The sequence below is a fragment of the Chlorocebus sabaeus genome, chromosome X, assembly GCF_047675955.1.
Source record: "Chlorocebus sabaeus isolate Y175 chromosome X, mChlSab1.0.hap1, whole genome shotgun sequence".
Classification (NCBI taxonomy): domain Eukaryota; kingdom Metazoa; phylum Chordata; class Mammalia; order Primates; family Cercopithecidae; genus Chlorocebus; species Chlorocebus sabaeus.
This window is the reverse complement of record NC_132933.1, coordinates 34,562,892-34,614,513: the sequence shown is the minus strand read 5'-3', so window position 1 is coordinate 34,614,513 and position 51,622 is coordinate 34,562,892. Positions and strand designations below refer to the sequence as shown.

Sequence of the window (51,622 nt, the reverse complement as noted above, 5' to 3'; positions counted from 1 at the left end):
GAAAAAGAACCAGGTGGCGAGGAGGAATAAGGCGACGTGTAAACACAAACAACCTCAAAAAGAAGCCAAGAAAAGCGAAGCCCAAAGAAGCAAGAGCAACACTGTTACAAAACTGTCTGGTTTTGTAACAATTTCCCCGCCGCCGGCCAATGAGCAGCGTGGCGGCACGTCACGTGGTACCGTTTTATATAACACTTTGCTGAGACAAGACAGTTATTAGGCGGCGCGGGGCGCCCGGCATGGAGCTCCCGGAGGCGCGGCAGGGTCCGGAGCTCGGTGGCACGGCGGCGGTGGCTGCCCCGATTTCCTCCAGCTGCCAGTCTTTGCTTCGTGTCCCCAGTCCCTAGACGCCTCTTCCCCTCCCGTGTCCCTCTTCCTATGGAGTCCTTACGGACCGAACAGATGCTGAGCTTGCCCGCCGAGGTCAGCAGCAACAACTTGGAGCCGGCGGAGCGAGGGGCATCAGCGGCCCAAGTAGACATGGGCCCCCACCGAGAGGCGGCTGCAGAGAGCCCAGCACCTCTACCGACGCGGGAGCCACAGCAAGAGCAGTCTCCGGGAACCTCAACGCCGGAGAGCAAAGTCCTGCTCACGCAGGCAGACGCCTTGGCGTCCCGGGGGAGAATCCGGGAAGCCCTCGAGGTGTATAGACAGCTCTCCGAGCGGCAGCAGCTGGTGGCTGAGCAGCTGGAGCAGCTGGTGCGCTGCCTGGCGGACAAAGTCCCGCAAGGCGAGGCGCTGGCGCCAGCGCCCCCGGGCGAGGGTAGCACTGCAAGCGGCGCCGTGGCGGCGGAAGAGACGGGGGCCGCCGCAGGCGCGGCGGCCACCGAGGTGTGGGACGGCTTTAAGTGCCGGAAATGTCATGGGTTTCTATCAGACCCCGTGTCCTTGTCGTGTGGCCACACCTTTTGTAAACTGTGCCTGGAACGTGGGCGGGCCGCCGACCGGCGCTGTGCGCTGTGCGGGGTCAAGCTCTCCGCGTTGATGGTGGCCACTGGGCGGGCGCGTGGATCCCGGCGGGCTGGGCAGCAGCCTCCGCCGCCGCTGCGAGTCAACGTGGTGCTCAGCGGCCTCCTCGGGAAGTTGTTCCCAGGCCCGGCGCGGGCGTCGCAACTCCGGCACGAGGGCAACCGGCTGTACCGCGAGCGCCAGGTGGAGGCGGCGCTGCTCAAGTACAACGAGGCAGTTAAGTTGGGTGAGTTCAACGCGCTGCCGGGCCGGGGCTGGGGCTCGGTGGCTACACGAGGGAGCGGGAGAACAAACCCCCTAGCGAGATGGGATTTGGACCAGGGCAGAAAAGGGGGCGGGGGACCCATGGACTGTGGCCGGGGTGGGGGAGGGGTGCTTCTGGGACTGGGTCTCTGAGTTTGTCCTGTTTTCACTGCTTTAGCTGTCTTTCACTGTGTTTGTGTTGATCTTGGTTGCTTTTTGTCTTTTCCTGCTACTTCTGTTAGCTTTTGTGTTCCTGTTTCTCAGTCCCCATTCCTTGCTAGCTTTTGTGTTCCTGTTTCTCAGTCCCCATTCCTTGCTTTTGGTTCTTTTTCTCCGTCTCTTTGCATCTTTGTCACTGTTTCTTTCTTGCTCGGTGTCACTGTCTCTGTTTTTCTGACTCCCCTTCTCCCGCTGCACTCCTGGCCTCCTCTTATACCTGCTCGCACCTTCCCAGCGAGGAGAGGAACTTCGCGCGCTCCTCGCACTCGCGCCCGGTCCTCCCGGCTGTAGCCAGCCCGAGATGTCCGGTCGGCGCCTGCGTCCACCGCTCGCGCCGCCGGGTGTTGCCCCTTCCGGGGCCGCGGCTCCCTGTGGGGTGGGTCCGGCATGGAATTAGGTCAGGAGAGCACTGGTTGCATAAGGGCCGCGAGCGGCCCGGGTCGGGCGCCCCTCCCCCGCACGAGCGGGCGGGATTGTGTAACCGCTGAGGTAACTGAAGTGGGCCACCACGCTCGCTTCGGAAACCATCCCACGAGCGTGTGCGGGGGGAGGGGGAGCGCTTGCGCCCCGCTGCCCTGTGACTCATTGTCACCGCTTCCTATCACACGATCCTCGGCTGAAATAGATGTCCCCCCCTCCCCGCCCGCCCCGCCAACCCGTAGCCTGTGCCCTCGCCTTGAACCCCTTTAACCCGGCCAGCCCGGCGGGAGGCCGGGCCCGGCAACTGCTTGGGGATCCCCAGGGACCGTGGGCTGGCTACGAATGGGTCACGCCTCTGTCCCGCTTTCCAGTGCCACCTGGGAGGGTTGGGTGGGCTTTGCAGCTTCAAGGGCAACGTGGGCAGTCCCACATCTCCAGCTAGACTAGGGCACCCGAATTTCACCAGGGAGACGCTCTCTCCGAGCCACCGTGCCTGGACCCAGGAAGTGGCAGCTGAGCCGCCAGCCGGTGTTGCCCAGCTCGGGCAGTCTGCCAGGAGCTCGGTCTCGGGGCGCGGTGTCTGGTGAAGCATGCCGGGGAGGAGGCAGCAGGGCTGGGCAGGCAGGGCCCTGGGATCCGAGGGTGTCCTGGACCTGACTCTGGAGTGGAGGAGGGGTGTGGGCCGGAGTCTCCACGTGTTGAATCTCCACTCAGGCTTGCAACAGGTAATGGGGAGAGGAGGAGGAGGAATGAGGACTGACAGGGCAAAGCTGGCAGCTAGAGAAGGGGACCCCTCTAGCTCCTGTCTGTGCACAAGCAAGGCGGACTGTGAGCTGCCACCAGGCTGGAGTGTGCTGCAGAAGAGAAAAGACAGAAAAGACTGTAAACAATTTGCTAATGTCTTAAGAGCAAGTAATGGGCACCCAAGCAAGCCCTCAGCACACCCCTGGGAAAAAAACCATCAAAGCCTGTTGCCACAGAGAAAGCTAGAGCCCAGATCTTGGGGAAGAGCAGGGCAATATGAATGAGGCAGGTGGAGGCCACTTAACTCTAGATCTCTAAGGCAGGTTTCATACCTCTTAGCCACCCCCCAAGGGCCAGGAAAGCCCCTTCCTGCCCTCACCCTCCTATTGCCACCACATTCCCCTGGAGGTTCTTCCTTGCATCTTTGTTAATCCCCTCAGAGAAGTCAGGGTGAAAATGTCAAGGCCAGCTTTACCTTTCTAAGAGGAAAGGAGGCTCTCTGTTCTGGAAGATGGCCATTGTGTCCGCATTATTCCAAGTACTGTACACACCTTCAGTAAAAGGAACCTACCTGCTCCCCACATCCCAGCTTCAAAGCTTCGAAGTCTGACCAGTTATCAGTGACTGCCCAGCTAGCTGTGTGACCTTGAGAAGATGCCTTCCCTTCTCTGGGCTTGATTTTCCCCATCTGAAGAATGGGTTGATTGAGCCAGATAATCTCTAATAGCCTGTCCAGCTCTGACATCTAGTAATTCGGAGTTTTTGGTGAGAGCCAGCCTCGCCTTATTCCCAGAAACCTTATCCAAGTTCATTTACATTTGACCATGTGAAAGGAGAGGATGGGACCATGTAAATGTATTTCCATTTTCTTCAGGGAATCTTCATATGTGTTGGGCTTTGTAGACTAAGATGTTGTTAATGTCATCAGTCATTGCCACCTGGAAAACTAACTTGGATTTGTCTTCTTGGTGGTTCAGATAGGGGTCACATCTGCCCACCTCTCTCTCCTTCCTACCTGGCCTGTTTTCTTGTTGGTAATACTGTACTCATAAACCAGGCTGCCAGGCCCTAGCTGTGTGTAGCCACATCTCATCTATGTCAAAGTGTCTCATGCATCACTGACACCACGGGGCCTCTAATGAACTGCTTGTGAGCAGGGGCAAAAATGACTTTGCAGCTGGGGAACCTCAGGCCCAGACTGGCTGGGGGTGTAGAAAGCAGGACAATATTAGGACTAGAAATAGAGCCTAACCCTTTTGATCTCCAGTAGAAAAGTCCTAGAAAACTTGTCATTTCTCAAGATCCATACTCATACAGGACTGAACACCTGCTTGTACTGGGGGCTGTTAATAAGGGTTTTTCTTTCTTATTTTCGCAGCTCCGAATGACCACTTGCTTTATAGCAATCGGTCTCAGATTTATTTCACCTTGGAGTCTCATGAGAACGCACTGCATGATGCAGAAATAGCATGTAAGCTCCGCCCGATGGGTTTTAAGGTGAGTGTGGGATGGGAGAGGTGGGAAGGGGTTGTACTGTAGACAGGAATTGGCAGGAAGGGCTGCCTCCCTGGAGCGTAGGGGCTCTAGAGCTCAAGCAGAACAGGAAGAAGGCTTTGCAAAAGAGCCAGGGTAAAGATCCCTGGGCAAAGGGTGACTCAGGTCTGCAAGGGAACTGGATTCTTCCCCAATTCAGTCTTCAACTGATGACCTTCAGAACAGCCTGGGCACAGTGACTCTCTAGAATACACACTTGGGAGCCAGACTGCCTGGGTTTGTGTCCCAACTGCTACTTTTATGACCTTCGTGGCCTTGGACAAATGACCTAACTTCTCAGTAGTTTATCATCACCTCATCTGTAAAATGGGGGATATTCAAAGCAGCTACTAAATAGGGCTGTTGTGAGGATTACATAAGCTAATAATGTAAGGTGCTTAGAACAGTGTCTGGCATGTAGCACTATATAAACGTTTTCTTTCTTTCTTTCTTTCTTTCTTTCTTTCTTTCTTTCTTTCTTTCTTTCTTTCTTCTCTCTCTCTCTTTCTCTCTTTCTCTCTTTCTCTCTTTCTCTCTTTCTCTCTTTCTCTCTTTCTCTCTTTCTCTCTCTCTCTCTCTCTCTCTCTCTCTCTCTCTCTCTCTCTTTTTCTCTTTCTCTCTTTCTCTCTTTCTGTTTTCCTTTTTTTTGAGATGGAGTCTCCCTCTCATGACCAGGCTGGAGTGCAATGGCACGATCTCAGCTCACTGCAACCTCCGCCTCCCAGGTTCACGCCATTCTCCTACCTCAGCCTCCCGAGTAGCTGGGACTACAGGTGCCTGCCACCGTGCCTGGCTAATTTTTTTGTATTTGTTTAGTAGAGACAGGTTTTCACCGTGTTAGCCAGGATGGTCTTGATCTCCTGACTGTGTGATCTGCCCGCCTTGGCCTCCCAAAGTGCTGGGATTACAGGTGTGAGCCACTGCACTGGCTTTTTTATTATTATTATTATTATTATTTGAGACGGAGTCTTACTCTGCCTCCCACACTGGAGTGCAGTGGCATGATCTCGGCTCACTGCAACCTCCATCTCCCAGGTTCAAGTGAGTCTCCCACCTCAGCCTCCCGAGTGGCTGGGATCATAGGTGTGTGCCACCATGCCCGGCTAATTTTTGTATTTTTAGTAGAGACGGGGTTTTGCCATGTTGGCTGGTCTCAAACTCCTGGCCTCAAGCAATCCACCTGCCTCAGTCTCCCAAAGTGCTGGGATTACAGGCGTGAGCCACTGTGTCCGGCCTACATAAATGTTTTCTATCGCCATAATTATCTTCATTTTCCAGGGACATTAGAAAGAGGAAGGTGAAAGTGGTGTTGCTGGCCTGGTGCTCCTGAACCTCTACTGATAGCCAGGCTCCTTGGCAGCTTAACCAGTTTTCTCTGAAGGGATCCTCACACTCACACAATGGTTGTGCCATTTCAAGTCCTTAATATAGTCAGTCAGCCTGCCAGTGTCCCCAAGGATTTAGGTCAGATGGGGGGTGAGAAGAAAAACAGCCTGGACACCTCTCAGGATGCCAGGATGCAAAGTGTCACTTTCCGTATCTTTGCCTGGCTTCAGGACTGGCCCTCAGCCACATGTCAGTACTTTGTTTAGAAGATTAGATTTGAGCCTGTGCTCTACTATTTGGAAACCATGGGGAGGTGACTTCACTCTCTGAACCCCAAGTATTCTTGTTTGCAAAATGAAGCTATTGATATCTGCCCTGACTGCCTCGCAATGATGCAGTGAGGGTCAAAAGTGAACGTGGCCAAGAGGACATTCTGTAAGCTATAAAGCTTGCTGGGTGTAATGCTCTCTCTCTACACAACCCAAGGATGCCTTCCTCAGAAAACCAATGTATCCAAGTTCAAGTCCATGATCCCTTATCTGAATCTTATAAGATCAGAAGTGTTCAGAATCCAGAATGTTTTATATTTTGCAAGGACCATATATTAGGTCTCAGTGAGCTCTGGATAGCTTCCTGTAATCAAACACACTATCCAGCAGATTCTGTGAAAATTCACACTCAGTGGGCTAAATATTTTTAAACACTTTATAGCAGTTTAGGTCAGGTTTTGCCATCTAATGAATTTTGATGTCGAGTTTATGAAAACAATGGATTATCAGAACTTTTTTGGATCTGAAAACCAGATAAAGCATGTGGACCTGTGTACTCTGCCATGAATGTCAGTTGAATATTTTATGTTCTTTCCTGAGAAGGTTTTCATGAGTGATGATGAATTAGTATGATTTTTTCCCCAAGGAACACATTTAGTGTTTAATACAAGGCACCAGTGTCTTAACCCAAAGGAGCTTTAGTGGGGGCACTTTCGGCCTCCCAGTAGTGCAAGTCAGGGAGCTGCCTAGGAGTAAGAGGACTTGCAGCTCTTTCCACCTCTACCCTAAGCCTAGATCTTACGGCTAAGAACCTTGATAGTGTGGTGAGAAGCAGAACTGAGAAGCAATGAAGCATTTTGGGTGTGAAATGGGAAAAGTGACTTCCCCAGTGAAGGAAGAGTTGATGAAAGTATTAAATAGGAGTTTCATTTCCCCATAGTGATGAAGTGATAGGTGGGGGCAGTGATAAGATAATTTATTGTCTTGGGGGTTAAGAGAAGACTGGAAGTGATGCATATAATTCAAAACCACTTCCCACCCTGATTTGCATATTTCCCAACATTTCTGTGTAAAATGCCCCAAGTGTAGGGGTTTAATCTGGCAGCCCTATTCTCTATTCTAGCCATCCAGACAGAGTGTGTGGTATTCTGCACATCCTGCAGGTGATACAGCTCTCAGTGGTGTGAGCTGGTTGCCCTGAGCAGGTAGAGTTTATGGGTTGGCCAGGCGCGGTGGCTCACGCCTGTAATCCCAGCACTTTGGGAGGCTGAGGCAGGTGGATCACTTGAGGTTAGGAGTTTGAGACCAGCCTGGCCAACATGGTAAAACCCCATCTCTACTAAAAATACAAAAATTAGTCTGGCATGGTGACGCATGCATGTAGTCCCAGCTACTCAGGAGGCTGAGGCAGGAGAATTGCTTGAACCCAGGAGGCGGAGGTTGTAGTGAGCCGAGATCCGCCACTGCATTCCAGCCTGGGTGACAGAGCAAGATTCTGTCTCAAAAAAAAAAAAAAAGTATATGGATTGCCACTTGATATGATTAGTGGGATCACACAGAGGCCTTTCCAGTCTCCCAACACTTCTCCCCTCTAGCTGCCCTGTGGTGTCATGCAAGCCTTTCCCAAAGGCCCTTGGTAAACACTGCTGGGAGAAGCAACAAGGGAGGCTATCAACATCCATGTATCAGCCAAGACAAGGCTTCAGAAGGAGCTGGGGGAATGCAGAAAGGTCCTCGAGAGGTTTGGAGCAGGGGCCACTGCTCAAGAAGGCAGCTTCAGGGCAGCCCCTGCAGCCAGGCCATAGCCTGAGGGCTCTGGGGCCTGCAAAGAGGCATGTTAGAAAGGAAGGCAGGGGAGTATCCAGCAGCCACAACCTGGATCACTTCATTCACTAAGTTAGGCTTAGTGCTGCCAATGGAGGAGGCAAGGGAGCAGGCCACTGGGTGGAGGGACGTCCTAGATGACTCAAGTGAAATGCTCTTCAAGCCAAGTTGCTAGTGTCCACCTGTCTCAAGACACACACAGAGGGCAGCCCTCTCCCCCACTACTATTTTTTCTTCCTTCTTTCCCAGGATGTTTCTCTGCTCTCCCTAGAGTGTCTTTCCCAGAGCAGTTGGGCTTGGGCCCTGAGGAACCATAAACTTCTTCATACTTTTTAAAGTATGTGGTGAGGGAACAGCAGTGATCCAAGCCCCTAGGAGAGTAAGCATCTGCTCAGCCCCTGGTTAGCCCTCTGAAGGGCAGTCTGCTTTGTGGAGAAGAGCATCCTGGGAGTCCTGAGACTGCAGTTCTAGTTCCAGCTTTGCCACTAGCTACCTTTGAGGTCTTGGGTAGGTCAGATCCCTTCTCCCGGGCTTCTTCTGAAAATTGATCAGTTAGTTTAGGTGCTCTTTCAAGCCACTACTGAGGACTAGTTCTTTACTTGAGAGACTAGTTCAAACGAAGGCATAGCTGGCTGAAAGCTGGTTAGCATGTGGTCAAATAGGGGTTCTTGCTACATTTGATGGTCACTCCGTACAATGGTGGGGCACAGACAAGGTAGTGTGGCAGAGCGGTTAAGAATACAGGCTTTGGTATCAGTCAGTCCCAGGTTCAAACCCTGATTCCACAATTTACCAGCTGTGTTACATTGGGCAAGTTAACGTTTTTGGGTTTCAGTTTTGTCTTCTTTATAATGGCATTAGAACAGTTGCCTACATTTTAGGGCTGTAGATAAGAGAGTCCTTTTAAAATGTTTTACACAACAGAGAGTGCTCTGGGTTAGTTATTGTTAGAGCAGTAGTGTTAATAGGCTGAATAAAATGGGATTGAATGCTAATGTTTCCTTCCAGGCACATTTCAGAAAAGCCCAAGCCTTAGCCACCCTAGGCAAGGTGGAGGAGGCACTAAGGGAGTTTCTCTACTGTGTATCCCTTGATGGAAAGAACAAGAGAGCAAGATGTGAAGCCCAAAGAGTGAGTTGAAATGACATCAGGTCCAGCTGCCTACTGGACCCTCACCTCTCTGTCTTCTCTAGGAAGGGGAGTGAGGGTGCTGTCCTCCCTGGCATTTGGGGTCCTGAGTGGGTGGTTCCCTGGGTTAAGGGGACAAAAGGGAGAAGGGAGTGCTAATTGATTGCCCAGAAACACCGTCCTTCTGGTGTGTATGATCAGATTGGGCAGTTCCTACATTTTTGTAGGAGCCTGTGAGGAATGTTCTTGCTTCTTTGACTCAGGGTCTGGATTGTCAGTGGGAGAAAAACCAAAATCAAGTACATTAACATGGGGATTGAGGCTCACTGAGGACATTCTGGCTGTTGATGAGAGATCCAGGGTGTGGGGCTACCTACTGTTACCTAACTTTTCTTTGGCTGAATCACAGTTTTCACCATCCACACATGATAACCAGCCCCTGGGAAGGGACGTTGGTGGTCCCCACCTCTCCTATCACCATACACAAAACTCCAACCTTCAGCTCCTTTGCTAGAAATAAAACACACTGCCTCACAAATGCTAGTCAGAGACCATTACAATGGAACGCAAACAGTCATTCCAACTCCTGGGTCCCAGGAGAATGTGGTAATTATAAAAGAAAAATGGTGTGAAATACTGAGAGCATGAGTGAAGGCTCAGGAATCTTCAATTCGTGGACTTTGTTGTTTATTGTTTTACAGTTTACTCTGCTGGTGTCTGGGTAATTGGCCTGTAAGTTGGATTCTGACAGTTGGAGGTTGTCTCTGCTCTCCTTGTGCCCCACCCGCTATTCACTGCCGAGCCTTACGGTTTCTGTCCCAGTGTGGTTTGGCAGAGAATTGGATAAAGAAATTGAGCAAGAGACAGAACTGGTTTCTGAAGGCTCTAGAAAGGAATGGTTAGCAAAATCGATGAACTAAGGGAACTGGCCCTGGATTTTCTGTCTCTCACAAAGGATCTCCTTTCTGGGAAGTTGCTTTGAATTGGTTTGAGTATGTGAAAAAGGTGTGCTTGAGAGGAGCATGGTTCGGGGACAATTGCTTCAAGCTGTGGACCCTTCTCCAAATCTTAAGTGTAGTCCATGATGTAATGATAATAATAATAGCTAACATTTGTTGAGAATTTCTTCTACATTAGACACTGTGCTAGGCGTTTTATGTAGAGTAGATTATTTAAACCCCACTACATTCCTGAGGCTAGGTTTGGTTATTTATCCTCAGGTTACAGATGAGACAGATGAAGCTCGGGCTTGCTGACTTTCCCAAGGTCATGCAGCTGGTGATTGGTGGGAAAGTATTCAAACCCAAGTCTATCTGCTTCCAAAGCCTGGCACCTTAGCTGCTCTGCCATCCTGCTTCCCATGAGGACATGGCCACAGCCTCAGCACTCACTGGTGATGCTGGGTCAATAGTAGCAATGGAACTTTCCAGTTCCGTGATGAACAAAGGCAGTTAGAAGAAACTTGTCTTTGAGAACAGAGCGTGCAAAGGCCAACAGAGGCAGGTCTTAGACCCAAGGAGGAATGGTTTCTTGACTCCTGTTTGTCCATTTCCCAGTTGGCCTGAGATGTTTTTGTTGTCATCAGTTGGGCTGACCTGTCTCTCCAGTCTGCTTTTATAGACAAACTGTTGTCATTTCTACAGCTGCCTAATGGTTTGAGGCAAGGCATTGTGTGAAGCTCTGGAGACACAAAGAGGTGTAAGTCACAGTTTTAGTCTTCAAGGAATTTACAGTCTTGCATTTGTTAACATAAATGCCAGATGATGCAAGCGAGTGTATGCCCATGATGAGTGTTACAGAGTTCTGAAGTGAGGGCAAGAATTTAGAGGCGAATTTCCACTGAGTGTGATGAGGCCATGGCAGCGATTAAGAATGTCGAGAGTCCTCAGTTGTGTTTATTTACTAGATCATTCCAGTTTTAGGGCTAAAGATTTGACAGAGATGATGCAGGTTGAGTTGACATTAATAAGCTGCCTTTGAACTCACAGGCTTGTGTTTCTTTTTAATGTTTGTTTTTACCTCAGATTCTTTTTCCTCCTTCTTGCTATTTGGGCCCTTCTAAGGCTGAGGCTGAAGTGTAGTTGACTTTCATTCGTGTGGAGTGATCATTCTCACTGAGAATTGACCCTAACCTTTGTTTTCCAATGCCATTGAGAAGGCATAGAGAGAGATCGCACGTAGTAAAATGAAGAAGGGAACTGCTGTTGTTATTTCTGCTTTGTTTCCTTTGATTTCTCCCTTTTCCTTCCCACCACCCTCTGCCCTTTCATCCTTGTACCTTGTGATGCTGTGTGGCTGCCATTGAAGAATATTATGCTCTTTTTGGGAGAATTCCAAGGATACTGCCTCCTCAGAACTGGCTTGGTCCTATTGGGTCACTCATTAGGGCTTCAGAGGGCCAACCTTGGCTCCTGTGGAAGAGGGACCTCTGAAAGCTGGCATTTATGGCCCGGGGTGCTGTGAGTACCTCCCCATTTAACTCCTTTGCCAACTCATAACTGGAAAGTGGGTTTCTCAGAGCTGAAAGGAAACATAAGGATCAATCTGAGGACTTTAGGCCTGAATGCGAGGCCTCTCCCTGGGCCCTGGGGTGGATAAGTGTCTTAATTCAATTCCATCCCGTAGGATGAGTATTTATTGGGTATCTGTTATGTGCCCTCTAGAAGCTGGCCATCTGGCGGGAGAGAAAGGCTTACATCTGTGACACATTTCTAGGATAACAACGTGGTGTTCAAGATGCTATATTATGGTGCACTCTCTACTGCATAGGACAGGACTGGAATAGTGAGGGAAGGTAGCACTTGAGCTGAGCTTTGAAGGCTGAGCAGGGTTTGGCTTCATGGCAAGTGCTGGCATCTGAAGGAACATCATGAAGAGACTGCTGGAGGCCAGAGAATGAATCAAACTGGAGTTTGGTGCTCTGTCACATTTCACTGATGAATTAATACCCTATGTATCCTCAGCACAGGACTGGAGCATCCCTTAGTGGGTCTCCAAATACTGCAGGAGCTGCTGGGTGATAAGCACTGGAGTAGGTTTTAGAAGCAAAGTCACCTGCTCTCCTTGTGTTACATGTTTCAGTATATGGAAACACACACACACACAAACACACACACACACACACACACTCACATAATCCTTGCCGGTACAAGGGAAACTTGGGGCAAGAATGTGGACAGTGAATGGTGCAAGCTACATTAGAACACACATCTACCCTCCCAGCTTATCCAATTGCAAGGGAAAAGAGCAAGAGACTGGAACCTCCTTGCACCTAGTACTTTAACTTAACCTAACATCCTCTGGGAGGCAAAGGCCAGAATAGGGGAGGTGAGGCTGGGAGAAGAGGGAGGAAGCTGGTGTTCTGTTTTTCCTAACGGTTAACTGCTCAGGTTCCCAGCTTTGAAGGGATTAAAGATCCAGGGGTGATGGTGGGGAGAGGAGGAAGCAAAATGGATGATGGAGAAAAGAAACAGTGAGGATCCTAGAAGACATTTGTAGACTTCTACTCACTGAGGTATTATGAACTTCAAGTTCTCCAACTGAGGTTTCTCTCCTGACTTCACCTCTCTGTCTCTTTCCTCCTAGATGAGTTTTAAAATCCCACTGCAGATATTTCTGTGGAGTGTTAGCACCAGCATCGTGGCTCTTAACCTTGGCTAGGCAACAGAGGCATCTGTAGTGCCTTCTCAAAATCCAGATTCCTCGGCCACACTTCAGACCTGGGGGAGATGGTAGTAGAAAGTAGAGACCTAGATTTTTCATAAGTTCCTCAGTTGATTCTGATGGCTGCTGAAGCAAGGACCCCTGCCCCAGTGTGTGTTGGGGACACTGGTCCAAGGCTTCCTCCCTGGAGTTCTGCCCTAAAAGCTGGCTCCCTCACCCCCGCCCTTCTCCCCTTCACCTGGGCACCTGTAGAAACTTAAGTAGTGAAGTCTTCTGTTTTATGTCACAGCTTCTCCTTAGTTTCTTTTCACCATCAGTCCCGGGGGATTCTCAGGAACATTCTCCCGATATCCTGAAGCTGTTGGCACCTCACCCTAGATTAAAGGAAAACGTAGAGTCAATGACTACTGAAGTTACCAGCCATAATCTGCCAAGGTTGTTACAGGTAAAACTCAACTCACCCAGCTCGCTCGTGACACTTCGTTTCGCTGTTTTGTGGGCAAACATGGGGAGTGAGCCCTCCCTCTCCTATTTTGGTTCCTGAGAAAGAAGAAATTGAGTCACTAGTGGTTCTGTTCTTTGCAAAGAACCTCTTAAAGATGCAGTTGTGAATTTCAGGCATGGTCCCAGAATTATTCATTACATTGAAAAAAAATTTTGAGACAGGGTGTCTTTCTGTCACCCAGGCTGGAGGGCAGTCATATGATCATGGCTCACTGCAGCCTCAGACTCCTGGCCTCAAGAGATCCTCCCACCTCAGCCTCCCGAGTAGCTGGGACTACAGGCATGAGCCACCATGCCTGGCGGTTTTTTTTTTTTTTTTTTTTGGTAGAGACGGGGTTTCGCCATTTTTGCCTAGGCTGGTCTCGAACTCCTGGCCTCAAGTGATCCTCCCACCTTGGCCTTCCAAAGTGCTAGGATACATTTTTTTTTTTTTTCCAGTTCTTGGTTAGATCCAGCCAAGAGAGATTTGACAGAACTAGAAAGGAATTGGCTCACTGCCCCTGGGCCGTACAATTTGGGTGGGTTTATAGGCTTTGGGGAGGAGTCTGGGAAGAGGGCCTGAGGATCCCTCCTTTCTCCCTCCTTTCGAGCTTTTGTCTGTTCAAACTGCTGGCCTTTGAGTGCCAGCACTTACCCTGTGCAAAGACAACTCTGTTTGATTCTCAAATGGACGTAATTTTATATCCTTGCACTATGCCTTATACATAAGTAAGCTTCCAATACATATTTGTAACAGAGAAGAGGAAAGAGATGTTGGAAAGAATGTTGAGTTGAAGGACCTGGGAGGAGGACAGGTATTTGTACCTTTCTTTGAAAACCAGAAAACAGAACACAAGAGAGATGGGCTCCAGGCCCTGGCTTTCCTGGCAGAGGGTAAGTGATCAGAAGTTGAGGATCAGAAGCGCAGACTCCAAGGGAGAGTTTAGCACTGAATGCCTGGGCACCTTTAGGGAGCAGTTTTCCCTCCATTCATGCCCCATGTTCTTCTGTGTGTAAGCCCTGGACTCTCAAAAAAGGACTGAAATGCAGGTGTGCCCAGCTTTTGTTAAAAAACAGCAGAACTTAGAGGAGCTCCTGAAATCAGAGAACCCCCAGTGATTTCAATCATTAAGATCACTATTACATGATTGAGGATGCTAATACTGAACCCAAATGCCTGGAGTGACTTCTGATTGCAGCTCCATCTGAAAAGAAGAAAAATAGCAGCCTTGGCTTTCCAGTGTGAACTAGCTGGGGAACAAGGATTGGATTTCCACCCAAACTTTGCTTTGCAAAGCAGTATACTCCTGAGTGGCCAATGCCTTCGGTTCATCGAAAGTCAAGGTTGTAGTACTGCTGTTGTGCTGGAGAAAACCCCAACTCCCCAAGTTAGAGACAGAAAACCCACATTATTTTTCTCCTCACCTCATTGTTTTCTCCCAGCTGTATGCTCCCCTTTTTCACCTGTCTACCAATTTTCTTTTGGTAGGGTTAGAGGGAAACAACAAGATGAATATCTTGACCTGTGGACTATGGGTTTAGATTAGAGAGGGGTTCTCCATGTAAATCTGCATAAACATGTTGTTATTGCACTTATTTCTAAATCCTTTTTCAAATATCCATCTCCTGGGAAAATATTCTTTAAAAGGCTAGAGACGTTGTTTTTTTTGCCAGGTGATTTTGTCTTTTTTTTTTTTTTAATGCTTTTCACCCCAAATCTAGTAAAAGGAATAGTTTGTACCTTGTTCATTTGACTAGTGTAGCATACAGCCCTGCAGCGTGAGGTAACTTGGCAGGCCTGTGAGCAGACCTGTGCCAAAGCCCTACCAAAAGTCCTTTTGGAGCTGGAGTTTGGGGATCGCAGACGGCCGTGAATGGCAGTGAGGGCCAGAGGAACTACTGAGTGACAGGATCTGCCCTCACTGCCTGCCTTGGTTTTGCTAAAGCGGTTATTGGGGAAGGATTTGATAGGAAGGGGAACTGGTGCTAGCCCTGGCATTTCCCCTTTTTGCACCTGCCCAAGGAGCCTCTCCTCCTACATACCTTCCTGTCCTTGCCTAGGGAAGTTCCCTAACTCCACCCAAGCTGGGCATGCCTTGGTTGCAGATGCTGTGTGGACAAGAAGTAGGAAATAATACCTTATGACGGCCCCCCAGCTGAGCTCTGTGTTCACTCTGCAATTGGGGTGGGGATCAGGACTCTATAGTTTCCCTTTGTCCCTCTGGGTAAGAATATCAGAGAACAATATTGGTCCTAAGAAGATTCTGATATGTGGCTCTTTCTTCATCCAGGACAATCTGGAGCTCCCACATTGTTCTAGTCAGGAGGAAGCTGCAGCCAGGGGAGATGGCAGCAGTCTGATGGATCCAGCTAAAGTGAAGGGGGATGGTCAGCAGCACCACATGAAAGACCAGGAAGAAGAGGAGGAGAAGTGGGATGCTACCTCTCCAAAAGCTGCTTCCAGCAAGACTGGAAAATGCCAGGAAAAGAAAAGGAAACATTGCCAAATTGAATCCCAAGAAGACACAGGGATGCCTAATAAAGCCTCCAAGCAAGGTACTGGCTCTACCCAGGGAGAAGGTAGCTTGGAGGAGATCCCTGGGCTCACCAGTATATACAAGTTACTTACCTCTGTCCGGGGGCTCCTTAGTCTCTGGATGTGTGACCCAGCTTTGGCATTTACGAGCTGTGTGGCCTTAAAGATTCCTATGAGGCTTCTGTGAGAGCATGCATCGTGCGTAGCACACTGTAGTAAGTGTTTGATACTAATTATTAATATAATGGAACACCAAGGCATTAGGTCAAGCACAGTATCAACTAATGGCATCCCATACCCATGGGGATGCCACTTCCTTCTAGGGCAACCTCTCGCTACCCCCATCCCCATTCTAGGAATGCAGGATGAGGAAAGTGAGGTCAGGCCTCACCCTGCTCATTCCCAGTTGTGTTCCCATAGGTAGGCATGTGAGAAACTGCAGCTGTGGCTTGCTATCTTTCCACGAGAGGTTGGCAGTGCCAAGATTCAGTTTTAGCTTTGAAGGCCTAGCTCAATCCATTGAGTTGCTGTAGCTTCTGCTGTTGAGAGAGGTGCCTGTTGCATTTGAATGAAGTCCCCAGGGCTCCTGGACATTCTTTGACTTGCATTTCTCTTTCTGTTGGGGCTGCTGGAAACCTCTGAGAACCTACTTCTGAGTGTCCCACTCTCAACGGCTCAGGTGTCCACTAAATCAACTCTCTGGGAGGTGGTGGTGAGAGTGGCAAACTGAAAAACGCATTGGATTCTTTTGCCTCAGAAGTACTATCTATGAAACCGAGGTTGCTCCACTGCTGACTTCTTGCTTTCTAAATCACAGATCCTCCCACTGATCAGGGGGACAAACCTGCTCTCAGTTTACCACTTGCATCTTTCGACGCATCTGACCTTGAATGCGCTCTATGTATGAGGTACGTCCTGTGTACTATCATTTACTTCCTGATGTTTCTTCATCTCTGGTGTCTGGACCTTTCTGCTAGTGACCTACTGCTGGGTTGGTTAGCATGTAAAAAGCATAGCTCTAACGGAATGGAAATCACAACGTTGATTGTCACGTGGGTCAGCTTGTGTCCCCTTCCCACAGACTGCATTCCCTGCATTTCTGACTCTTGACTTGGGAAAAACCTGGAGTGGGAAGGGAACGGTCTATTCGCAGGTCACAAACTGATGGCCCACTGGGCTGATTATGTCTGAATATGTCTTTTGTGTGTGTGTGTGTGTGCGTGTGTGTATCTTTTTTTGGAGACAGAGTCTTGCTCTGTTGCCCAGGCTGGAGTGCAGTGGTACAATTTCAGCTCACTGCAACCTCTGTCTCCCCAGTTGAAGCGATTCACGTGCCTCAGCCTCTTAAGTAGCTGGGATTACAGGCCTGCGCCACCACGCTTGGCTAGGTTTTGTATTTTTAGTAGAGACAGGGTTTCACAATGTTGCCCAGGCTGGTCTCAAACTCCTGAGCTCAAGGGATCTGCCTGCCTGGGGCTCCCAAAGTCCTGGGATTACAGGCCACTGCACCTGGTCTGAATATGTCTTTTGTTTGGCCCTCATGGGGGTTGTTTTTCTTAAATGTGAATGTCTTGAGACAGGACGTGTACTCTCCAGTTGACCATGCCCCCCGCCGCCCAAATGCCTTATTTCAACCTGGTGTCACAATTGCATTACATTCCAACCCCTAGAGATAATTTAAATTTTGGACCCCAGCACTAATCTCAGTTATACCGTCAAGAACTCAAGTTCAAGGACTACTGTCACTGCCACAGATCTATTCTTGGGAAGCCAAGTGGTGGGCCTGACTAGCTTTTGTTTTGTGTTGTGTCATGAATATTAGTGGTGGGCCTGAGATACTTAGCCAAGTATCTCCCCACCAACCAGTGCCACATTATCTCTACTTCCTCAGATCTCTGGAAAGGCAGATTATCCACATGCTTCCCCACCCCCCAAAAAATAAGCTATGATTATGGTGTGTGTAACCATATACAATTTTTTTTTTAAATTGCTTGCATGTCTTTGATTTCACAGCTGTGACTTAGTAGCTTAGAGGAGGGGCTCCCTGGTGCTGTTATTTACTGGCTGTTTACCTGGATGGAGCAAGTGACATTCTCTGCTACTGTTTTCTTGTCAGTAAAATAGAGAACAGTGTACCTACTCCATGGGGTTGTCATGATTAATTGAGAAAAATCTATTTAACACCTGGAATAGTGTCTGGCATATAATAGATACTCAGTAAATGTTAACTTTTTTTTTCCTTCTAGACCAGAGGTCCAGAAGGAAACTTTGGGTCTATGGACCTCTGAGGATGTTCTATATATGGATTCTAATAGATGTATGAATGTCTCGAAGTTGTGTGTTAAAGTATATGGGTTTTCAAGTACAAGGTCCACATCCTTTAGCAGATTCACAAATGTGTCTGTTTTCCAAAAGAGCATTAAAAGGAGGCTGAGATATCCGCACAAATATTAAGATGGTTGGCAGGCTGCTCTTTGTTGTGCTGGTGGGTCCTGCAGGGGGGACTATGGAGCTCCAGATCGACTACAAGAACAAACCAGCAATCCCGAGAGGACCCACAGTCCCTCTGAAGGAAGTGGGTTGCTTCTGCAGGACCCAGGAGACACCCCAAATACTCTGGGAGGCAAACAGCCTCGGGCAAGTTCTCAAGCTCCTCTCACTCTCTGACTGGAAACAGACTTGGGGCTGTTGGAGGGGGGCATGGTGGAAGTGAGACTGGCCCTTCAGTTTGCGTGGGAGCTGGGTGAGGCCTGTGACTGATGTATTTCCCCAACTTCCCTGGCAACCTGCATGACTCATCAAAGGCAGCCATAATCCTCCTAGGTACACAACTCCAGTGACCTGGGAATCTCACCCCCATCCCCCACAGCAACTGCAGCAAGACCCGCCTAAGGAGAATCTGAGCTCATGCATACCTAGCCCTGCCCCCACCCGATGGTCCTTCCCTACCCACCCTGGTAGTGGAAGACAAAGTGGAAGACATCCTATAATCTTAGGGTTTCTAAGGCCCTGCCCACTGCTGCTCCCTCTCCACACTACCACAGCTGATGTTTTCTGGAAAGCACCACCTCCAAGCAGGAGGCCAACCAGCACAAAAATAGAGCATTAAACCACCAAAGCTAAGGACCCTCATAGAGTCCGTTGCACCCTTGACTACCTCCACCAGAACAGGCACTGGTATCTATGGCTGAGAGACCCATAGATGGTTCACATCACAGGACTCTGCAGACAATCCCCAGTACCAGCCCGGAGCCAGGTAGACTCTGGGTGGTTAGACCCAGAAGAGAGACAGTGATCACTGCAGTTTGGCTCACAGGAAGCCACATCCATAAGAAAAGGGGGAGAGTACTACATCAAGGGAATACCCCGTGGGACAGAAGAATCTGAACAACAGCCTTTAGCCCTAGACCTTCCCTCTGACAGAGCCTACCTAAATGAGAAGGAACCAGAAAACCAACCCTGGTAATATGACAAAACAAGGTTCTTCAGCACCCCCAAAAATACACACTAGTTCGCCAGCAATGGATCCAAACCAAGAAGAAATCCCTGATTTACCTGAAAAAGAATTCAGGAGGTTAGTTATTAAGCTACTCAGGGGTAGACCAGAGAAAGGCAAAGCCCAATGCAAGGCAATCCAAAAACTGGTACAAGAAGAGAAGGGAGAGGCTGGGCGCGGTGGCTCACACCTGTAACCCCAGCACTTTGGGAGGCCAAGGCAGGTGGATCATGAGGTCAGGAGATCTAGACCACCCTGGTTAACACAGTGAAACCCTGTCTCTACTAAAAATACAAAAAAATTAGCCAGGCATGGTGGCGGGTGCCTGTAGTTCCAGCTACTCGGGAGGCTGAGGCAGGAGAATGGCATGAACCCAGGTGGCAGAACTTGCAGTAAGCTGAGATCACGCCACTGCACTGCAGCCTGGGTGACAGAGTGAGACTCTGTCTCAAAAAAAAAAAAAGTGAAGGGAGAGATATCATGGAAATAGATAGCTTAAAGAAAAAAAAAAATCAGGAAACTTTGGACACTTTTAAAAATGCGAAATGCTCTGGAAAGTCTCAGCAATATAATTGAACAAGTAGAAGAAAGAAATTCAGACCAGGTGCGGTAGTTCAAGCCTGTAATCCCAGAACTTTGGGAGGCCAAGACAGGCAGATCATGAGATGATCAGGAGATCGAGACCACCCTGGCTAACACGGTGAAACCCCGTCACTACTAAAAAATACACACACAAAAAAAACTAACCGGGCAAGGTGGCAGGCGCCTGTAGTCCCAGCTACTCGGGGGGCTGCAGCAGGAGAATGGCGTAAACCCGGGAGGCGGAGCTTGCAGTGAGCTGAGATCCGGCCACTGCACTCCAGGCTGGGCGACAGAGCAAGACTCCGTCTCAAAAAAAAAAAAAAAAAAAAAGGAAAGAAATTCAGAACTCGAAGACAAGGTCTTCAAATTAATCCAATCCAACAAAGACAAAAGAAAAAAGTAACAAACCTGCACGTTGTGTGCATGTGCCCTAGAACTTAAAGTATAATAAAAAATAAATTAAAGGCCGGGCACGGTGGCTCAAGCCTGTAATCCCAGCACTTTGGGAGGCCGAGACGGGCAGATCACGAGGTCAGGAGATCGAGAGCATCCTGGCTAACATGGTGAAACCCCGTCTCTACTAAAAAAATACAAAAAACTAGCCGGGCGAGGTGGCAGGCACCTGTAGTCCCAGCTACTCGGGAGGCTGAGGCAGGAGAATGGTGTAAACCCGGGAGGCGGAGCTTGCAGTGAGCTGAGATCCAGCCACTGCACTCCAGCCTGGGTGACAGAGCAAGACTTCGTCTCAAAAAAAATAAATAAATAAATAAGAAAAAAAGAAAAAAGAATAAGAAAATATGAACAAATAAGAAAATATGAGCAAAGCCTCCAAGAAGTCTGGGATTATGTTAAATGACCAAACTTAATAATAATTGGTGTACTTGTGGAAGAAGAAAATTCTAAAAGTCTGGAAAATGTATGTGGGGGAGTCATTGAGGAAAACTTCCCTGGCCTTGTAAGAGACCTAGATAGCCAAATACAAGAAGCACAAAGAACACCTGGGAAATTCATCACAAGCAGATCCTCACCTAAGCACATTGTCATCAGATAATCCAAAGTTAAGATGAAAGAAAAAGTCTTAAGAACTGAGACAGCAACCAGCTAACCTATAAAGGAAAACCTATTAGATTAACAGCATATTTCTCAGCAGAAACCCTAAAACCTAGAAGGGACTGGGGACCTATCTTCAGCCTCCTCAAACAAAACAATTACCAACCAAGAATTTTGTATCTGGTGAAACTAAGCATCACTTATGAAGGAAAGATACAGTCATTTTCAGACAAACAAATGCTGAGAGAATTTGCCATTACCAAGCTACCACTACAAGAACTGCTAAAAGGAGCTCTAAATCTTGAAGTAAATGCTGGAGACACATCAAAAGAGAACCTCTTTAAAGCATAAATCACATAGGACCTATAAAAACTACAAGTTAAAAAGCAAAAACATAAAGTACACATGCAACAAAGAGCACGATGAATGCAACGGTACACCACATTTCAATACTAACAATGTAAATGGCCTAAATGCCCCACTTAAAAGATACAGAACCGCAGAATGGATAAGAACTCACCAACCATCTGCTGCCTTCAGGAGACTCACCTAACACATAAAGACTCACATAAACTTGAAGTAAAGGGGTGGAAAAAGGCGTTTCATGCAAATGAACACCCAAAGTGAGCAGGAGTAGCTAGTTTTATATCAAACAAAACAAATTTTTTTTTTTTTTTTTTGAGACAGAGTCTCCTTCTGAGACCCAGGCTGGAGTGCAATGGTGTGATCTCGGCTCACTGCAACCTTTGCCACCCAGGTTCAAGTGATTCTCCTGCCTCAGCCTCCTGAGTAGCTGAGATTACAGTCATGCGCCACCACGCCTGGCTGATTTTTGTATTTTTAGTAGAGACCAGGTTTCACCATGTTGGTCAGGCAGGTCTTGAACTCCTGACATCATGATCCACCTGCCTTGGCCTCCCAAAGTGCTGGGATTACAGGCGTGAGTCACTGCATCCGGCCCAAAACAAACTGTAAAGCCACAGCAGTTAAAAGAGACAAAAAGGGACAGTATATAATTGTAAAAGGCTTTGTCCAACAGGAAAATATCACAATCCTAAACATATATGCACTTAACACTGGAAGTCCCAAATTTATAAAACAATTCATAATAGACCTAAGAAATGAGATAGACAGCAACACAATAATAGTGGGGGACTTCAACGCTCCACTAACAGCACTAGACAGGTCATCAAGACAAAGTCAACAAAGAAGCAATGGATTTAAACTATGCCTTGGAACAAATGGACTTAACAGATACATACAAAACATTTTATCCAACAACTGCAGAATACACATTCTATTCAACAGTATATGAAACTTTCTCCAAGATAGACTATATGATAGACCATAAAATAAGCCTTAATAAATTTAAGAAAATTAAAATGATATCAAGTACTCTCTGAGACCACAGTGGAATAAAACTGTGCAAATACATGGAAATTAAACAACTTGCTCCTGAATGAGCATTGGGTCAAAAACAAAATCAAAATGGAAATTTAAAAAATTCTTCAAACTGAATGACAATAATGACACAACCTATCAAAACCTCTGGAATACAGAAAAGGCAGTGCTAAGAGGATAGTTCATAGCCCTAAGCACCTACATCAAAGTCTGAAAGAGCACAGACAATCTAAGGTCACACCTCAAAGAACTAGAGAAACAAGAACAAACCAAACTCAAACCCAGCAGAAGAAAGGAAATAACCAAGATCAGAGCAGAACTAAATTAAATTGGTACAACAACAATACCAAAGATAAATGAGACAAAAAGCCTGTTCTTTGAAAAGATAAGTAAAATTGATAGACCATTAGCAAGATTCACCAAGGAAAGAAGAGAGAAAATTCAAATAACCTCACTAAGAAATGAAACAGGAGATACTACAATGACACCACTGAAATACAAAAGATTAGTGAAGGCTACTATGAACAATTTTATGCACATAAACTAGAAAACCTAGAAGAGAAGGATAAATTCCTGGAAAAATACAACCCTCCTAGCTTAAATCAAGAAGGATGAGATACCCTGAATAGACCAGTAATAAGCAGCAAGGTTGAAATGGTAACTTAAAAATTGCTGGCAAAAAAAAAAAAAGTCCAGGACCAGACGGATTAACAGCAGAATTCTACCAGACATTCAAAGAAGAATTGGTAACAATCTTTTTGACACTATTCCACAAGATAGAGAAGGAACCCTCCCTGATTCATTCTATGAAGCCAGTATCACCCTAATACCAAAATCAGGAAAGGACAACCAAAAAAAGAAAACCACAGACTGATATCCTTGATGAACTCAGATGCTAAAATCCTTAACAAAATACTAGCTAACCAAATCCAACAACATATTAAAAAGATAATCTGGGCTGAGTGCAGTGGCTCACGCCTGTAATCCCAACACTTTGGGCCGAGGTGGGTGGATCACAAGGTCAGGAGATCGAGACCATCCTGGCCAACATGGTGAAACCTGGTCTCTACTAAAAATACAAAAAAAGTTAACTGGGCGTGGTGGCGGGCGTCTGTAGTCCCAGGTAGTAGAAGGGCTGAGGCAGGAGAATGGCGTGAACCTGGGAGGTGGAACTTGCAGTGAACTGAGATCACACCACTGCACTCCAGCCTGGGCGACAGTATGAGACTTCTTCTCAAAAAAAAAAAAAAAAAAAAAAAAGATAATCCACCATGATCAAGTGGGTTTCATACCAGGAATGCAGGGATGGTTTAACATGCAAGTCAGTAAATGTGATAAACCACATAAACAGAAATCAAAACAAAAATCACATGATCATCTCAATAGATGCAGAAAAAGCCTTCAACAAAATCTAGCATCCCTTTATGATTAAAACTCTCAGCAAAATCAGCATACAAGGGACATACCTTAATGTAATAAAAGTCATCTGTGACAGACCCACAACCAACATAATACTGAACGGTGAAAAGTTGAAAGCATTCCCTCTGAGAACTGGAACAAGACAAGGATGCCCAGTCTCACCACTCTTTTTCAACAGAGTACTGAAAGTCCTAGCCAGAGCAATCAGACAAGAGAAAGAAAGAAAGGGATCCAAATCAGTAAAGAGGAAGTCAAACTGTCACTGTTTGCTGATGATATGATTGTTTACCTTGGAAACCCTAAGGACTCCTCTAGAAAGCTCCTAGAACTGATAAAAGAATTCAGTAAAGTTTCTGGATACAAGATTAATGTACACAAATTAGGAGCTCTTCTATACACCAACAGTGACCAAGCAGAGAGTCAAATCAAGCATCCCTTTTACAATAGCTGTAAAAAAATAAAATACTTACCTAACCATGGAGTCGAAAGACCTCTACAGGAAAACTACAAAACACAAGCCAGGCACAGTGGCTCATGCGTGTAATCCCAGCACTTTGGGAGGCCGAGGCGGGTGGATCATGAGGTCAGGAGATTGAGACCATCCTGGCTAACACGATGAAACCCCATCTCTACTAAAAATACAAAAAATTAGCTGGGCCTGGTGGCGGGTGCCTGTAGTCCCAGCTACTTGGGAGGCTGATGCAGGAGAATGGTGTGAACCCAGGAGGCGGAGTTTGCAGTGAGCAGGGAATGCACCACTGCACTCCAGCCCAGGCGACAGGGATACTCCGTCAAAAAAACAAAGCAAAACAAAAAAAACACTACAAAACACTGCCGAAAGAAATCAGAGATGACACAAACAAATGGAAACACATCCCATGCTCATGGGTAGAATCAATATTGTGAAATCGACCATGCTGCCAAAAGCAATCTACAAATTCAATGCAATCCCCATCAGAATACCACCATCATTCTTCATAGAATTAGAAGAAAACTATTCTGAAATTCATATGGAACCAAAAAAGAGCTTGCATAGCCAAAGCAAGACTAAGCAAAAAGAACAAATCTGGAGGCATCACACTATCTGATTTCAAACTATACTATAAGGCCATAGTCACCAAAACAGCATGGTACTGTTGTAAAAATAGGCACATAGACCAATGGAACAAAATAGAGAACCCAGAAATAAACCCAAATACTTACAGCCAACTGATCTTCAACAAAGCAAACAAAAACACAAAGTGGGGAAAGGACACCCTTTTAAACAAATGGTGCTGGGATAATTGGCTAGCCACATGTAGGAGAATGAAACTGGATCTTTATACAAAATCAACTCAAGATGGATTAAGGACTTAAGCCTAAGACCTGAAACTATAAAAACTCCAGAAGATAACATTGGAAAAACCCTTGTAGACATTGGCTTAGGCAAGGATTTCATGACCAAGAACCAAAAAGCAAATGCAGTGAAAACAAAGATAAATAGCTGGGACCTAATTAAACTAAAGAGCTTTTGCACAGCAAAAGGAACAGTCAGCAGAGTAAACAGACAACCCACAGAGTGGGAGAAAATCTTCAGAATCTATACATCTGACAAAGGACTAATATCCAGAATCTACAACAAACTTAAATCAGTAAGAAAAAAACAATCCCATCAAAAAGTGGGCTAATGGTATGAATAGACAGTTCTCAAAAGAAGATACACAAATGGGCAACAAACATAAAAAAATGCTCAACATCACTAATGATCAGGGAAATGTAAATCAAAACCGCATTGAGATACCACCTTGCTCCTGCAAGAATGACCATAATAAAAAACTCAAAAAACAGTAGATGTTGGCGTGGATGTGGTGAGCAGAGAACACTTCTATACTGCTGGTGGGAATGTAAACTGGTACAGCAACTATGGAAAACAGTGTGGAGATTGCTTAAAGAACTAAAAGTAGAACTGCCATTTGACGCAGCAATCCCACTGGGTATCTACCCAGAGAAAAATAAACCATTATTCAAAAAAGATACTTGCACATGCATGTTTATGGCAACACAATTCACAATTGCAAAATCGTGGAACCAACCCAAATGCTCATCAATCAACGAGTGGATAAAGAAACTCTGGTATATATATACAATGAAATACTATGCAGCCATAAAGAGGAATAAATTAACAGCATTTGCAGTGACCTGGATGAGATTGGAGATTATTCTAAGTGATGTAACTCAGGAATGGAAAACGAAACATTGTATGTTCTCACTGATATGTGGGAGCTAAGCTATAAGGATGCAAAGGCATAAGAATGATACAATGGACTTTGGGGACTTGGGAGGAAAAGTGGGAGGAGGGTGAGGGATAAAAGACTACAAACATGGTGCGGTGTATACTGCTCGGGTGATGGCACACCAAAATCTCAGAAATCACCACTAAAGAACTTACGTAACCAAATACCTCCGGTACCCCAATAACTTACGGAAAAATAATTTCTTTTTTTATTTTAAGATGATTGACCCAAGAGAAAATATAACAAAAAGTCTTTTTATTTAATTTTTAAAAATTAAGTTAAATTAATTTTGGTTTTGAGACAGAGTCTCACTTTGTCACCCGGGCTGGAGTGCAGTGGTGTGATTTCATCTCACTGCGTCCTCCACCTCCCGGTTCAGGCAATTCAGCCTCCTGCCTGGCAAATTTTTGTATTTTTAGTAGAGATGAGGTTTCACCATGTTGGTCAGGCTGGTCCTGAACTCCTAACTCAGGTGATCCACCCACCCTGGCCTTCCAAAGTGGTGGGATTACAGGCGTGAACCACTGTGCCTGGCCCTAAAAAAGTATTTTCATACACTACATGGTGGGATCCAGCCAGCAGAAACTGCTCAGATATGTGCCCTTTAATGGGCACATATGCTTCTCATATTGATCACCTGCGTTTGTATTCTGAATGATTGTTGTCGGATGACTAAAAATGAGTAACATAGCCATTACCTGAAATGTGGACCTTCTTTCTCTTAAAAAAAAATTTTGGATGCCAGATTTGCTCATAAGCTTTGGCAGACCTGCTCAGCAGGTGGAATGTTGAAGCACTCAAAGCAAGCCTCACATGATGTCAGGAGTTGGTGTGGGTGGAGTGGGCTAGGGTGGGAGGGGCTAAATGAGCAGGTTCCTTTCACTACTTCCCTCACTCCCTCACGATAGAATGGCAGGTGGGTTCTGGCAAAGCCAAGGTAGAAGATAGAGAAATCCTACTTCCAGGCAGAGCAATGGGCTCCTGTAGGTAATACCGTTGTGACTCAGCCCATGATGTGAGCTGTGGAGTAGATTGACTTAGCCTGCTCAGAGAACAGGTCTTTGTTGTGCGTATCCTTCTTAACACTCCCCCCAACATCCAGGGGACAAGAAATCAAACATACAGACTCATCCTGTTTGTGTTTTCTCTGAAAACTAAGAATCCTGAGGTGTAAGTTCTTTTGTTCCTCTGCTTTCTCCCTTTCATCTTGTTTGTCCTTGAACTCAACAGGGGGCTTTGAAGGAGGTCTCCCAATTTGGTCCAAGAAATAAACACCAAGAGGATAAGACCCCCTTCTAGTTGGCTCACTCGAAATTTAAAAGCCACCATTTCTCTTATCCTGCCCCTCCGTTCTAAGTGAGACTTCAAAACAAAACAAAGCAAAACAAAACAAAAACCCTCTGTGCCTGGAGTAGCCATTGCATAAGCTGCTAAGTTATAGCTGGCCTCTCACTGCTTGATGGTGATAAGAAACCTACTAAATCTAGAAAGAAATCTGGATTTTGAGGTTCTGAAAACTGCAGCCATCGGTCAGAAGCATGTAGTTCCCTTTCCAACGGGGTTTGTCTGTAAGTTAGACATCGGATGTTGACAGAGGCTATTTCATACACATGCTTCAGCTTGAATTATGTTAGCATTGAAAAAGCTTTTGATTCCACCTCTGCAGTATTTTTCTTCTCTTTCTTGGTGTTAGGAATATGATTGGTTCTCTTGTTACCCTCATGTGTCCTTGTGGGAGAGTGTCTGGGAGTAAAGATAGTCTAAAACAATCTGTGGGGGTCATGAAATTAGACATTTGTACTATTTGTGCAAGATTTTAGTATGAAATCCAGTTTTGTGGAGCTGCATTTGTAGAAAAACAAGTTAAGAGTGTGAATTTGTATACACAGATTCTAGAGAGAATATTAGGAGGAGCAGGTTGTAAGTTCCACAGGGAAAAGGGTGGAAAGAGTGAGTGGAACAATAATCCGAGCTGTGTAAGTGAGGACCGTTCCAATCTCCAAGTCTCCCTTGCTGAACTGGGAGAGCTCTGTTGAGGGAAGTTACCCACTAACTTCAACCCTTCAGAACTCTGCCCCTCAATCCTTAGTGGTTGCAAGTGCTCCTTTGATATTTGTCTCGTGTGGATATCTTAGCTGTTGGGGGCCACCTCTGGGGCTGCTGTGGAGCAGAACTTTTGGGGTGACAAGGACATTTTGAGATATGCAGTAAGAATGTTTGATATTTGAGCCAGTTATCTAATGGCCCAGTAACCTCTTTGTCAATTTTAACAAGAAGCTTTATATTTAACCTAGTTTTAGCTACTCAAGTAGCTGGGTGTTAAGGATCCTGTCAGTTCACTCTCATTCAATCTCTCTCTCTCTCTCTCTCTCTCTCCCCTCTCTCATACACACGCACACTGTCACTCTCTCTTCCTCCCTCTTTCCCTATTTCTCCCTCTCCTTCTCCCCTCCCTCCTTTCCTCCTCCTTTCCTCTTTGCTCTCATTTGATAGCAAAAAACACAATACAAGGATGTAACTGGTGGGAAAAGATAGCTATTTCCAGACAAGCCAAACATTTTATCTGGGCTGACATCAAACTGAAAGCATTTATTATTGCTATTGTTTACTCCATCATGTAACAATGTAAAATGTTTTTTGTGTGAAAATCTGGCCCTGCTCTGATTTATAAATACCTCTTGGACGTGTTTTCTGAAATCGTTACCTAAAGTGGTAAATAAAAAGAATTCTAGTCAAGTTCTCTCTCTCTCTGTCTGTCTCTCTCTTTCTCAGAAGGAGGGAGAGAGGAGAGAGGGAGGGAGAAAAGTGTGCATATGAGTGTGTGCATCTACATGTAGATGGATGATGTCTATTTGGATGCAGAAATACATGCACATAGTTGCTGTCACATCATAGAGTGAAGAAGAAGGATGGGCTTGGGAGTCAGATCTGACCTCACATCCCAAAGCCCTGCTACTTACCAGCTAGCTGTGTGATCTTAAGCAAGTTATTTTAACCTGTCTGGGTTTAAATTTTCTCAATAGTATAATTAAGCTAATCATAATTACCACCTCTTAATATACAAAGTTCAGTATTGACACACCAAGAAATATAGCCAGAGAAACAGATTCCATCTGTTCCAGTCACTTTACTCAGGCCGTGCAGAGAAGCAGAGTAGCCCTAAATATAGAAATGAATTGAGTATTGAAAAGTGTAATGTATTCTAAGCATCTGAACCTTGAACTATTTCAAAGCAATAATTATGCAGCATCTGTGGCCGCATTTGTGTTTGCTACTACTCAGTCAGGGGCATTTTAATCACAGCTTTTGCTAAGAGATTGCTGTGTCCTTTTGTGTGTGTTTTATTCATCTGCTCACTAAATGTCAGTATTTATTGCAATTAATTAGCCAGCTATATCTTTGTTATTTTAGATAGATTGCATTAGGTTACATTCTTAAATGAATAATAGGCCCAATTGCGAAATTCTCAGGAAAAACAGTTTTGCATATTAGTTGTAGATACAGATTCATCAATCATCTTCATCATTAGTACCATCGAATAATATAAGGCATTCAGATTCACAGGACTAAGTTACCAAGGAAATGAGATATTTTGGTTTGGCTGCTCTGATAATTAGATCACAGCAGTGGTTCCAAATCACACTTTTGAAAAACATTTTAAATTGTGAAATACACACAGTGGAAAAGTGCATAAAATATAAATATGTTCTCTTAACAAAATATTGTAGAGAAGATACTTACGTAACCCCTCTCAGTTCAAGAGGTAAAACATTGCCAGGACCCAAGAAGCTGCCCATATGCCTCTTCCCAATCATAGAGGATACCCCTAGGGAGGTAGGTATCCTCCCTACCCCAACCACTATCTTGACTTTTATCTTGTTTCTCTTTATAGCTTTACACCTAGATATGCACCGTATATGCATATCTAGGTGATGCAATCTAGTTTTGCCTACGTAAAAGCTTTGCATAAACTGAATTATCCAGAATTTATTCTTTCAATCTGGCTTGTGTTACTCAGTATTAGGATTTATCCATGTTATTGCATGTAGGTGAAGTTTGTTCATTTTCATTATTGTATAATATTCCATTGTATGAATCCACCAGTTCTCTTATGGATGGATGTTTGGGTTGCATCTAGTTAGGGGATATCATGGGCAACATTGCTATAAACATTGTTTACATCTGCTGGTGCATATAAGTGTTTGTTCATTTTCTGTTGGCTTCCTTCTCTTTTTCTTATTGACTTCTAGGGGCTCTATGTATGCTCTAGATACAAGTTCTTTGCTAGTCGTTATGTGTTGCAGATACTTTCTCCTACTCTGGCTTGCCTTTTTGCCCTCTTAATGACATTTTTGATGAACTTAAAAGCGTTTCCTCTTCTTTTTTATTTTGAGATGGAGTCTCACTCTGTCGCCCAGGCTGGAGTACAGTGGTACAATCTCGGCTCACTGCAACCTCCACCTCCTGGGTTCAAGCGATTCTCCTGTCTCAGCCTCCCCAGTAGCTAGGATCACAGGCATGCGCCACCACAGTCTGTTAATTTTTACGGGGTTTTGCCATGTTGGCCAGGCTGGTCTTGAACTCCTGACCCCAGATGATCCGCCCACCTCGGCCTCACAGTGCTGGGATTACAGGTGTGAGCGACTGCACTCAGCCAAAAGCGCTTCATTTTAATACAGTCAAAATTATCCATCTTTTCATTTATAGGCAGGGTTTGTGTCATAATTCATTTTTTTACCTTCAGGTCATAAAGATATTCTCCTCTTTTATCTTTATTTTCTTTTATTTGACTAATTAATTTATTTAAGACATGGGGTGTCAAACTCTTGGTCTCAGGCGATCCTCTTACCTCAGCACCCCCCAATAAGTAGCTGGGATTAGAGGTGCCAGCCACTGTGCCTGGCTATTTCATCTTCTGAATGTTTTATTGTTTTGCTTTTCACATTTATTTTTACAGTCCCCATGGAATTGGTTTTTGCGAATGATATGAGAGATGATCCAATTTCATTTCCCCCTATAGATAGCCAACTCTCCTAATACCATTTATTGAGCAGGCTATTTATGTACTGAAAATCTTTCCCCCATCTGCTTTGAAGTGACACATTTGTCATAAATCAAGAATCCACATCTGGATCTGTTTCTGGGCTTCCTATTCTATTCCCTGAGTCTATTTGTCCTTGTGCTAGTCATATACTGTTTTAATCACTACAGCTTTATATGTTCTGTTATCTGGTAGAGTGAGTCCTCCCACATCATTGCTCTTCAGATGTATCTTGGCCCTTTGCTTTTCCTTATAAAGTTTAGAAATCAACTTGTCAAGTTCTACAAAAATAAACAAATGAAATAACCCATTGAGGTTTTTTATTGGGACTTAGCTGTTTACTTTCTTTCAATGAGGTGTTTGTAGCTTTTTCCAAAAGAGGTCTCCTATAACTGTTGTTAGATTTCTTCCCGGACACTTGATTTTTAAAAGCAGTTGTAAATGTTATCTTTAAGATGATAACATTTCTAATGTTTATTGCTGGTATATAGAAGTATAATTGTGTGTGTGTGTGTATTTATCTAGTAACTTTGTTAATTCTATTCTTATTCTAATAATCATTTGTAGATTCTTTTAGATTTTTCTAAGTTCACCATATCATTTGTGAATAATGACAGATTTGATTTTTTCCTTTCCAGTTCTCATGTTTTGTTCTTGCCTTAGTGCACTGAGACCTCCAGAGTAAATAGTTTTTTAAAAAAATAACTTTGCTTTTTGGCCAATTGGATAACTAAAATTTATTAATTTTAATTAATTTGTTAAACAAATTAACTACTTTTTAAACAGAATCAAAAAATTCAAAAAGTACCAAAAAGATGAATCTATGAAAAGTCTCTCTCCTACTCCAGACCTCCATTGGCTTGTTAAAAATATCCCATTTTTTCTAGTCCCCTTGACCTGTTGAATCTGGAACTTTAGCCAGTGGAGCTTCACGATGTATGTTTTTTTTTTTTTTTTTTTTTTTTTTGCTCCACACGTAACTGATATTTGAAGACCAATACAGAAAGTTTGCCTATGCAGAGATTAATGGGATTTGTGTAACACAGTGATCCTCAACCTTGGCTGTACATTAAAATCACCGGGAGGCTTTAAAAATGTCTTGATGCCTGTCCTGTACACTGGGTCTACTGATCTGAATCTCTGTAGATGCTGTAGTGGGCATCTAGAGTTTCCATAAGCTCCCCAGGTGATTTGGGGAGGCAGGAAGGAGGGCTTACAAAGGGGCAAGAGGAAACATTTGGGAGTGATGGGTATGTTTCCTATCTTGATCGTGGCGATGGTTTCATAAGTGTGTACATATGTCGGAACTTATCAAATTATACACTTTAAGTCTGTTCCATTTATTATATATCAATTTTGCATCAGTAAAGCAGTTTAAAGATAAAGCTGTCCAGGTGATTCTGATGCACAGCAATGGTTGAGAATTATCCTTGTAATAGAAAAGGCACATGACTGGAAGTGGAAGTTGGATAGACTCTCATCTGTCAACAGTTGGCTGTGCACACTTAGACAAGTGACTTCCACCTTTCTGGACCTCAGGTTCATTCTAGTTAGTGGGTTCAATTTCTTCACAAGTACTTTTCAGCTGGCATGTTGATTCTTCTACTCAGCCTGGCAGTGCTGGCCAGGCTGCTGGTGCACCTCCTGGCCACACGAGGGAGCCGTACAGCTGGCAGCCTCTGACTTTCCACTGAACACTCTTGTGAGGTGAAAATAGGCTGGTCAGGCAGGGAGGGGTCTTTCCATTCTTCCTGTGCTTTTCTCCTCTTGGTGAATGCAAGCCCCACTCCTCAACGGTCATCTTCAACTACCCTCACTCACTGATCTCGCTGCAGGTGAGCCTTTTTTTAAGCAAAGCAAATCCATGAATTTCTGAAGGTACAGAACAGCTTTATAAAAGGATTCCCACATTGCTTTGAAAATATCCTACTCTCCCCGAGCAATTAAAATAGTACCAAATTGAAGTATATGTATGTATACATATGTATGTACACATGTAAATGTATGTATATGTGTATATGCATCAATATAGATCCATATCTGGTCTATATCAGTCAGCACGCTAACAATACTATTCTCCCCCTATGAAAATTATCTATCTATATAAAAGGCAGTTATGTTTGTTAGAGGTACAGTTTTGATATCCTTCAGGCATTAACATTGCTTAGACGAAAAGAGGAATCAAGGTTAGCAAACAAAGATTTTTTCCATGGTAATATGATGTAAAGTGCTTAAGTGGGTAAATGTGTAAGGGAGAGAGAGTGTGTGTGTCTGCGTGTCTGTGTGTGTTTACATATATTCAGGTGAACAGGTTGGCTAATATTTTCAGAATAGAATTTTATCCAGACACTCTGTGCATTAATCTCTATTTTTCTTGGACCGGACAGGGCAAAAAATCTGAATTCCCCAGAAGAGATAGACTAGAATTGATGTTACAAAATGATCTAGCTATGCCCTAAACTTTAATAAATGTATTTTAATCCAGCTCAAAAATGAAAGGCAAATGTTTTCTGAAGTGCAGCAATAGTGACTTTTAAAAAAGAACTCCTCCCCCACCCTAAAATAGTCTAAATAATGCTTTAAAACCTTAGCTTTGAGTTGCTCTTTTATTTTTGGTCTTATTGAAGTTTTCTTCCATTTTGATTCCTAAATTTCAGATTATTCTATGAGCCAGTCACAACACCTTGTGGGCATACTTTTTGCTTAAAATGCCTAGAAAGATGCCTAGATCACAACGCCAAGTGTCCATTGTGCAAAGACGGTCTTTCACAGGTAAATCAATATTTCTTTGTTTGGTTTAAATCAGTATTTCTTTCTTGTTAGGTTTAGCTTATTTGGAATTGGGCACTAAGACAGTGTTCAACTGGACCCCAAGCCACTGCACTGTGGTAGGGCACATTACTCCCTCAAACCATCTATTTCTCCTTTTTTTTTTTTTTTTTTTTAGATGGAGTCTCCACTCTGTCACCCAGGCTGGAGTGCAGTGGCGCGATCTCAGGTCACTGCAACCTCCACCTCCTGGGTTCCAGCAATTCTCCTGCCTCAGCCTCCCAAGGAGCTGGGATTACAGGCGCATGCCACCACGCTCAGCTAATTTTTTTTTTTTTTGAAACAGAGTCTTGCTCTGTCACCCAGGCTGGAGTGCAGTGGTGCGATCTCCGCTCACTGCAAACTCCCCCTCCCGGGTTCACGCCATTCTCCTGCCTCAGTCTCCCAAGTAACTGGGACTACAGGTGCCCGCCACCATGTCTGGCTAATTTTTTTGTATTTTTAGTAGAGATGGGGTTTCACCGTGTTAGCCAGGTTGGTCTCGATCTCCTGACCTCGTGATCCGCCTGCCTCGGCCTCCCAAAGTACTGGGATTACAGACGTGAGCCACTGCGCCTGGTCTAAGTTTTGTATTTTTAGTAGAAATGGGGTTTCACCATATTGGTCAGGCTGGTCTCGAACTCCTGACTTCAGGTGATCCACCCACCTCAGTCTCCCAAAGTACTGGGATTACAGGCGTCAGCCACCGTGCCCAGCCTATTTCTCCTGTCTTATAGCCACTGTTCCCATCTCCATAAAGTCCTTCAGGAAAATGAGGCAACATGCAGTTTTTTATGCGCTGTAAGTAGGGAAATCAATTTGTGTTGGAAACAAAAGTGTTAAGTAGATGATAAACTTGGATCCTGGTTCTGATCTCATCGTGGCACCTGATATACTGTTATCTTGAGTAAATCTTTTGTCCCCTCTAGGATTGGACTAGGTAAGCCCTGATGTTCCCTTATCATCAATGTTTATTCTGTGGCTTGAAGATAACAGCTCCAAAGGCTCCAGGAGAACCTCACAGAACTTCAGAGTGATCCTTGTCCAACCCCTCAGGAGCCACTGTACCTGGAAGCCCTAGAGCTTTTGCAGTAAGACAATTTAGCAGACAGCAGCCCTCTAGGACTTCCAGGTTCTCTAAAACTAATCACACAGACTCCCACCTTTGTTTTTCAAGTGAACCTGAAGGAATTTCCTATAGAAAAAGAAGACCTGAGAATCCATCTTGTTTTCCCTCCCTCAGGGACTTATGTACCACATTTTATGATTGGTGTTAATATTCCTTGACCCCTGTCATTCCTGAGGAGAGATTGGAGATGCAAGGCTATCTCTAGGTGACTACAGGTCAAGAGAAGTCACATGTTGAGCTTTACCATCACCCTAGTATTTAAATTAAGGGAATGGAGTGAAATAATCATCACTGGTAGCCCTCAGGGTATGTGTTGGGATTGGGAGGAGGGCCAATGTCATACCTTTACCTAGATAAAAGTTGTAGGATTTGCAGGCCTGATTGTAGGTGAGAAGTGCATAATCCTTATACTTAAATAATACATCTGTGTTGTTGTAACACTGGAAAATTCAGATTAAGTGGAAAGAAGAAAAATCTACCCATATGCTCAGTACCTAGAGAAAATCACTGTTAGTTAACATTTTAGTATGTGCCTTTTCTGGCTTTTTGTTTTAGCATCAGCAGAGGAGTCACCTACTTTTTGGACCGACTACCTCCTCAATCACTGCTTATGCCCCAAAACTGGGACTGGGAAGTGCAGTTGATTTTCCCATAGCCAGGCAATGGCAGTGGCAGTGGCAGATAAGGCATCCTGGAGACAGATGCTATACGGTTCAGGACTTGGGGTCTAGAAGATATTCTTATCTATCTCTGTGTATTCACATAGCGTCACACTTGCACCATTTTACATAGGATTAAATATTCCAATCATGTTCACTGCAGAATAGAGACACAGCTCATACTGAGAAAGGAATAAAATTGTTTGAAGCCAACAGTTTTATACTCAGGCGCTCTCCTTGCTGGGACTGTAGGGGTAGTTTCCATAGCAAGCAATTCTCCGCAGATGTTTTAACATCAGTTGTTTGATTCACACCGTTAAATACCCACTACTTAAACATCCCTGGGTGTGCATCGGTCAGAGGTGTTTGGGAGAAGAGTAACAGTGACAATTGAGCCTGAGTCCAGTTCTTGAAATCATGACTTTTAATCTCAGTGATACCTAGATGGTATATTAGAAAGGCAAATAGACAAATCAATATTTAGCTGTTTGTGTTTTTTAAAACTAAAATTAAAAGAGAAAAAATAGGTAGATTTGGTAATATCCAGAAGCCCAAGCATTGGGTTAGGCTGGGAGTGGGACAGGGCAGGAAAGGATCAGTGATTGAAAAATGCTTTTTAGTTCCCTGAACCTTTTGGCCACTAACTTTGAGCATATCCCAGATGGAGACCATTTCTGTGTGCTTGTAAACACGATCAACAGAAAATGGAAAGGGAAGGATTCCCCCCACCCCACTTTTTGGACAAGAACATGATCTTGATTTCAGTATTTCAAGAAAATTGTGAGAGTTTTAAAACTTCAATGCAGGTTTTACCCCCTTGTTAAAATATTTTTTTTCTAATTATAAAGATAATCAATTGCATGTGTGGTTTTTTTAAATGAAACTAACATCCAGAAAATACATATATTATGATGGTATCATCTGCTGATTTGTGGGTCCAGACTACTCCAATATGTGGGTCATGTGACTTGTCCAGTGATTACATCAGAAGTGTTTTGCTGATGACTGCATATTACCTAATTGCATATTATCTAATTGCCTCCCCCCATATAGTGCTTGGCATCAAGAAAATACAGCAAAAATGTAATAATGGAGGAGCTCATAGCTAAATTCCTTCCAGAAGAACTGAAGGAACGAAGGAAGCTTTACGAAGAGGAAATGGAAGAACTTTCTAAGTATGTATATGCATATTTCTGTTTTGTTTCCCTCATACCAGCTCATGAGAGCTGAATGTGCACATTACTTCCCAGCTTCCGACTTAGTGATGTCCTGCCAGCTGCTTGAAATTGGCTATGGTGAGAGTATTTACACCATGGAAATTGGCAAGTGCTACAAACCAGGGCTTCCCCTGCACCCAGAGAGCCAGTTGTTAAACATACCAGCATACCACTGAAGAAGCATAAGCGAAACCAGTGATGAGGGTACACCCTGCCCCCAGTAACAGGGTATTTGTTGGCGAGAGTAAATTGGAGTAGCTTAATCAGGGGAACTTAACGAAATGGCCAAAAGATTGTTTTTGGATACATAAGGAGTTGCTATGAAGTTAAGAACTTTGGTGTCAACCAGAACCGGGCTTAAGACCCAGTTCTACCTCAAAGTGAGTCTACTTCACAACCCTAGGCAGGTCACTTAACCTTTCTGGGCCTTAGTTTCCTTATCTGTAGCTTGAGAATAATTTAATAATTTGAGTTCTTACTTCATGGACTTATTTTTTGAGATTGAGCCTCACTCTGTCACCCAGGCTGGAGTGCAGTGGTGTGATCTTGGCTCACTGCAACCTCTGCCTTCTGGGTTCAAGCGATTCTCCTGCCTCAGCCACCCAAGTAGCTGAGATTACAGGCATGCACCACCATGCCCAGCTAATTTTTGTATTTTTTAATGGAGACAGAGCTTCACCATGTTGGACAGGCTGGTCTTGAACTACTGACCTCAAATGATCCTCCCACTTGGATTTCCCAAAGTGCTAGGATTACAGGCGTGAGCCACCATGCCTGGCCACCTCATGAACTTCTTATGAAAATCAAATGACCTTGTGCATAGTAAGCACTTAATTAATGGTAATAATACTAATACTTGTTAAGTGCTTTCTCTGCCGTGCACAGGTAATGTGAGAGGTGAAGGGGAGGGTCACAGGCATCAGTGAGGCTCTCAGCCCTCCGCCTAGCTGTGAGAACAGCTCCCTTCGCAGAAAAAGCAGGAGGCAATCACTAATTTCTGCCTGTCTTGCTTCTGCCCTCCCCTCCCCCGATCCGCAGTAGAATCCTAACAGCATTCCAGAGGCAAGGTTCCTGACAGCAAAAATGGTTCTGGTTTCATGCCCACTGTGTAGAGAACATTCGTAAACTCTGCCAGTGACTTGATTGAATGCATTCCTCACTTTGAATAATGTTTTTCTCAGAAACTAGACATTTTTTTCTCACTAATTTACATTGGAACTACTCAGGGGATCTTTATCTTTATTTCTGATCTGTAAATTAGCATTGAGCCTCTTGAGCCCTCATCTCAAATCTCATTTAAGGTCTTATTAACAAATACTGAGATGTATTAGGACTTTCTATGTAAATGAATCCTAAACTTGATCCTTTTGAGATTTGGGCAGTTGGTCTTGTATTTCTTGATAGGTTTAGGTTCAGATGTTCCTGTGTTGAATTTACTAGACAAATAAGAAGACAAGGATCCCAGGGGAGCTGGCTCTGTTTTGGTTCCCCAACAGGTTGTGTGTGTGACTCTCTGGGAGTACTTATTGAAAGGCAAGGCCGGGCATGGTGGCTCATGCCTGTAATCGTAGTACTTTGGGAGGCAGAGGCGGGTGGATTGCTTGAGGTCAGGAGTTCAATACCAGCCTGGCCAACATGGTGAAACCCCGTCTCTAATAAAATTACAAAAATTAGCCAGGCGTGGTGCCATGCACCTGTAATCCCAGCTACTCAGGAGGCTGAGGCAAGAGAATTGCTGGAACCCAGGAGGCAGAGGTTACTGTGAGCCAAGATTGCACCATTGCACTCCAGCCTGGGTGACAGAGTAAGATTACGCTTAAAAAAAAAAAAAAGGAAAAGAAGAAAGAGAAAGGCAGACCCTTGGGTTCCAATTCCAGAGCTAATGCATCAGTATCTCTGGTAATATGGTGTCCAAGTCATCTTGATTTAAGAGCCCCTGGTGATTCTGATGCAAAGAAGCATTTGAGCATCACTGGGCTGGATTACTCTTGCCTATCTCTTAGTCCTTCCTCCTTTCAACTGTGCCTACTTTGCAGATTCTTTGGGGTCCTTGCAAATTTGAGATGCCCTAGGGACCTTACATAGAATTTCCCACCACCCTTCTGGAGAGCTGAGTCCACTTCTATCATCAGCAGCCTTCCCCATGCAGCCTGAAAAACACCTGAAGAGATTGTTTTGAGTAGAGAGCGTGAAAGAAAGACAAAATATGAGTTATAGCTGTCACCCACAATATTAAGGTGCTAGAGAACTTTTTCAGCCAAATTAAAATGTGTAGAATGCCAATTTTAATTTCTTAGACCTTAGGCTAACCTCTGCATCGGATAATGGAACTCAGCCCACACTATCAATTGCATTTCAATATTTTTCTATTAGCCATCAAAACTTGATGTATCTTTGGCAAGTGACACCATCAAAAAACAAACTGGTGTCTCTTTGCCTTCCCCCAGGGGTATCACATGCTAACATTTGACCAACATTTTTGTGTTCTGTCCGATTGCTTTGAGATCCCTGTCATTTGCTCTCTCTGACAGCCTTAATAAGAATGTGCCTATTTTCGTGTGTACTATGGCCTATCCCACCGTTCCTTGTCCCCTGCACATCTTTGAGCCTTGTTACCGCCTGATGATTCGTAGATGCATTGAGACAGGCACGAGACAGTTTGGCATGTGCCTTGGAGATCCTGTCAAAGGGTAAGTAAGGAGCCATGTGAGCAAAAAGAGGTTGTGTAATGAGGGATTTCTCTTTTACTTTGGGTACTCCCAGGAGATGGGGAGGCCTAGCTCATGAGGTTAGCCAACTGAAGAATATAAGCATTTGTAAGGATCATGGTCCCTTTGGTGGTTAGTTTACCATGTGAGAGGCTGTCTATTTAAAGAACTCTAGAATTAATATTTGGTTAAACAAGTGGTATATGTTATAAAACTTGTAAGAATGTGGGCCTTGGAGTCAAACTGCCTGTGTTCATTATCTAGTTGCAACCTTGGAGCAAGTTTGAGTTTGAGCAAGCTATTTAACCTCTCTGTATCCCAGTTTCCTTATCTGTAAAGTGGGTACAATAATAGTACCTACCTCGTTGGGTTTGCTGGGAAGATTGGTGAGTTGATAATGTACATAAAATGCTGAGCACAGTTCCTGGCTTCCTTAGTCCATTTTGTGCTACTGTAACAGAATGCCACAGACTAATAATTTATGAACAATCGAAATTTATTTCTCATGGTTCTGGAGGCTGGGAAGTCCAAGATCAGTGTGCTGGCATCTGGCAAGGGCCTTCTTCCTTTATCATAACATAGTGGAAGGGCATAGCAGAAGGGCAACAGAGAGAGAGAAAGAAGGGGGTCAAACTTGCCCTTTTGTATTAATAACAACCCTACTCTACTTTCACCATATCAGCATTAATGCACTCATGAGGGTGGAGGCCTAATCACCTCTTAAATGTCCCACCTCTTAATAATGCTACAATAGCAATTAAATTTCAAAATGGGTTGTAGAGACAAACATTCAAACCATAGCACTGGCACGGCACATAGTATGTGCTCAATAAATGGTAGCAGTTACACAAACACATTATGATTTCCTTTTCTTCACACAGGCACTGCCTGTTGTGTACTTGAAACTATAACCCGGGGACAGGAAAATAGGCAGAAGTCCCTTGAGCCACAGCATGGGGTTACAGAAATGGCTGGGTGCCAGGCCAGGGAAACAGAACTCATCAAGGATCTATTCTCTCGACTCCATTCTCAATAAACAGGTTTGCAGAATATGGCTGCATCCTAGAGATCAGAAATGTTCAATTCTTTGCCGATGGCCGCTCAGTGGTTGACAGCATAGGAAAGAGGCGCTTCAGGGTGCTCCATCAGAGCCAGCGGGATGGCTACAACACAGCCGACATTGAATACATTGAAGACCAAAAGGTGAGGGTGGCCAGTGCCAAGAATCCCAAAGCCAGGCTATCCTCGTAACTTGGTACACAAAGATAGTTGCAAAAGGATTTCTCAGAACCCTTGAGGGCCTTGGGATTTCACACCAAATTGCTGCAGCAGCATTGAATGCTGCTGGATTGCTATCCAATTGCAGTACGGCAGTGAGGGCACCTATTGTCCTGGTTCTGCTTAGCTACTGAGTTGCATTCATGCGTAAGAAATGCTATCCTAGATCAACCCTGGGGCTCATTCAGCTTGGGAGTTAAGTCTTTGTCAAAGATACCAAGGAATAGATCTGGGGTGGGTCTATATGTATATATTTTATCCATCAATTTATGTATATTTTAAACTTTTTTCTTTTGAGACAATTATAGATCCACACATGCATTTGTATTTTAAAGTACGTAACCTGGCTAAGAGCCCTTCCCAATAATCCATCATCCCATAAGGCAGAAAGATGACACATCTAGTTAATCCTTGGTTTTCTGAGCTAATGGGTGCAAGAAGAGGTAAATAATCCTGTGTTCATTTATATTTACATTTGTTACATGGTAGATTAATAAATATCTGATGACTAAGTAAATGTGTTTGACCAAGATAGTTACATGCTAAGACTGACATACTCCTGTGTGTTTTCCAGCTAGCAATGGGAAAACAGATGTAAAAATGAAAAGGGCAAAGGCATGGACCAGCATAACCTGATTTAACCACATGCCTCCACTCAGGCTGGTTTGAATCTCTGGTTTTCTGCATGTTTTGCTGTTTCAGCTAATCTACCAGCTGAGCCCTTCTCCTTCCTCCATGCTCAGCAGTATCTACACACTGTCCAGCACTTCACTAAGGGGAATTTCACATCAAGTACAGGAGAAAGCTGGATGGGTGAGCCTTCCCATAAGAAGGCAGAATGGATGCTCAAAGCAAGTCAGGTGTCAAAAGTGACTCCGGGAATGATGGAGAGGGTATAGAATGTTTCACTTCCACTTTGATACTTTCAGGTTCAGGGAGAGGATTGTGCTGAGCTCATGGGATTACATAACTGTGTCTATCAGCAAGCGTCATTGTGGTTTCATTCACTCAAATCATCCCTAAAGAATCGGATACTCAATCACTTTGGTCCCATGCCGGAGAAAGACGCTGATCCTCAGGTATAGAAAAATGTCTACTTGAAACGGGTTGCCCCACTAGAAGAGAGTGCCTAGTGTTTGTGATTAGATGGGTATGTGGTTGCCATTCAGCACATTGAATGCAGAGAGGAAATTTGGTGGTGTTTGGCTGCATAGTGTCATGAGTAAGACCAAAAAGATCCCAAGTTAGAATTGGGGGTAACTAAAGTAAAGCAGTAGGAACTTGGATTCAAGGAAGGTTTTGAGAACTAAGTAGGATAAGAGAATGGGAACATAGATATCACCACCAACAGAAGAACCTTCCATGGGAGTCCAGATTCACACCATGGTAATGTTAGGGTGACAAGATACGTGCAAAGGCCAGGACTAAAGAGAAGGGTATCCTGGGAGCTGAGACCAAAAGCTGCTGCTTTCAGGTAACTTCATAACCCTCTCCTTCATTGCTTTGGGAACTAGGGGATAGGGCCAGCTACCCTTATAGGATTACAACTGCAAGACCATAAAAACTTTTCATGCCTCGGTCTATCTATGCTTTGCCCTGCAAGTCTAGACCCTTGCTATTGTCCTCACCGGGGCTGAACAGCTCCTGAGAAAACTGACCCCATCATTAAATACTGTTGGTTGAGTTATACTAGAAAGTAGTTTGTTAGGTTCTACTGATCAGTGTTCTTCCTGGGGGATAGGCCTATTTGCAAGATCAAACTGCAGATCAGAAGCTCTCTAGGAGAATGGAGATGGTTTTCACTAAGCTTTGCTTGCCTGGTATAAATCAGGGAGTACTTTCTTTCTAGGATAAGGCTGGAGATATCCTAACCACATACTTCCTCATCACCATCTTTTTCTATGCTCCGAGCTGGCTCTCCTACATCAACACTCACAGAACTTCCTTGATTCTTTACTTATGCTCATCCTCAACTCTGTCACAAAAGAAATATCTAAATATGTATATTCTGACCAAAAGTCTGGTCCTTCTTACCTTTCTAGCAGTATAACGTTGGGAAGATCCCTTTCCCTTTCTCAACTTTTGTCCCATCTCTGACATGAGGAGGGGTCTAAAACCGCCTCTTCCTCTTGCATTCTGAGGTTCTAAGACACCAGTCTGTTCCCTAACGAGCTGAAACGTCTTGCTTTCCTCAGACCACAAAAGTGGCTCCTTCCCCACCCATGCAAAGGCATCATGAGTCTTCAAGGGAGAAAGGCCAGTTAGTGCTTCCTGTGACCCAGCTCCTGGCTCTGGGCCACGGTGAGTCAGGACTGCAGCATATACTTCTGAGCAAACTCACGATCAAGCTTAATGTTCCCCTTCACCTTCCGGGAAGCGTTCTCCCTTAGGCAAAAGATATAGATCAGCAATGGTAACGGGAAAACACAGATGCTACAGTGTGATTCATAAAGGCTAATGACAGAGAAAGTTGAAATCTTGGCTTTCACTTCCTTTTTTCTTAGTTCCGTTATTATGTTGCTTTGGCAGCAGCAGCACCAGCAAAAAAGAAAAACCCAAACCCATCCCAGTTTGTTCCAGTCAATGCTGCAGCCCCAGTGGTCCCACAAATAAGAATGTTCTGTCAGGAGGATGTTTCTTAGAAACTGCCACAAGTGTTAATACCAGCTTAAATATCTTTGTTGGTGATCCTTGGAAAAAAAGTTCAGAACATCAGTCTAATATTCAGAACTGATAATAGGAAGGAGAGCATGTTGCCAGCTTCAGGGAGGGACAAAAAAGAATGCAAATGAAGCTAGAGGCACAAAGAAGCAAAGAAGGCAGTGAGATGTGGTGACGATCAGAGGAACCAATTTGGAGCCAAATAATTTCAGGTGTAGGCACTTTTACCAGAATGGTTCTCTGTAGTCCTAAAACCAAACTTGTGAAAGTTGTGGGCAGAAAGCTCGTTTTAGGCTTAGAAGGAAATAAGTTCCCAATGTCTAAAATATGTGCCAGGGAAGCTGCTTACAAACAGAATTTTGGGGAAGGATTTATGTGGAATAGGAGAGCTCTTTATTTTAAAAGGAAATCTAAGGGCAGAATATATATATATATATATATATATATATTTTTTTTTTTTTTTTTTTTTTTTTTTTTTGAGACCGAGTCTCACTCTGTCACCCAGGCTGGAGTGCAGTGGCACATCTCGGCTCACTGCAAGCTCCACCTCGCAAGTTCATGCCATTCTCCTGCTTCAGCCTCCTGAGTAGCTGGGACTACAGGCACCCGCCACCACGCCCAGCTAATTTTTTGTATTTTTAGTAGAGACGGGGTTTAATCATGTTAGCCAGGATGGTCTCGATCTCCTGACCTCGTGATCCACCCACCGGCCTCCCAAAGTGCTGGGATTACAGGCATGAGCCACCGTTCCCAGCCCCGGGGCAGAATATATTTCTAATGTGAATGTTTTCTAATTGGAATTTTTGCAAAGTGATTCTTTGGTACTGTAAATCATAGCCTTTGGTTTTCAGGGGAGAAGAGAGCTGTGACCCTGTATAGTGACATGGTATATCTGGACTATTGCCTTCAGCCACATCAAAGAAATGAGGGGACTTAAAAGACATGCAAAGGTCAAGGGGTCATGGGAATTGAAGGCCTGAATGTTAAATGCATCAGTCCAAAGGACCTCAACAGAATATTAGAAATGGAAGAGACTACATAGTAGATACTAGCTTGTAAAATCACATTGGCTAGGAAGCATGGTGTATCTGTTAGGATATTGGTTGGTTTGCTTTAACAAGAACCAAAAATGACCGGAGCTTAAACAAGATGGAGGGGCTAAGTCCTGGACAGTTAGCGCAGCTCTATTCCACGAGAGCATTCAGGGACCCAGGCTCCTTCATCACAAAACTCTACCATCCTTAGAATGTTGCCCTCATCCTCTTGATTGAGGAAGGCTGATCCTCACCACATCCATGTTCTAGCTAGGGGAAAGGGAGAGAAAGAGGAAGGCAGAGGGCATATGCTGCTTTTCCAGAGCATGGCCAAGAGGTTACACATATCACTTCCCTTTACATCTCATTAGCCAGAACTTTGTCTCATGGCCTCACCTAGCTGCAAGGGAAGCTCAGAAATGCAGTCTTTTTTCTGGGTGGCTATATGCTCTGCTAAAATAAGGGGGGAAATAGATATAGGGACAATTAGCAATCTGCCACATGGAGTTGTTCTACCTGGGACTTGACCTTGAGCATTTGCAACTCTGCAGACTGATGTTCTTGGATGGGAATAGAATGACCCCATTGTATTTCTCTGTTGCAGATGAACCCGAATGGCCCAGCCTGGTGCTGGTGGATGTTAGCGGTTCTTCCCTTGGAAAGCCGAGCTCAGCTCCCCTTCCTAGCAATGAGGTCCTTAAAGGACAGACTGAATGGTATTCGACGAGTCCTGGCCTTCATATCCCGAAACCAAAACTAGTGAGTGGATTGCTGAAGAGGAGCTCCCACCTTCCCCACTGCCGTTGGGAGGAGTCTTGTAAATATATCTAATTGCAATAATATCTTAAGGGAGTGTCAAACAGAGGCGTCAGCCTGCTGTTGATCACAGAGAGAAATTGAGTAGAAAGACCAAAAGAATGTGACCTATTTGAAACTTTCTGTCTTAAGATGCTTCTTGACATGCTGCGTAACTACATAAACAGCAGAGGTGTTTAAGAGCCCAGAAAAACATAATTTGATTTTAACATTAAAATTTCCAAAAGTTTAAAGTGGTTTTGCTTTAATATTCTTTCTTTCATAGATCAATGACTGTGTGGTTGAAATGTGAAAACAAAGATACTAATAATGTTGCTGTATAATTTCACTGACTTGAGGTCTCATTCCAAATGGTTCAGGTTTTATAGAGCATTGTGTAAAATAATGTTCATACTTCTTTCTGTTTTAATAATTTATTTTTTGCACTACTGTATCCTTTTTTCTACATGTATGTTTGTAACTATGTAAGCGTATATTGCTCAAAAGTTTGTTGCTTTATTTATTGATGTGGTTTACCGTGTACCTAGGGGGAAATAACAATACTAGAAGTGTGCAGTTTTTGCTTTAATCTGTTTTTTACTATGGTGACACTAGTTCTTAGACCATTTCTGTATCTATCCAAGTGAATGCTTAAAAGAAGTTCAGAATGATGCTAAGATAATCTGTCTTCAGAGTCCGCTTTTTTGTTTTCAGTTTGAACTAAACAATATAAAATACTTAAGGGATTTGGCCTAGATTATGGTGTAAGCCAAGGTAAAGTAAAATAATTCATTTTCTGTGTGTAATACAGAACAAAGCTGAAAGAATTATTTTTATTATAGGCATTTATTTCAGCAATCTAATTGTACATGTATCTAATTTTTCCCTAGTGCAGTTAGGAATGGGATTTTAGGCAGGATCATAATTAACTCTTCAGAGGAAATGGCGTTCAGTTTAGCACATCGCAGTCATGCCCAGCTAGCCTCCACATCCCATCTCTCCTCAGGGTTCTGAGGATCAAGACCTGGGCAGAAACACTTGATGAAGGACTTTTTCCTATTAAAAGTGTAAACAAGCCAAATAGAGTAGAACCCTATAAACATCTTTTTAAAGGAACCAGACGGCCGGGCCCAGTGGCTCATGTCTGTAATCCCAGCACTTTGGGAGGCTGAGGCAGGTGGATCACTTGAGGTCAGGAGTTCGAGACCAGCCTGACTAACATGGTGAAACCCTGTCTCTACTGAAAATACAAAATTAGCTAGGCGTGGTGGTGCATGCCTGTAATCCCAGCTACTTGGGAGCCTGAGGCAGGAGAACCACATGAACCCGGGAGATGGAAGTTGCAGTGAGCCAAGATTGCACCATTGCACTCCAGCCTGGGCAATGAGCAAACCTGCGTCTCGAAAAAAAAAAAAGAGCCAGATAATCTATTATTTTATCTAAGTACTGCCTTTGCTTCTAGTTGCATGGGTGAAATATTTCAATGTAGGGGAAGAATACAGGGTGAGAAGTAAGAGTAAGCCCTGATTTAGCTTGCTTAGTGCTAGTTTGAGTCCTTCAGTGGCAGGACAGCCTGTAAAGTACCACGAGTATGGGAGTGTTATAATGGCAGAGTGAAAAGATTAGAGCAGGGAGGAAGTGAATTGTGCCATTAGTACTTTCATGCAAATTATACCATGTGATTTTGGATAGCGAATGATTTTTGCATCATTCACTCACAGCTCATTGCTCTGTTAAGGTGAGAAGGGTAATTCTTACTTCTCCCATCACCACCTGTAGCTAGAAACAGGAAAGGGAGAATGAGATGATCCAGACAACATAAAAAAGATACATGTAAGCAGAAACCAGATGGTCTTTGCAGCACTCACTTAATGGACATTGTCGCCAGAGCATTGTGTTGATCAGATTTGATGTTTGCAGCTAGTCTGGGCAGGTGAAGAGCAGAAATAGATGGAAGTATAGGCATGATTTCTGCCCAAGCAAACTGCAAGGCTCAGGGAGCAGAAAAGACTCCCCCTCCCCCCTGGTTCTCAGACCATCTGGTCATAACACAATCCTAATAGTTTCTTATTATCTAGTGTAAATGCAACAAAGAAAAAGGCCCTAAACTTCTCTACTTATTAGATATATTACTTTTGGCAATTGATTTAACTTTTGCCAAGCCCCAGTTTTCTAATCTATGAAATGATAGTGATAAGTTCTGCATATACGGTTGTTACAAAAATTAAATGAGATAACGTGTAAATCAATTAGCACAGTGTCTCACACCTAGAATGCATTCAAGAAATAATAGCTACTATTAGATTAGTCATAGTTATAGAATATCATCAAGGGGGCCTACATTTGTATAAAACACTGCCTTTACACACAATATCCACTTAAAACCCCTTTAAACTTACTTGGGGGAATACATACCACTGATTTTTGGACCCATAATTTGATGATTTACAGATAATTCTTTTGGGAATTAAATCTGTGTGAAAGTGAAATGACTGGAGAACAAATGAGGGTCAGAGATAGGGATCAATCGTATACCGGAAATTTTTTTCCCGCTTCAATAAGGGCTAAAAGGTAGTGCCGTTTGTAGGTCTGGGATTTCTTTTGTGTGTGTGTGTGTGAGAGAGAGAGAGAGTCCAAGTCTCACTCTGTCACCCAGGCTGGAGTGCAGTGGCTCGATTTCAGCTCACTGCAACCTCTGCCTCCCAGGTTCAAGTGATTCCCCTGCCTCAGCCCCCCAAGTAGCTTGGATTATAGGCACGCACCACCATGCCTGGCTAATTTTTGTAGTTTTAGTAGAGATGGGGTTTCACCATGTTGGCCAGGCTAGTCTCAAACTCCTGACCTCCAGTGATCCACCTGCCTGGGCCTCCCAAAGTGCTGGGACTACAGGTGTGGGTGTGAGCCACCGCACCCAGTGTAGGATTTCTGATAGAATAGAAGCCTTAAGTTCTAGCTCAATTAGAATAACCAACTTACCATTCCCTGTTCTCCAAAATATATTGAGAACCTTACCCATCCCAGATGATTAGAGTTTACAATCTGTGACTTCTGTGCTTAGTTGTAGTATTTCTTTATGTTGCCCAAAGTAACAGATTCAACAAAAATGTGCTGAGATCCCCATGTACCGGGTACTGAGCCAAGTGATCTCACGTACCTGAGCTCATTAAATCATTTATTTCTCTCATCAACCCTGTGAGAGCAGTTACATCCCTATATTATGAATGACAAAACTGAGCCTCCACTATGTTGAATGCTTTGTCTAGTTGCAAGGCAGGATGCAAGGCTAAGCTTTGGCTTTCTTTGGGATGTACCTTAACGAGGTAATCAATTGGTCTTGACCATTTTTACACTGGGAAATTGGTTTTGCTGCACAGCTTGGGAATGAAGGATATCTAGAAGAAAGACATAAAGCTAAATCTAGGCCAGAAAAATAAGACTTCCCCCACGGTAGATAGTGCCACTTATTTGGTTAGTTTTTTTGTCTGTCATGACTGACCCAGTCTTTTGCCTAGTAGGTTATTTTTTGTATGTATGTATATATGTCTTTGTGTGTGTGTGTGTGTGTGTGTATACACCCACACAAGGTAGCAAGCGGACATCATGCCTTTCTGCTTTGTACTGTACTACTGCTGCTAGCAAATAACCAGCAAAATGTGGAAAATAAAAAACCAATTTTCTGTAGACAACTTGGAGAAAAGAGTGCCTGCCCCTGACTTAGCGGGGCAGAGAATGACTATTTTTAAAGTTTGCCTTTTCTGAAGGCCAGCTGCTTCTAGCCCAGTGCTGCCTAGGCAGCAAGGGGCAAGCCGAGTCATTGCGCATGTGGCGCTTCCAGCTCTTACCTGTGGAGCTGACCTGGGCTCAGATAATCCCCTGTGACTGGCCATTGGAGCGGTGCAGCTCCTAAGGCTTGTTCACAGCATCCAGAGGTCTCTTACAGTAAACAGATTGCATACTGTTGACAGACTGCAATCTGTCTGTGTTCCCCACACCAACTCCATTTCCAAGATGGGAATTTTATTCAGGGACTCATTCCTTGAGTTCCCAATATATTGACTTTGCATCCATTACTGCTCACCAAGGCAGAACCATAACAGTGGTGTGTGACAAAGATGCAAATGGAGGGCAGCCCAAACAATGGAAAAGGGAAGATTTTCAGCCCATTCTTGAAGCTGAGAAATGAGGTTTTGATTTATGATAGAAGACAGTTCTAAAAAGCAGCTGGCAGCATGGGCTTCAATTTGTGCCCGTTCTGAGTTCAAAGAGAAGGAAGGAAAAGGAGCCACATAAAATGTACACATTCAATTCATCTTAGAATGATAGCTCCCACCTTATTATACTGTACAACTATTTAATAATCTGGATTACACACATCCAGAGGTGAAATGAAGAAATTTTCACTTACAAATGTGTATTTCCAAACATGCTAAGTTAACCTCCAGAGAGAAGTGCCTGTAATCTCTGTTCCTGGTGTCACTTTAAAGCTTTTGCTTCATGACTCTGTAGCTGTTGTTTAAAATGTTTTTGCAGCAAACGTGATTTCACAGAAGTTTACAAAGCAACACTGTAGCTAATGCATAATTTTAAAAGTCGATTAACATTTATCTATTGTTAAAGCAACACTAATAATGGAATAAAAGGAAAGTTAATAGGTCAATGTGGCACCATAGGCTTATTTTAGATAAACTAGTTCCATCATCTTATGCAGTTGTAAGTAATGCCAGGATTAAAATATCAAGCAAGCCACGTAAACAGTGGCAAATGTGTGTGTGTTTTCCATTTGTTTGGTAAGCAGCCATTTTACTCTTGCACTGTAACGAACTGAAGGGAAATATAAGATAATGCTTTTTTTCCCCCCCATATTGCTATTCAACTACCTCTATATGCTTTATTTCTTTTTAGGATTCCCTTCCTCCAAATCTGTACAAAAACGTTTCAGCTCATCTATGTTGTAATAACAATGTGATACAGACAGTTTGTGTGAAAGTTGTTTGTTCATTAAAAAAATGTTTCCTATTGCCTCACTTTGTGTCCAACAAAACTGTATTCCTACCTTAGGAAAAGAGTTATCCAAGTAGCTTCAGTATCACTTCGGTGGAAGCTGAATAGAAAGGAATGCTTCAGGAACATCTATTTTGTTCTCGTTCCCATTGGTTGTAATACCTTTGACCAGAGGATCCTTTAAGGAAATATACCTGCATTCAGACAGCAAACTCCCAGGTATGTGACAGTGAGGCAGGTGTGAACTGATTAATGCGACTGATGTGTTCTGAAAAACTGGCCATAAATTGTTTCAAAATGCACCAGAAAAGCTTGTTACATAAAGAATTATGTTGAAGCATTTTGTCAATATCTGCCCCTACTTTATATGTAAATCCAAGCATTCACATACTGGGTTTGAACACACTACCTACTATTTTCTTTGGCATCATAAAGTGTTCAAGAAAACAAATAACATGTTTTTACTTTAAACAAGCAGTTTATTAACAATAGGCTAAAGCTAAGGCCCAAAACAGAACCTTTTAACCGGAAAATTGGTAACATTTGTGACAATGAGTGATACTGACCAAGCTGACCCCAGCAGAAGAGCTTCAGCAACATCCCATCTTCTCTACAGTACTAATTTTAGTCTTATGCCATTGATAACTTTTAAATGAGTTCTTACCATTGAGGGAAGAAGGACACAAGAATGGGACAATTAAAAATGAAATGATAGAAAATTCCACTTGAGCTTGATCTTATTCTGTGTAATAGGATCTTGGGGGTTATTGGGAAAAAAAAAATCAGAACTCCTGCCCGTCTAGGCCCCAGAGGAAAGGCTTGGCTCTGTTGGACTTTGTCCTTCTGTGCCTAGTCTGCCACTCTCTGGTTCTCAAGAGATAGAGTACACTTAGACAGTCCTGCCCAGAATCCCTGCGCAATTTTTCTCTGGAGAACCGAATTGAACCACCTTAAAAGAAGGTTCTGTTTGCAGTTGTCCTCCAGGCCTTTGTTAGAACCAAAGTTAACACTGTGCATCCTCTCTTCTGGGATCCACTCTGGCTCTTTTGAGTTCTCCAGGGCCAAAGATGCCTCCCTAGAAGATAACGCCAGTTGAAAAATGAGATATGAACAAGAGAAAGGAAGGAAAAATGCCCTAGACTCCCAGAAGCCTAAACTTTTCCTTACTCTCTTATGATTTCTTCATTCCCAGGAGGGCCTGAGGTGGGATGGGAAGGGGCTAGTGTCAGTACTCCCATATTGACTTCTTCCAGGTAGCGTAGAGATTTCCTAGCCAGACTCGTCTGTGGTCAGCTCAATGCAGAGGTATGTTCTGGGCAAGGTAGAGAAGTGTAAGTTCTGAGGAACCCTGCCTCTGTATCTCTGAGGCCCCTTCTCCCACCCTTTCCAGTTTTTGGTTACTGATTTTCTTATTTCAACCTATACTCACATTGACTGTTCATCCACATTTCCTGTCCACTTACACACACATATTATCAAATGTTATCGTTGCATTACAAAGACCTGAAAATACTCTTTACTCCATTTATTGAAGCACGGCCTCCCAAATTGCACCCTTTTGCAGACTACTTCCTACCTTGTAGTAAGTCAATAACAATAATTTCTGGACGCTACAAGTGCTGCAAAGTGCCGAAATAGCCCACTTGCCCTAAATCCAGGTTTGCTACAGAAATCTTGCTTCTCTTGGATTTTAGAAGTGCATTATGGGGATAT

At 44.2% G+C, this 51,622-nt stretch overlaps 1 protein-coding gene across 3 annotated transcripts; it reads left to right on the top strand.

Moving 5' to 3' along the window:
• Positions 1-209: 209 nt before the first annotated feature.
• Positions 210-49,932, top strand: LONRF3 (LON peptidase N-terminal domain and ring finger 3). 3 transcript variants are annotated; one of them, XM_008019406.3, is made up of 12 exons: positions 210-1,195; positions 3,974-4,092; positions 8,556-8,678; positions 12,628-12,783; positions 15,113-15,377; positions 16,175-16,265; positions 33,277-33,391; positions 36,269-36,390; positions 38,964-39,122; positions 40,181-40,343; positions 41,348-41,497; positions 44,718-49,932. In XM_008019406.3, exons 1-12 carry the CDS (start codon positions 379-381, stop codon positions 44,871-44,873), a joined length of 2,436 nt encoding a protein of 811 aa, XP_008017597.2. In that variant the 5' UTR covers positions 210-378; the 3' UTR covers positions 44,874-49,932. The 3 variants fall into 3 exon arrangements, with proteins under 3 accessions (XP_008017597.2, XP_008017598.2, XP_008017599.2); XM_008019407.3 differs by lacking the exon at positions 12,628-12,783 and having other exon boundaries at positions 211-1,195; XM_008019408.3 differs by lacking the exons at positions 8,556-8,678; positions 12,628-12,783 and having other exon boundaries at positions 211-1,195.
• The last annotated feature ends 1,690 nt before the right edge of the window (positions 49,933-51,622 follow it).

Bases quoted from the DNA above. Each gene is read 5' to 3' on its own strand.
- LONRF3 (XM_008019406.3), top strand. From the start codon at position 379: ATGGAGTCCTTACGGACCGAACAGATGCTGAGCTTGCCCGCCGAGGTC. The intron at 16,266-33,276 runs GTACGTCCTGTG...CCTAAATTTCAG, and splicing joins GAATGCGCTCTATGTATGAG to ATTATTCTATGAGCCAGTCA. The intron at 41,498-44,717 runs GTATAGAAAAAT...TCTCTGTTGCAG, and splicing joins AGAAAGACGCTGATCCTCAG to ATGAACCCGAATGGCCCAGC.